Source organism: Simochromis diagramma, unplaced genomic scaffold, assembly GCF_900408965.1.
Source record: "Simochromis diagramma unplaced genomic scaffold, fSimDia1.1 OVJJ01000107.1, whole genome shotgun sequence".
Classification (NCBI taxonomy): Eukaryota; Metazoa; Chordata; class Actinopteri; order Cichliformes; family Cichlidae; genus Simochromis; species Simochromis diagramma.
The window spans coordinates 3,151,061-3,213,208 of record NW_024387209.1 but is presented as its reverse complement, the minus strand read 5'-3'; the positions used below and the strand labels follow the sequence as shown (position 1 = coordinate 3,213,208).

General features: G+C 40.0%; 3 protein-coding genes and 1 long non-coding RNA gene across 7 annotated transcripts; 2 read left to right on the top strand and 2 right to left on the bottom strand.

The window, feature by feature from the left end:
• The first annotated feature begins 2,870 nt into the window (after positions 1 to 2,870).
• On the top strand, positions 2,871 to 40,202 carry LOC120746099 (serine/threonine kinase 11 interacting protein). Of its 2 annotated transcripts, none has more exons than XM_040051377.1 (26): positions 2,871 to 3,284; positions 3,582 to 3,649; positions 5,825 to 6,027; positions 6,118 to 6,192; positions 6,287 to 6,382; positions 6,468 to 6,575; positions 6,662 to 6,733; positions 6,836 to 6,965; positions 7,278 to 7,381; positions 9,033 to 9,122; positions 9,409 to 9,450; positions 10,599 to 10,769; positions 10,858 to 10,939; positions 11,180 to 11,686; positions 11,840 to 12,057; positions 12,161 to 12,271; positions 13,629 to 13,869; positions 16,556 to 16,713; positions 16,810 to 17,062; positions 20,688 to 20,797; positions 21,730 to 21,827; positions 24,422 to 24,600; positions 30,972 to 31,056; positions 32,169 to 32,251; positions 35,758 to 35,978; positions 38,456 to 40,202. In XM_040051377.1, the coding sequence occupies exons 2-26, from the start codon at positions 3,583 to 3,585 to the stop codon at positions 38,594 to 38,596; spliced, it is 3,645 nt and encodes a 1,214-aa protein (XP_039907311.1). In that variant the 5' UTR covers positions 2,871 to 3,284; position 3,582; the 3' UTR covers positions 38,597 to 40,202. The 2 variants fall into 2 exon arrangements, with proteins under 2 accessions (XP_039907311.1, XP_039907310.1); XM_040051376.1 differs by having other exon boundaries at positions 24,419 to 24,600.
• A 4,347-nt stretch (positions 40,203 to 44,549) lies between these two features.
• LOC120746102 lies at positions 44,550 to 46,195 on the bottom strand. The gene is made up of 2 exons (XR_005698778.1): positions 46,083 to 46,195; positions 44,550 to 45,659 (listed from the first exon to the last, which is right to left on the bottom strand). It is a non-coding gene; the product is annotated as an uncharacterized LOC120746102 (long non-coding RNA).
• Positions 46,196 to 46,315: 120 nt separating this feature from the next.
• On the top strand, positions 46,316 to 54,280 carry LOC120746100 (gap junction gamma-1 protein-like). Of its 3 annotated transcripts, none has more exons than XM_040051378.1 (5): positions 46,316 to 46,477; positions 51,046 to 51,317; positions 51,407 to 51,632; positions 51,737 to 52,474; positions 53,573 to 54,280. In XM_040051378.1, the coding sequence occupies exons 2-5, from the start codon at positions 51,078 to 51,080 to the stop codon at positions 53,584 to 53,586; spliced, it is 1,218 nt and encodes a 405-aa protein (XP_039907312.1). In that variant the 5' UTR covers positions 46,316 to 46,477; positions 51,046 to 51,077; the 3' UTR covers positions 53,587 to 54,280. The 3 variants fall into 3 exon arrangements, with proteins under 3 accessions (XP_039907312.1, XP_039907315.1, XP_039907313.1); XM_040051381.1 differs by having other exon boundaries at positions 46,318 to 46,477; positions 51,737 to 52,414; XM_040051379.1 differs by lacking the exon at positions 46,316 to 46,477 and adding an exon at positions 46,541 to 46,652.
• Positions 54,281 to 56,141: 1,861 nt separating this feature from the next.
• Positions 56,142 to 60,428, bottom strand: inha (inhibin subunit alpha). The gene is made up of 2 exons (XM_040051382.1): positions 59,919 to 60,428; positions 56,142 to 57,100 (listed from the first exon to the last, which is right to left on the bottom strand). The coding sequence occupies exons 1-2, from the start codon at positions 60,217 to 60,219 to the stop codon at positions 56,358 to 56,360; spliced, it is 1,044 nt and encodes a 347-aa protein (XP_039907316.1). The 5' UTR covers positions 60,220 to 60,428; the 3' UTR covers positions 56,142 to 56,357.
• Positions 60,429 to 62,148: the final 1,720 nt, after the last annotated feature.

Genomic DNA, 62,148 nt, shown 5'->3' with positions numbered 1-62,148 from the left:
CAAATGAGTTTAAAAAATGTTTCTAATAGAATTTGCAAACAATATAAAGAAATTAAATGATTAGACCTGATAAACAGCTGGCTAGAATTATGGCCAAAACATTAGAAAAGTCTAACTAAACTCTCACATAAGCCAAAAAGAAAAAAATATTAATTAATGACTAGATTTAGTCAAATCATGAATAAACTGAACAGAGTTGCAGATAAAAATAGTACATGAATTACTGAAAGAGTAAGCCAGTAAATATAGCTGAACAGTTCAAACTGTTAGCAGAATTTTTGTTTGAGAAAACAGTAATCTGGAAGTAGTTCAGATCACATTGAGATCAGATCAACATGAGAGGTGTTGCTGATGACAAGGCTCTTGAATCTATCGGTGAGGTCATTGCCGATATATTAGATAAGAAATGTATATGCTTCAATAGCACTTAAAGCACATAAATACCTAATTAAAAGTAAAAATTCCTAATTTGAATAAGCCAATAGAGTTCCATCTATCTTGAAAAGAATCTCTCATTGCTGATGAATTATTCAAACTCCTATCTAGCCAGTGGAGAGATGAATCACTATCTTACCGATTAATATGATGTATTTAGTTAATTTTACACTGCTAGGCCTCACTGCAACCCTGTTACTTCACAGTCATCTCTAATTTCAAAATGCATTGTCATTTAAAACAAATAAGAATAAAACCGAGTTTACTAAGGTTATTGGACTCTCCTGGCATCTTATCAGTGAAAACAAGTCCATTTTTTACACTTTGACAATGAATGAGTGCACTGTTTAAAGTCTGGCTTTGATTACTGACTTAAATATGGTTTCCCTTTACTTGGATTACTGATTGGATAAGTAAAAGCAATGAGCAGGGAGTTAGGAAAATAATATATCATCCTGTTAGTGGGGTTAGTGGGAGTTACCAAGGTCACACGAACAGCAGATTATGACTTCATATTGTAATTAACTGTCAAAACTAGTAGACATGCATGCATGGGTAACCTCTTCCTCCCAGATGAAGGTGATCCACTTCATACATTATGTAAAGGTTCAAAGGTTTGCTGATGCTGACCTCTAGTAGCACTATGACTAAACTGCATGTGGAATGTATTGTACTTCATTTCTGCTGTATGAAATTTAGAAGGGTTACCACCTGGAGGTTTGAAAACATGTTTGATAACATCAGTGTCACTGAATCACAGCCATGAGGCTTTCATTTATTGTCTGCGGTACAGGTTTTTTTTTTTATTTGGCCAAAGTAAAATTATTAGCATTTGTGCAAATCTCACTTTGGATTCTATTTTTTTTTTAGGTGAAAAGAAAAATGTAAAATTAAATAAATAAAACTTTGGGACTAAGGGGTTAACTGAATATGCACTCAGGTCTCTTAAGCGGGTAAAACGCGCAGCATCTTACTGAATGGAAATGTTTACCAAATTACAGAGCATAAATCCTTACATGGAAATGTTCGCTTCACAAGTCCCAAATGGAAAAATGCTTGTGTGTTTGTGTGTGTGTGTGTGTGCGTGTGTGTGCGTGTGTGTGTGCGTGAGAGTATGTTTGTTTGCTGCCTAGCAACAAGTGATGCATGTGCAAATTAGGAAAGTTCCTGCTTTATTTGCTCATGCAAATCATTGTAAAGTATCTGTTATGAAGCCAAAAGTGTTACCCAATAAAACAAAAGGGCTGCTGAAAACTGCTTTCCTGGTTTAGATCAGTTAAGTGTACAGAGGTTAAAGCTTGTCACCTGGTTACATGCTGATGTAGTCACTGTACATGGACGTGATTGTCTTGTAAACCTTCACAGTATCCTTGATTATATTCAGATTTATATTCTTCTTTCTATTATAGTTGACCTACCTGCTAAAATCAAGCTCATGTTGGTTCACCACAAATTCAATTCAATTTAATCTGGTCTGTTTTGATATGAGTAGATGCAGTGCAAGCTCAAATGATGCCTCTTGGACACCCATCGAACTCTGTTTTTTATTGGTTGCCATGGCTGGAATCTGATTGGACCAACACCTGCCAGCAGCTGTAAAACCACAGCTACCACAGGGTCTGTGTCTTATTATATGGGCTTTTAAAGGGAAGAAGCCAGAAAAAGTCTTTAGTGGATGACCTTTGAAGGGTCCATGTAAGATTTGCAACACTTCTGCCTGACTTCATCTTAACTTTATGTATATATATATTTTTAATTTTATTTGCTTTTGGTTTTCAAGCACAAAGTTAAAACACATATAGTATATACTGCTACTTATGCACAGATGCTCATTTTCTATGGTTTTGACATCTGAAAGTTTTATATATCCTCGCTGTTTTCAGTTTTGTATTTATTTCTATTTAATACAGACCATTATATGGAATCTAGCCTCTTTGCTGCAAGTGCTCCACCCAGTGGCCACAGACGTTTAAATTTCAACTATACATCATGTCGAGAAATGTTTTAGCACATGCCAGAATTTTTTATTGATGAAAAAGTAGAAAATCTCTTTTTAAAAAAGTTCTTATGCATTTCTACACGTCTGTTTCTATTTTTGTGCCTTTTAAGTAGAACGAAAAGAACTGCTTTTATAGGCTTGCTCTGTCTTAATCGTTCTTTAGGTATTTTTTGGCCATAGTTTACATCTTATATATGTATAAAAATATGTATTTTTGAATTATTGTAAGATCATAACAGAGCTATTATACTTTTGTATTTTCTTAAATCAGTTTTATTTTTGTTTCTGTTTTCTTGTTTTTAAAATTCAGATTCAGACAGTTTCCTGATCGGGTTTGCTCATTTTAGTTTAGTTTTTATTGTTTAAAATTATTATTATTTTTTTTATTAATTTCAGTTGATACTATATAGAGGACATATGCTGAAGTCAAGATTCAGGAAAATCTGCATAGGTATTAAAATAAAAAAGCACCACTTTTTGAAGCCAGTACTTTAAGTCTTGCAGACATAAGTAGCAGGTCATCAAAGCCTCATCAGGCAAGCTGTAATAACAAACTTTACCAAACTGACAAAGAGGAAAAGGAAGGAAGAAGAACGATTTTAAAAAAGAAGAAACTTTATTATTAATGGGCGCGTAAGAGTCATACCTTTTGGTATAACGAGGCTACCGTACACGCTTTCGGTTCCGTCATGTGACGGAGGTAAAAAATGTCAACATCACTCTGCGCTTGATTGCCACAATAACAAATGAGCACCATAACGTGGCGTTTCTTTGTGCGCCAAAATTAATATGCTCTACTATAACTAACACCTTGATGTTAGCAATCCGGCTGTCGGCTGTCATTGCACAGGTATGTCGTTTTGCTTACTTTTCGGGATACTTTAGCCGAGCTAACTGCTAGCAATAGCAGAGTTTTGAATGCCTATGTCAGTTAGCGTGTCCCTAAAGCTTTGAACGCTAACTACATTAACACGGAAAAAGTGCTTATTAGCCCGAGGCTGTGGTATAGTTGTCTGTAGTCGTCTTTTGTTTTTATCAAATCCGCTGAAACAACAGCACGAAACGTACTGAACGCGTGCAAGACAAGCTTTTCTGTTTTTAATTTCCGTGAGTTGTTTCCTCAGGACTCTTTCTTGAATTCTTACAGGATGGCTGCACCTCAGACGGGCCACTCTCCTCTCGTACATAGCTTGGCCACGCTTCTCCGAAATAACGGTATGTGCCAGTGTGACACTGTTCCCTTTACGTACAAGATCCGTCCAAAAACAGCAGCATGACACAGGATCATGAGGCGGTTAACTCATGTTGACAGGTTGAGGACCATCCAGGTTCGCTCTGTGAGGAAACATAATAATCTAAGAGCCTTCAACCCTTCCCCCCCCCACCCCAAAAGCTGATTGCGCTTTAAGCTATTTCAACAGACGATGTATGAGAATAATAACTGAGCCAGCCTAATCCCCTATTCATTAATAATGTAGGGGTTTTACAGTCTGTTTACAGATAATGTTTTCCTTTTAATTTGTCTGAGGAGTTATTTGAAAGGGGGTGTTATATTATTGAGAGAAATCAACCATCCATCTATTGTCTTCCACTTATCTGATGCTGGGTCACATTCACAGCAGCCATACTTTCGAGTCCCTCCTGGGGGATCCAGAGGCGTTCCCAGATTTAACCATGCACATAAAGAAATGCTGTTGTTTTAAATGAAAGAAATCTGTCAATAAGCATTGTGTGCTTAAATGTAAGAAATAAATGTGTAAAGTTTCAGAACAAGATTTAGTTGCTCATCGCTGATACTGTCCTGTAATTATAAAACTAAGTTTTCGTTAATTTATAGAAAATAGGAAATCATTTTCTGTGCTTTTCATTTTCTGTGATTTTCAGTAAAAATGGCATCAAGGTAATTTTTACTATGGGCCCGCTGTAAAAAGAAGTTCCTGGAGCAGATAGTGCTAAATTTAAACAATCTTTTCTGTCATTTAAATGTTTATCTATTACTTAATTTCTGAATGTCCATGTGGGAGGTTTTTATCAAAAACTTATAAACTTATAAAAAAAATTGATAAAAAGTCCAAAATTTATGCCCTCCTTCACATTTTTCGAAACTGTCCAGTGGAGCCTCTGTTGTAACGATTCTGTCATTACCTCACCTCTAAGGCACAGTCCAGGTCAAGGGTGTATTCACTGCCTTACTCTTTTGGTTGTTACCCAGAAGTCATGACCACAGGTGAAGGTTGTGGATGTAGATGGATCAGTAAATCGAAACTGTCTTCACCACAACGGCCTGGTTCAACAGCCGGGTTTCTGCTGACGCCGCGCTAAACCGTCCGTCGAGCTTCCCAACACTCGTGAATGAGATCCCATGATATTTGAACTCACTCGCCTTGAGGCTACCTCTCTTTCCCAACCCAAATAGAGCATTGCACTGTTTTCCCAGCAGTGAACCGCTTCGTCAGACTCAGAGTCGCTGGCTTTCATGCTCTGCTGCAAACCGCTCCAGTGCATGCTGATGGTCATACACTGATGAAGCCAACAGAACCACATCATCACCAAACAGCAGGGATGCTATTCTGAGGTTCCTCCTGTCCACAGAACTCTCCAATATGAACTAAATACATGAATGAGAGTGGTGTTAATAGTTCACTGATAATGATTCATTTTCAGAAATGCAAATTATTTAGCTGACATCAGACCACTAACAACAGTATAATAGTTTGTTTATGATTTTTTGTGTGTCTAACACACTCTCAGCCATTTGCCAAGTTTGTGATCACTAAAGCCTTTTTTCCACTGGCACCTACTCTGCACAGTTTCTGCATTTTTCAGTTACAAGTACCATCTCAATATGGGTGGGGTCGTTACAGCAAGGCTGCCCAAACATCTGAAGACCTCAGTAGTATGCGTCACAAACACAACACAGCAAGTGAAGGTTTTGGTGGGAGGCGTGTGTAAACACTTCCCTTGTTACCAGGTTTAAAAAATGGCAGGTTTGAGTCTTGGGAAGGAGTCGCACTCGTGTCTCTTTCAGTGTAGTCGCTACCTGGCCGATTAGTAGCATGCCGTCCGTTGACGTCACATTTTTGGCTCAGATTGGCTCGCTTAGAACCGGGGCCAAAGTGATACTAAAAAGTATGTGGTACCAGCTACTACCACCTAATGGAAAACCTTAAAAACTGAGTCGCGCTGAGTAGAAGTTGGTGAAAAAGAGGCATAGCTACCTAGATTACTGAGCTCCACTGACATCCAACAACAATAATATTCAGGTGGATGCGTCCAAATCTGTAGCACTGCATTGGAGCTACTCATTCATTCTGTAGCTGACTAACTTGTCACTTGTGAGTCAAATCTGGCTGATTACTTTAAGCATGAAAGCTCGCTTTCACCCTTCAGGTGACGTGGTGCTGGACGGCAGCAGCACGCTGACCCTGCCTGCTGCCACCTTGCAGCAGCTCACAAGGCTGTTTGAGCAGTACTTGCTATCCCGGAGCCAGCAACACGGGTTCCTCGCACTGCCCTCCCACCCAGCTGACACCGCTTCGCTGCTGCAGCTGCAGTTCCTGTTTGACATCCTGCAGAAGACCGTTTCCCTCAAGGTTGGTTTTAACCCAGAACCTGGTTCTTTCACATTGGGTCCCAAAAAGTTGGCCCTGCCAACTCATTTCTGACTCGCTGTGTATTTGCAGCTCATCAACCCGCTGGGTGTGAGGCTCGAGTCTGTGTTAAAAATTTTCCCTTTCAAGTCTCTGAAGTGTTTGGAGGTAATGTGTGAATACTTCCTACTTGCACTTCTTGTTGTTTGAGGTCACAGGTCTTTTACATTATAACTCGTCTCTGCTTGTTCTTCCTCACCAGCTGAAGAGAATCCCCCCTCACTGTCTCGAAGGCCTCAGAGGAATTTACTCCCAGCTGGAGGTTTTTACCTGCTCAAAGAGCCTCAGTTCCTTGGAGGTACTCCCAGCCGGTAGCATGAGCAGGTTTCTGGGAACGTGAGAGGACCAAAAAGCTCAGTGATTTATATGATGTGCATTTTTAGGAGCTGCTCTCTCTGTGTGGAGGTGATCTGAGCTCAGCACTACCGTGGCTTGAACTTCACACCCTGAACTTCAGCTACAACTCCATAGTTTGCCTTGACCAGTCACTGGTGAGACAAGCAAATACACAGATGTGTCATTACTGATTCATAAGCATAAGGTTTCTATCCAACCTCAACTTCTTCAAATCTTACAGAGTTTACTGAATGTCCTGAAATCTTTGGATCTAAGCCATAACAAGATTCAGGAGTGTGCTGAATTCCTAAAGGTTGGATTGCTATCAGCATTTGGTTACATAGAATCTAAGCTTTATTTGTTTATTCTGCAATTTACAGTAATCTTGTTTTACTTTATTTTCGCTTTCGCCCAGGCTCTGACTGAGCTGGAACACTTGAACCTGGGCTACAACTGCCTGCAGAGGGCGCCAACGCTCGGTATGAGTGCTAGGGCCAAGCTGGTCACACTCATCCTCAGGAACAACGAACTGGAAACCATCAACGGTAGGAACAACTTATCAGTCGCAGGCTTCCCGTACTCTTCTTAAAACCCAATTTACCTTCTCAGCAAAGAGACCAAATAGTGATGAAGCTGGTAGATGAGGAAGCAGTGTGAAGATATACAAACTTTATTGCCACTGTTTTGTAAGATAGTTTTCTTCATCACACAGAGACATTTTTAATAAGGGAAAAGAACATGAGAATTTAATTACACAACTTAATGTTTGGTCATTTTTTTTCCTTTAAAACCAGTGCTCTTGAACTTGTGCATGAGTTTGAATTCACTTGCATCATTGGCATCTCTCATCAAAACAGGCGTGGAACAGTTGTCTTCTCTCCAGCATTTAGACCTGGCCTACAACATCCTGCTGGAGCATTCCCAGCTGGCTCCTCTCTCCCTGCTGCACTGCCTCAACACAGTAAAGATGCACACATGCACACATTTATCCTTAGATGGTCAAATTTACATGACACTTTGTTACTGCTCCCAGTGAGGTCAAGCGATTAGGGCTCATTGTTTTTAAATCTGCTTGTTAGCAGGTTTCTTCAACCATTTTGGATGGATTTGCATGAAAACGTTACAAAAGTGGGGCTGAGCTAAACTGTTGGAATTGATCAGGATCCAGTATTTGTTTTTTTTTATTTTTTGAAAGAGTCTGTAACATTGTGATACAGAGGAAGCATTTTACCTCACATCTCTAGAAAATACTAATGAGGTTGACTTTGAGGTCCCCCAGCTGCCTGAGCTTATAGCGGCATAACTAAACAATGGTTTAAAGGTGCAATAGCCATTTTCTGAGTTTATGTTATAGAAAAATAAAGTTGTACTCATCAATATACACAGATTAGTGTGTAATTACATCTTCCAACAAACTGATGTGTTCTTATAAACTTAGATTTAACCCATTAAAAATGCACAGGCGCCGGCACTGGTTTGCGCCACAAACATCTTGAATACAGTGGACATCACTGTTCTGCCTAATCATATTTTATCTACGTGGTTAGAGACTGGCCACATAGATCCCAAAGAAGGAGAGAACTCGTAGCCATTCCCATGCTGTTCAGGCAAATTTGAATTTGTATATGCACCTTCAGACTCTAGATATGAAGGTTCATACTTTGTGTTTTATCATCTAAGAAGGGGTCCCCTCCACTGACAAAGTGAAAACAGGAAGGAAGGAGGCAACACCACCAGTATCTTAATAGAATATCATCCTCTTCTTCCTCACCTCAAGCCCCTGCAGAACTGAAGTCAGGGCCCTAACACACAAAAACCTGCTTATTTATTCCAGATATTGTCACAGTTACTTAATGGCAACAGATTAGATGCAAAATCCCCCCATTTCTGTACAGCTGATGAAAGCTGGATGAACAATGACAGCTGGTTATAAGCTAATGTTATGCCAGCTAATGTTAGGCTTTATCCCTGTGACAAACAGTTTGATTACATTCCCACATTGTATGGCAGTTTATTCACTAAGCATCAGAGTCCAGCAGTGTTGCATCCTAATCAACAAAAGTTTCACTAACAGCAGCTAACAAAGACTAACCGAAGCTAACAGCAGCAAAAACACTGACAGAAACGTTCAGGATATCTTGAACAACTCACCTCAGTATCGCGCTAATCAAATAGAAGTAAACTTCATTGACTCATCGACTTGTATCAGACTCTTTTCACAAAGATTTACAGCCTCTTCCACAGTAAATAGGCATGTACATATATTGACAGCTGAGGTAAAGTGTGGACTGACAGTCTTTACGATTTGATATCCCTGTGTTGGTCCTACATCATCATCATAACAATAGTGGTCCAGGATTAACGTAGCTGCTGACCAGTGGCATCTGAGCACTTAGCTTACATTAGCCAGGAAGTTAGCTAATGCTAATAAAAGAGTTGAATTCAGTTAACTTCAATCAGCAGTCTACTGACATCTAGTGGTGAGGTTTTACACAAAAAACTTTAAAGTCATGTAATCTAGCCTAAGATTTTCTGCCTCCATGTCTCAAACTGGGAGGTTTTTTTTCCATAGGAGAGTAGCTAACAATGCAAACTCTACTGTCTTTTTTCAGTTGAATCTGGAAGGAAACCCACTGTACTTCCAGAAGACCCACCGCACCTCCACAGTCAGACACCTCTCGCCAAAAGCTGCCAACACCAGAGTGAGTGATAAGAATTGTAACTGAATGTATTATGCATATATATACTTTTAAAGTTTACCTTACATTTCCAAAGAAGGATGGAAATGTGATGTGAAAGTATTGTTTTTAAGTTCTAGTAGCCTCTGGGTCATCTGTTCTCCAATTTGTCACAAAGTGCAGCTTTGCTATTCACACAAAGGTTTGAGCTGCAGTGTGTTTCTGTGTGAGTGGCTGCAGAAGCTTCCCAGAATTGCCTTTCTTGTTTTCACCCAAAATTTCAGGCATTCCCTTTTTTCTTTCTTTATAGCTCAAACTTGATGGCACCCTACTGTCCTCATCTGAAATATCAGTGAGTCTCACTCTTAACATCACTTCATCATCTCACAGTTTAAAAGCTTGATACTAAAGCAGATTCTCTTCAGAGTGACTCAAAAATTCATGCGGTGTAAATTGTTGCTACTTGCTACATTTATTTACTTTGTAGTAGGGCTGCTCAATTAATTGAATTGTAATCACGATTACGATCTGGGCTTTCAACGATCATTAAAAATGACTGAGCCGATTATTAGCCCCTCCCTCGTGCTTTACTCTCGCGCTGCTCCGTGTGGCAAATCGAGCGCACCTCTCTGCATTTCGAACACGTGTCACAACAATTAAGAGCAGCGGTCCCCAACCTTTTTTGCGCCACGGACCGGTTTATGCCCGACAATATTTTCACAGACCGGCCTTTAAGGTGTCGCGGATAAATACAACAAAATAAAACTAGTACCGATACCGAAAAAAAGAAAATTTATTCATAACACACGTGAAAAGACCAAGGAAAACAGAGTAAACGATAAAAACGATGACAAAATAACGCTGAAAACCGATAAAAACCCTGAAAACTATACATTTCACACCTGAGCCTCAACTCTCGCGGCCCGCTACCGGTCCGAGGCCCGGGGGTTGGGGACCGCTGATTAAGAGGACCCGAGGGAAGCTCGGAAAGCTAAGCAGAAGTTATTTGGAGAGGAGAGTGACTGCCGTTGGTTGAAAAGAGAGGTAAAAAAAACTTCAGTGGTGTGGAAACATTATGGGTTCGCGGAGTCAGACGTGGATCAAGTAGACACAGTGTGTAAACTTTGCTACAGTGTCGTAGCTGCACCACAGAGCAACACTGCAAAGTTCACTAAACATAGATGTTTACATTTAACATTTATTTTTTTATATTGCAAACATTTGCACTGTCATCAGTATTTGCACACTATTTTATATTATTTTTTGACAATCTTTAAAGTCATTATTCAATACATTGTTATTGTTAAATAAATATCGTCAAATAATCGAGATCTCAATTTCAGTGAAAATAATCGTGATTATCATTTTTGCCATAATCGAGCAGCCCTACTTTCTAGCAAGGTATAATCTACATTTATTTGCACTGTATTTGGAAAAGAAAATGTGAAATTAATACTAAAATCATTTGTGGTAGTAAAGTTGGAGTACTCTTCTCTGCAGGTTCTGCCAAAACCAGGGCCGCTGATGGTCCAGGTGCAGACTTTGCCTTCAGGTTACACCATGCCTGCAGAACGCAGTTACCAGGAAGCATCTAGTGGGGTGGGGGAGCTGAGTGACAGCCTGTCCGTCGGCGAAGCGGTCGTCTCAAACCTTCGCAGAAGGAAAAATAGGGTGGGAGTGATGCTCTTTTGGGTGTTGATATGCTTTTGTTAGTGCTTTTCTCTGATGTTTAATGAAAAATTGTCAATTTTTGTTTCAGAGTAAGGTGAAAGTGCGGAGGGCCAGTATATCCGAACCCAGTGATACTGATTATGAGTCCAGACCCTTGTCCTCCACACAGGGTTTGTTGTCAAAACATGTTTGCCGTCTAAAGTTTCAACATAAAGGCAAAAATTATGATTTACCTTGTACTGTAGTAATGGAGTATGCTCTTGTTAAGTATTGCTAAAGTATCAAATAACCTTATCATATGCTCAACTAAGAAAAGTCATGCAAAGTCCAAGACTAAAAGTATAGAGGTGGATACGAGCATGAATGTTTTTTTGTTTTGTTCTTTTTTGCTGTTTTTTTTCCTCTTCTAGGCATCGTCCTTCAGCACCAGCAGGAGATTGAACGCATGTCCAGCTTCAGGGAACAACTCGGAGAAGACTGGCTAAGATATGAACACCATCTAGATGGAGCTTCACCCTTAATGCTCACCACCACTGTTAACCAGCAAACCTCCTGCTCTCAAACCCTCTCCAACGGCCTCACCACCACCACCATCGCTACTACCACTACATCGATCCCACAGCAGCAGCCATTGCCGCCGTCTTCCCACAAGGTCCCGGAAGTCCTCCCACCACCTATTCTTTCCTCCGAACCCAGAAATGAGGCCTCTGACGTGGATGCAGACCTGGAAATGGAGTCCACCTTGCAAGGTGGTCAGACCCCTCAGCTGACAGAGTCCACCTTGGATAACAGCATGGTAGATGGACTGGTGATGAGCCAGGGAGTAGTGAGTTCACCTCAGCCAAGTCCAGAGAGCCACAGGTCTGCTAGAGCAGCGAGTGGGGAGACCAATCATGAAGAAGAAGAGGATTTAGGAGGTAGGGAGGTTGAAAATTGAGAAACATTTTAAACAGTATCTAACTCAATATGTGCTCGACTTAACATAATGCAGTTATTCTGAAGGATAATCAGCACAAAACTCCTCCAGTTATGATCTGCTTTCTCTGACTACTACTTTTCTTTTCTCTTAGTGGACCTTTGTCACCCTCTGCTTGTTGGTGTCTTATCTGACAAAGAGGAGGGACTTGGTGAAGGTCAGGGGCAGAGGAAGGGAAGAAGGGAGGTGTTCTTGTGCATCAAAAAGGGCTTAGTGCTTGAGATGGACATGCAGTGTGGCCAGGAGAGATGCCGTCTGGAGCTGGATAGCCTGGCTAAGGTGGAAACAACTGAGGCTGCGTGGACCCGAGGGGTATGAAAGGAGATTCTTCATCTTCATCTCTAACATCTTTACGTCTATAAAGGAAAATATAATGTTTTTATCAACTTGATAAATGACTTTGACTATCTTTCAGGATTTAGAAAATCAGTTTCCAGCTGTAGAACTTTACTTTGACTACATCAGCAAGGACAAACGGAGGAGACGCTACGTCCTGTTAGATGATGACCCTCAGCAAGCACTGCAGGTTAGCTGAAAAACTCTCACACATTTAAATTCATGCACACAAACTTCTGTTGCCAGGAGTGGTTGTTTGTGCTGTCAGATGGAGCAAACAATTTTCCCACACATCAATGCGGATGACGTGCAAGGTGCGTACAATGAAGCAATGTACGTAAATAAGAACACCCACCCACTGACTTCTTGGACATGCTGCAGTTGTCTGAGCATGTTCACAGGCTGTCCTCTGCTCAGTCCATGTTACCTTTGTGTACCTGACGACAGTCAACAGCAGTACAATCTAAAACCTGTGTCAGATGAAATGTTAAAAGCAGAAAGCTGTTCAGTTAATATGTAATGTATGTTTAAATACACACATAACTGAATTAAGTGTAAAACCAAACGAGCACCTTGAGGTTCTACTTAAGGAAAGAACTAAGAATGACTGCTAGTTTCAGAAATTTGTCAAATGTAGTAGTTTATGGAAACCCATTCTAATATTTTCTCGAGTTCTCCTATCCTGTTAAGACAGGGGTGTCAAACTCAAATACACAGTGGGCCAAAGTTCAAAACTGGAACAAAGTCGCGGGCTAACGTTAATATTTATTGAAATATATTTATTCCTCCAGATTTAAGAATGAATCTTTTCTTATGGACTCAAACACGTTTTGCTGAAAAACTGAATATGGAACAAGCAAAGCTTAATACTAAACAATATATATATTAGCTGTATAATACCAGTAGGCCAGCTCTAATAGCAATTTGGTGTGGCTTCGCGGGTCAAATGTAATTAGGCTGGGGCCAGAGTTTGACGCCTATGTGTTAAGACATTTTATATAAATACTTCAGTTTTTAGCTTGCAGTCGCCTGTCAGAGAGAAAAGCAAAGAGAATGCTTGTATATCTCATGGGCTGCAGGCAGAAATGCATTATTGCCACCTTTCTCTCCTCCAGAATTATTTCTTATTATTTATTTTGCCGATCAGGTTCTGACTGACATATTGTCTAATAATAAGGTGCAGCCTGTTGTGGAGCACCACACAAACTTAAGATGTAGCTCTCCATGACAGTCCCAGTTTCTCATGTGGCCTCGTGGGAAAATTGCCTGCCCACGTTTGATATGAGAATCCTCTATTGTAACAGTATATCTGTGACATAAAATAACACAAAGCATTATAGGTGCCCTTTAATTTTCTATATAATTTTTTTGTGTAGTTACAGGAAAAAGTTAATATTGTCTGGAATGTGTGGAGAATGCTTGTATATCTCTGAACTGCTGTAAAAAATGTATTATTACCACCTTTGACTCCTGCAGAACTGTTTAGTGAGCAGAAATGTCTTGGTTTTCCTGCTTGTTAACAAACATTTTTTTTTTTTGCTGACCAGGCTCTGACTGACATACTGTCTAATGTGGTGGAGGAAAACCAACGCCAGGTTTCTGAGCTCTGTCACAGCTGCATTCGCCTGCAGTGCCTTCGCTGCAGGTCAGAATTCATTCTTCAGGGAGGGGACGATGAAGAGGAAGCCAGTGAACGAACAACGAAGAGGAGAGGAGCTGTGATGCTATCAGAAAGTGTGCAGGAACAGGATGGGGAGGAGCTGATAGAGGCACAGTGGGCCAGCAAAGGTGAGAGTGAGTTCCTGCAGCGTTCATCGTCAACAGTTGATAAACAGACACAGGAAGAGGCACTCAGTAACGTGATAAAATCAGATAAAATCAATATTATTCTTTCTTTAAGTATTTTTGCATGTTTTCTCTTTAAATTGGCATCCATAAAGTTAAAATGTGCAGAGGAAAAAACGTACAAACAGCAAGAAGAGTTTAAGAAAAACCTTTTGATCTGTTTGCACTAGCCAGATGTTTGGAGCTGTTTTGAAATGGGGAAAAATGCACTTAAGGCACAAATCTTTTGTTAAAAAATACAACAAAAAAAAATAGAAAACTGCCAAAGCAAGGTGATATCTGGCTTTAGTTTATAGCTGAATCTGTCATCGTCACATGTGAGAGGAGCCCACACACACACACGCACAGACATGCACACTACAACACTCATTCTGATTCATCCATGAAACTGAGTCATCCCTGATGAATCATGGTCACTCTCACGAACTAAACTATCCTTAAATAGCCAAGTACTAGATGTTTCTAGATGAGGAGATTTTATTTATAAAGCACCTTTTGTATACAAAGAGAGATTAAATGTCTTGCACAGAGAAATAAATCGTTCCAAAAAAAGCACAGACAGGTCTATAAAGAGGTAAAACAATCTTGTGCTCATTTCCAGCTCTGTATGTTTTTTCTTGGACTCTCCTAGAGTAGCTTTGCATGATTAACAAAATAACCCTTAGTTCTCTTTGAGCCCTAAGCTTTCTTTTTTTAGCCAGTGCTTTTCAAACTGTGGGTCAAGCAATAGTGGTGGGATACATAGCTACAGCACGTCGTCGGTGGAAGACCAGGGTCAAAATACACAATAAATTGAATGATAAAAATAAACGGTGAAGAGTTTGCTGCTGCTGTCTTGCTAACCTCAGGTTATTAAAGTTCAGCTGGGCTGGTTCTTTATTATTAATGAAAATGGGTGGTGAGTAAATTATAGGTTTACTTATTTTCACAGGCACAAAGCACTGTGAACAAAAAGATGCCATTTTGGTCATAATAGCCAATAAAAAGATATAATAAAGGGCAGTTTAAACTAAAATGAGCAGTTTAAACATAAATAAATGATAATAATTCAATAATCCGGTGGTGGGTGTGAAGCTTTATTTTTTGGACTCTGATCTAGGGGATGGCCAAAATGTCTCAGAATCACTGCTTTAAGCCAACTTTCATATAAATTTCTATACCCTGCAAACAGAAGGTCTGTGAGTCAGGAGGAAACTAAGCCAAAAATGTCCACCATTTTTATCTTGATAAACAAGATAAAAATGGTGAATAATGCAGTAAAATAATGAATAATGCTATGATAGTAAGAGGCAGATTTTTTTTAATGATTAATATATGTGGGTCTGCAGGTTTTGTGCTACCATAAAAACCAAAGCAGAAATGACACAAGGTCACACATTGCAAGTACCAAATTCATTTGATTTCAGAGTACTTGCCAACTATCAGTTTCCCACTGGTAGAGCTACATGATTTCACAAGACAAAATGTTAGTTTTAGACAGCCTCTCTCGAAGCGTCAAACACGTTATCTTGTGGATTCCATAGCCAAGAGTTCCCACTTTAGCAGGATGCAGATAATAGTCATCATTCCAGCAGCCTCCTACCTGCAATCCAACCAAACCTGACATTAAGACCTGCACGGGCTTGTACAGACTGTGTTCAACAAATGTTTGGAGAGTCTTTTGGAACCATACACCTTTTGTTAGTGTGCTTAGTCTGTGGTTCTGCTGACATTTTGGGCAACAAAAGATTTTTTCACGTTGCACGTGTCTGAACGTAGACAGTTGTTTGCCTGTGGGTTACAGAATACACTCCTTGTAGATAAAATAGAATCTCCTCTGACCTGAAACATATCCATGTATGTTTTCTGTCACTCTCCTCTGTTGTTTTCAGATTTTTTTAAACATCCTGTTATTCTTGAGTACAAAACCTAAGTTCAAACAGGTTTATTATACAATGCTTGTCTTTTTGTATCTTGACATGAAAAATATGTAACAACATATCTTGATTAAAAAACAATACATCTTGATTTCTATACAGTTGTTACAGTAACTTTGTTAAACTGGACCTATTTCTATCTCTTGGATATTACAAGAGAGGCTCTGCATGAGTCACAGGTTAGAAAAGTCGTATCTTTTACCGCGTCTTGGTGTAGCTACTCCATTCATCTACTGAATGAAGAAAGGCCTTTTAGTTCCTTTCTCTTCAAGGCCACCCTCCCATTAAGCCTACTCTTTTTCTCAAATTTGCTGCCCCTCGCAAACAGAAGGCTTGAACAGCAGGTTGCCGGGGCTTCTTTAGCCTGTTTTGGAGAGCCTCACCAATAAGCTTATATAGAGGTACAGCCTGTTGTGGAGGGCCTCACCAGTAATCTTTAAAAGAAGTGCAGCCTATTGTGGAGGGGTACACCAAGAAATGTAAGAATAGGTGTGGCCTGTTTTGGAGGCCCACACCATTAATCTTATAAAGATGTGCAGCTATCTGCAACAGTCCCAGTTTCTCATGATCCAGATATACTGACCTCATTATTTGAATATTTTTTAGCAACGTTTAATATGAGATTGCATCATTGTAATAGTGTTTTTATGACATAAAATAAGGAAAAACCTTACAGGTCTCCTTTACTATATACTTTTTGTGTGTATTTACAGGAAAAAGTCAGATTTGTCCAGAATGTGGCAGTGACCATGTTGTCCAAGTGGCTGTTCAAACGTCTCCCTACAGCAGTACACCCATCCAGCGTTCATTCAGGACCGACAGTGACGATGACCATCGGGACATAACTGTGAGCATGCAAAATGCTAATAAGGTATTTCCCATATGTTAAATTATTCACTGTCTTTTGCCATGTCTCCTGCGGTAATTGATTTTCAGAATTGTTAATGTTTTCTTTGTTCTACATCAGGATGATTACACAGATGCTAGTAGCAGCAGCAGTCCCATCCCAGAAGCTGTTACCGCAGCAGAAGAGTCCATGTTTGTCACTGCCCAAGGAAGCTCTTTCTTCATTGGAGATAGTCCAAGTCAGACCAGTCGCCTTTCCTGCAACTCAGTGTGCCAAAGTAGAGAGGACCTAGCAGGCAGCTACCACTACACCACTACTGGTGCTACACCACCTCAAGTGCAAGCACAGCCTGCAGAAAGGTCCACCCCTAATGGTGAGTCTGCCCTTTGAAGACAATGCAAGTAATGAGGGTCCAGGTTCATACATTAAATCCGTGTCTATGTCGTTTGAGCTGTTCAGCCAGTAGATTTCAACCCAGGACAGGACTTACTGTGACAGAAAGACAATACTAACCTGACATTTAACTACATACACAAAATGGAAATCCACTAAGGTCTTAAAATAGGAATTTTAACAAAACATTTAGAACAAATAAAATAAATTCAATACAACAATAATATACATTCAGACTACTAATGAAAGTTGCATGTAAGTAGTAGGTTTTCACTTGAGTAGGGTTCAGCAGATTGCATCAACACTAATTTTTTGTAACCATATGGATTTAAATTTAGGAACCAGTTCATGTGTTTTTCTCTTCAGATCAAACTGTCTTAGCCTCCCTTCCTCCTCCTCACTTTCAAACATCATATAAACACAAAAATAACTAAAGCATAAAATGAAATGTTCAGGCCTTTGTTTTCTCTTTGTTTTTTGTTTTCTTTGGCTCATGGCACAATATTTGGATACATGTTACACTGTGACATTTGTATATGTTCACATGTTATTGTTTATTACAGTACCCTAACTACTGGTTTCGGTGTGTACTGTACTTCACAATGGCCATTTGAACTGTGTGGTCTGTAATGGGATGATTAAAGGGAATCATTTATTACACCCACATACAGGTAAAAAAAAAAAAAAAAAGACAGAATGAGTGACAGAATCACTTTAGGACCACACATGTGGCACACTAATTAAAGTGGCCTTGTGGATTTTGCTGTGTGGGGAAGGTAAGAGGAGCTGAGAATTAGATATAATCAGATACTACAACGAGACGTTCCCTATAGCCTGACATTCACAGTCATCTAGACCTCCAAAGCGAAGCTGATTGGATAAATTATCTGTCAACAGGGTATCCTGGAAGATTAAATAAGCAATTGGTGTTGTTGTTGTTTTTATGATTAGTTCATTGGGTGCATAGATAAAACTGTAGTCATAAAATGTATATATAATGAATTCACGTATGTTGTTTTTTAAAGATATTCATGGACTTTAAGATGTATTCTTTATTTCTTTATTGTATCACAAACTCATGTGATTTAGGATTTTATAAATGTCTGTTATTTATGTCGGGGGGGGGCTTTATAGACAGTCTCTGTTTGTGGATGAACAACTTCATTAACTTTGTACTTACTAATATTTTAATGTTTGCTATCACCTGGCCATGGACTACGACCAGGTGGTGGTTTATTGAGAGTCACACCCAAATGTGGAAAGGCTGAGGGTGGCCACAGGCTAAAAGGCTTCTCCGTTTCCTCTTACAATCTTTCCTCTTATAATATTTGTAAATGTGAATGCCGAAGTTCTTATTAATACTTTGGATTTATGTGGTTTAGCACCCATTAGACTGTTTAATCATTTTGAATTGAGCATGCTGTTGTTTCTTTTGTCTAGCTGTTAGCTTGTTACCTTTATTACGATAAAGGGCGATCGTGGCTCTAGAGTTCGTCTTGTAATCGGTAGGTTGCCAGTTCGAGCCCCGGCTCCGACAGTCTCGGTCGTTGTGTCCTTGGGCAAGACACTTCACCCGTTACCTACTGGTGGTGGTCAGAGGGCCTGGTGGCGCCAGTGTCCGGCAGCCTCGCCTCTGTCAGTGCGCTGACAGAGCTGTGGCTACAATGTAGCTTGCCATCACCAGTGTGTGAATGTGTGTGTGAGTGGGTGGATGACTGAATGTAGTGTAAAGCGCTTTGGGGTCCATAGGGAAAGCGCTATACAAATACAGGACGTTTACCGTTTACTTTTTGGAGCAACTCTGCAGTGACAAAAGGCAGGAAGACAGAATAACTGTTGTACCCTCGACTGAACTGTTTCCTTATTCTCTTTTTTCTTTTCGTTTTTCTTTTGTTGTGGCAGCGGGCACAATGCACAGCAGATGTTACACTCTGGCTTTTGTATACACTGCTACGAAAAAGTATTTGTCCCCTTCCTTATTTAGCAATTTTTTGGATATTTGTCATGTTTCCGATCATTAAACAAGTTTTAATTCTTGACAAAGATTACCCAAGTAAATAAAAAAACCTTAAACTTAGAATTTATTTGATCTGAAACATGTAAGCGTCACATGCAAAAAACTAAGAAATCAAAAAGGGGGCAAATGCTTTTTCACAGCACTGTATCTTAGGCTTGTAGAGCATTTTATAGTCACTATTCCAACACTCTGTTGTCGTAAAAGAGAAATGAAGAGCTTAGTAATAAAAGCATCACTTCACCTCAAATGTCAACTCTTCTTATCAGTTAACTGCAGGCACAGTGCACATCTTTGGATGGATAAGCGAGCGCTTGTCATAAAGAGTAGTGGTTGAACTCTTTCGAGTCATGCTTTAAACCTTTCGGCTGTTAGCCTGTAGTATAGTTTTAAAAACAATACAGCTAAACATGCACCTTTTAACCGCACCCAAGTGAAAATCCTGACATGCATACCCAACATACACATACATACATTTTTACATCTAAAATAACTTTGTTGGCAGCACTGTTTATTGAAGGACAAGCCAAACAGCAGTAAAATATAAGTGGAGTTTTATTGCTTCAAACTCAAATTCTGCACTTCGCGTGGTCATTGTAAAACACATCAGCAGTGGCATGTGGTTTAAACTGTTTACATCGGCTTTACTGCCTTTCCTAAAGACAGATTTAAGTCTTAATTGAAAGTGAGCGCAGACTGAGAAATATTTATGAATATTGTGTGGCACAAAAATCCTCTGAGCTGCTCTGTATCTCTGTGACAGCATCTGACTCCCCCCCCCACATCTGGCTGCCATTTTTAGATGAACCACATGGTAAATGTGCAACAAGACAGATTGGAGTCATTGCTGGAAGTGATGGGAGAGGAATGAAAGCCTCAGAGAGGGAAGGCCGAGTCGTAATGATAGCTTTCTGTATCTTTTTTCCCCTTTTTTACTCTGTTTTTTTCCAATTGTGAGATTACATGGCTCTGCAACTGCAATCTGTCCTTCTGAAATGGCAGTTTCGTTCTGGAGAACTCATCCCAAAACACTGACGCACATTGAATATGGGGTTTGTTTGGGGTTTTTTTTAGCGACACAGTGCATCCATTGTTCCAGAGCACCTCTTCAACCGGTCTCTAATGACTCGTCAACCTGTGCGTATGCTTGTGTGTGCATGCACCTCTCCCCATTTAAAAGCAGTTATCTGAAAGTTCAAAGGCTGTTTTAATCAGATCTCTGTTTGCACTCTTCTCAAATCAAAGGCCTCAGCTTTGGTCTCTGCAGATCCGTGCCCTGTTGTTTTTGATCAGCTACAACCATCCATCACAGTTCTAATAACTTCTGTTGCTGTTCTTTGGTGGATTTATTGCTCTTAAATGCCTTTCTGCATGAGGGCTGTTGGCCAGCGCTGCAGTCTGCTACAGTAAACTCTGAATATGGTTTCATAAAAACCAAGAAATACTGTATGCAAGGCTTTCCAGTGTTTCCAGGAAGCTACACTATAACGATATTAATGTAGAATCATCTGAAAGCATAAATACAGAGCTGATTTTAGTTACTTTGTAACTTATTATGACTTAGTTTTTTTTTCTCATATATATTTTTTAGATGATTTGGATCTTCTGTCTGAGGATTATGAGGTGGTGGACCATCGGCTCAAGCTTTTCCTGGATGTAGAAGTCTTTGAGGAAGAAGAAGAACTTCATTCTTTCCTTAAGGTTTGTGAGCCTCACAGAGGGGACAAAGCTTAGAGCTTAAAAACCAAAGAAAAAAATGTATTATTGTATGGTTTCATAATTCACAGTAAAGAGAAGATTGAGAAAATATGTTTTCAGGGTCTTTAAATCTTTACTGGCATTAGTGTAATTCAGGAAACACTATTGTTTCCAGACTCTGTGTTAAAGCACAAGTTTGCCGGCAATGGCAGCCTATGACTGATCGCTCAATTTTGGCAGTGCAGCGTTTTTATATGTCGGTGTTATTGTTTCTTTTGTGACTGTGGTTTTAAAGGAAAAAAAAAACAACTTTAGATTATCTCCCCAGTGGGGTGAAAAAAATTCCAACTTAATAGCTGGTGACAACTTTAAGACCTATTACCCTTCATCTGCGGTTTCATCTCAGTCAGCCAAGATGAACTCTGACAGTAAATCTCCCAGGATCCCATTGTAGCCCCACTCTTCTTCTTCTTTTTCTTCTTCCTCTTCTTTGGCTCCTTTGTGTAGCTTGTGCACTGCTGTCGTCATTAAATGTTGTTTGAGACTTCTTCGAATCACCAGGCTGTTGCTTGTCTCTATGAGACACTTGTACAAAGAGCAAAAAGGACCAAGCAGCTGGAAACAGGAAGTCACACACCATTCATCTTGGTTATGTTTATTTACCCAGTGACAGGGGCTGCTCCATTTTTCACTTGTTCTCTTACTTCTTGCGTTATATTGGAGGAAATGATACAAGAAAACTTGCAGAGCTTGGTTTCATCTGATAATGTGGTTGTTTAATAGTTTATTGTTGACTTTATGGTGCTCATTACAATGTTGTAAAAGAGTTTATCAGCACAGGAGAGCCTCTCTGTTCTTCTGCTAAGACGGTCAGTGTTTTCCAGCTTTTTGTCATTTACCCCCTTCTGTTTGCTTGTTTTTCTCTGGACTGTCAGATGTCAGCTGTCAAATTTGGAGAACCTGGGGAGGTTCCCTCGCTGCTGGTTGTCTCAAATCAACGTATTTATTTCCTGGAAATGACATCAGATTTGCAGTAAGTAGAGCAATTTTGTTCACACAAAGCTGATTAAGCCAGTCTTTCCCAAGTAAATCTCTGTGTTTCCCAGCATAATGGAGTTTTGTAGCATCCTTTACCCACATGTGTTTCACTTCAGCCAGTAGTGATTAGTTTGGTAGCGGTGAAGAGGGGACGAACTGTAGTGACAGAATTGGGGACAAGAGTTTCTAAAGCTCCAGATAAATCACAAAGTTTTTGTTCAAACAAAAAACAACACTACAGAGAAGGCAAACATGAATGACCGTCAGTGCCGTCTTGGAACCCATCAACTACTCTGCTTCTGATGCAAAAAGCATCTTAAAAGGCTAACAAAACATTAAATCATCATCAGATGATTGGCAATCATTTCAAGATTGTATTTCAGTAACTGTAGTCTTACCTTTCCTTCTGCAACCGAAGCTTGCTTCAGTATGATTGGTCAGTAGAGTCAGATCATAAACAAATTTTAATATAATATAAATATAACTTGAGTAAATACAAAATGCACTTTGTAAATGATGATTTCATTTAAGGGAAAAAAGCTATTTAGACTTGGGGGGGAATCAAGAGTTTGCAATAACTGGCAGGTCACTGTGGAGGAATTTTGGCCCTCTCTTCTTTGCAGAATTGTTTCAATTCAGCCACATTGGACATGCTGTTTAAGGTCAATGCCAAAGCATCTTAAGTTCAGGATTTGAATCCAGACTTTGATTAGGCCACCCTAAAATCCTCATTTTGGGATTTTTAAAAAAAAAATATTTTTGAGTCATTCAGAGGTGCTTCAGGAACTGAACTGATAGTCATCCTCTTTCAGGATTTTCCTTACTTGAGCAAAGCAGCCCCAGACCGTCACACTACCACCACCATGTTTGACTGGACTGTTGCTATGATGTCCATTTTACAAAATGCTGTTAGTTTTATGTCAGATGTAACGGGACTCAGACCTTCCACAAAGTCCAGCTTTTGTCTAATGAGTCCACAGGATATTTTCCAAAAGTCTTGGGAATCATCAAGATGTTTTTGGTAAATGTGAGACGTTGTCCTTGTGATCTTTTTGGTCAGCAGTGGTTTTCTCCTTGAACTCTCCCATGGATGCCATTTTACCCAGTATTTGTCTTATTGTTGAATCATGAACTCTGACCTTAACAAGTGAGGCCTGCAGTTCTTTAGATGTTGTTCTGGTTCTTTGGTGACCTCCTGGATGAGTCGTTGATGTGCTGTTGGGGGTTGGTGACTCCTGGTACGGTTCACGCCTGTTCCAAGTTTTCTCCATTTGTGTATAATGGTTCTCACTCACTGGAGTCTCAAAGCCTTGTAAATGGCTTTGTAAAAACTGAAAGATGTCAGTAACTTTGTTTCTCAGCTCTTTCTTTAGATTGTGGCATCACGTGTTGGTTCTGAAATCATTTCACCTACTTCGCTTAACAGACAGGCTCTATTTAAGTGATTTATTGATTCAACAGGTCTGTCAGTAATCGGACCTGAGATTGGGGAGTGAAACTGAACTCAGCTTTCTAAAAATGTGGTGAATCCCACTTTATTCATGATTTTACAATACAAGGCAATTACTTTTAACACAGAGCCAGGTAGGTTTGGATAACTCTTTTCCTTTAATGAATGAAACTGTCAGTTACCAACTGCATTTAGTACTTATTTGGATTATTGTTGTCTAATATTATAATTTGCTCGGTAAGCAGAAAAAAAATAAATCAGGATGGGGCAAGTACATTTTCAAGACACTGTATGATGCATATTTGTTTGCTTTCTTACATTTATTGTATCTTGTTTGAATTGTGATGGCAATACTATGAGTTTTGCAGTTTTATTTTAGTACTTTATGTAGACCTTAATGACAAAAACTATCTCAGCGCTTTTTCTAGCTTTGTGGTATCTCCAGTGCCTCGGTGATTGATTTACGTTGAATCAAGTGTGAAGACTTTCCCCAAGAGCAGGTGTATGCCGTCCATAAAACCGAAACAGATAAAAAGATGATTAAATCAAAGCCACTTAAGGACAAGTTTAAGCAGTGTCCTCAAAGCTGACTTTTCCATGCAACCACGTGGCAGATAACAATTATGTCTTGTGTTGGTGGTGAAAAACTCAACACCCTCTGATTAGGATCTGGTTAATATTGCACAACCTGCCCAGCAGAATAACCTGTTTCTAGGTCACATCTTGAAAACACATTGATCTCAAAGCGTCTGCAGTCCCTGGGCTCTTTTCTGTTTTTCTCCCCTCTGTGAAAAATTTGTTGGCCATAATAGGTCGACTTCCCTCACACATCAGCTTTTCCTCTGATGCTCTTCCAAGGTGACGTCAAAAGTTGCTATGTACTGCACGTTGCAGGTGCTGAATTCTCTTGTTCTTGGCACTGTCTCAGAAACCAGACTGTTAATATGGATTTGACCCGGTGTCCTAATCCCTGAAAAATGAGGCATTACATAAATTACTGATGTGATTTGCACTAACAAAACTCTGACTTTTACAAACGTATTACAAGTGTCAGACATCACGTAAACTGTTTAATCGAGGTCAGCGAGGCAGGACATTTTCTTTACCTCCTGATGCCTCATGTTGTTTCCTCCCAGCAGAGGCCAGCTCACCAATTGGCTGCAGAAAAGGGACAGCTACCCAATCATGGAGCTGAGCTACCTGGAGGTGGGGCTGGGCTCTCAGAGCATCCACATGGAGTTTGAAGATGTGGGCGTGGCCTACACGCTACTCGTGAGGGACAGCGTGCGGTGCAAACGCTTCTTTGGCCGTTTAACAGGTAAAAAAGAAACCCCACAGAATAAAAGGAAACTGTATGGAAGTTTTTATGTTGTTAATATAGTCAGAAAGACAATGTGACTGTCCCGTTCTCGCTGTGTTTACTGGTTACACTGGGTTCAGGATTAACCCCAGGGCACAGTGAGGGAAGATGCAACACAGTTAACCTAATTTTAAAAGTTGGAGGGCTGTGTTACGTCCCTGAGGCAGACATTTGAACAGCATGTTCCCTGTCACAGACCCACTCGCCGCCACAAAGTAATACTATACCATATGTGTGCTTTGTGACGCAAATTTCTACCCCGTCCTCCTCAGTATTGGGTTTCCACAGACTGAGCACATCACCACACCAACTTGTCTGCCTGAGAGGACCAGAGGCTGAGAGGAAAACCTTTTATTATACAGGGACTTCTTCCTGGGCTTTGGAATGTCTGGAGAAATATGGAAAATCAATTTGACAGTTACCAGCCCCTAAACATTTGGAGAAAACAGAAAAACATTTTGGCATGTGTGGAATAGGATCGATGCTTAGTTTTAGCACATGTAACGTTTTGATATTGAACCCATGCGAACAATTAAATTCAATTAAAACAGCACAGAGAGGGATGGTCCCTGATGTTTGTACAGATCAAGCCTGATGGATGTGGAAAAAAAAGCACGAGATGTGTTTTGTATATGGACTTTTTAAGGATCTTTCTCAGTTTATTTACTTGTTTTGATTTCTGTTCACGTAGAAGTCTTAACTGAACAACAACCTGGGACGGGATACAGTTAGCATGGCAAAGCTACCTCCTAATTCAGACCAAGCTAATGGCTCAGTCACAAGTAAAAGTAGGACAGCATTCTCCTTACAACTACAAACAAAACCGATGGCTGCCTTTTAATTGTGTTGAATTTTTTCACATTCTGTGACCGATTACCACGTGTGGTGACTAAATGGTTACACAGAGCTGGAGGGTATTCAACACTGACGACCACTTTTGTTAACTGCAATCACTCTAAAAGAGATTGTTCAAGTTCAAATAATTGGTGTGTTGTTTATAAATACAGACAGATTGCCAACATGTTGGCAATCTGTCTGTATTTATAAACAACACACCAATTATTTGAACTTGAACAATCTGAATGAGTCTTTGTCAATGAGCACAACTCAACTGGCTGCCAGCTGGTTGACACGGTTATAGGCGCTACTTTGTTGAAGCTGCAAAGCTGTCCCACCATCTTGAATATAGTGGCCAAGATGGACATCGCCGTTCTACGTAATCTACCGCATGTCTGTGGCTAGAAACCGGTCAAATATGTGGCACGCGTTTCCTTCTTACCTCAAGCCTCATTTCTTGAACTGAATTCAGGGCTCTAACACATAAACATGCATAAATATGCTCATTGTTAGCCTGCCTAATGTTAGGCTGGAGTGTCTGTCGAGTATCGAGTTTATTCACTAAGTGTCCAAGTCCAATAATGTTAGATCCAATTTTTAAAAAAAAAGTTTCACTAACAGCAGCTAACATAGGCCTACAGCAGCTCACAGGGGCAAAAACACTGGCATTTACTGACAGAAAAGTCCATGATATCCTCAAGATGTCACCTCAGTATAGGCTATCATCAGAGAGAAGTGAGTTTTGCTGACTTATTTACTTATATTGGACTGTATCCTTCAAACATTGCAACATAATTTTGAGGCTACAAGTGTAATTATTTCAGATCATATCAAATCTTTTTACATATTGTTTTAAGAGGAAGGGGTAATCTGTTTTTATAAATGCTGTATTTTTCCTTTTCAAAGGAATGTTTAAAAAGGCAAAAACCTTTAAAAAAATTGACATTTTGCACGCATCGCTTATAGAAAGGGTCTGAAACAACTGCCAATTATCAAAAGTGGGCAGATTTTCCCTTTTGCAAGTAATTCTCTGAAGGCTTCCTGCCACAGTAGTGGGTATATATTTTAGCCAAAATAGTCCTGAATTTCTGCTGAGAGTCGCTACCACAATTTGGTTTCATTTACCAACGCGCTTTTGTAAGAGTCGCATTGTTTAGTGGTTGGTCATTATATTAAAATAATTTATCTTCAATTTTCACTCTGGTTTCATCTTTCAGTAAAAAATACAACAACAAAAAAACAGAAGAAACATTTCAATGTAATGTACTGAAACAAAAAGGCAGTTCATTATCTAAATATGTTTGTCTGACGAATGTTTCCAAAGCTAAATTCGAGCCTCACTCACATATATGAGAGTATTTATGAACTTATTTGATCCTCTCACTGACCAGGATCAAGGAACATTTTAGGCATCCCACTTGCTTCTTTCTTCTCCCTCTTCCTTGAAGTTTTGTCTCTCCACTAACAGCATTTTCTTTTTAAGTCCATAAACCGCTCATTTACTGCGTTGTATTCTTTGTGGGTGAAAATAATTCCAGATTGCTTTCAGCAAGACCAGAATGTCTCCAAAACAAAGCAGACGGAGTAGAGAAAAAAAAAACAACAACCCACAAATAAGATCTTTTTGTATCCTTCCAGGTGCTCAAAAGACAAATGAATCCCGATGTTTCTCATTGCTTTAGACACCTACATGTGAATTATACGAAGGCTGTACTTATTTCTGTCCTGAAAACAAAGTGGCTAATATGACAAACTCTCTGATGCCACTGCCAAATTAACCCCGAAAACAGCTGTTGCAATATTTTGTCAGGAGAAATACGGAAAAGCTTAACCATAACAAAGTCTGACTGTTGTCCAAGCTGGCTCCTTTCATGTGGACAAAGTTTTTTCGAAACCACAACTGGAATGACGATGGACTCGCTGCCTGGAAGACAGAGGAAGGATGTGGTTATAACAGGGACAGTTTTCTGGAGCTTAGAGCTTCTTTCTCCAACCTAGTCTGACACAGCTTTATTGAAACAGGAGAGATAACACAAGACCTCTGGAATCTACGGCCCAGTGTTTTTTGGGGGGGGGGGTCTGCCAGGTCTTTTCTCACGCTTGAAGGACTCTATTAATGTTCACTGTTGCAATCAAACCGTGTTGTAGAAGATTTGGTGCGAGTTGTCGGTATCAACAGAGAGAGATGTTGCTTTGGAAACTGGAATTAGAAAATCAAATCTTTACCCATTTCCTGTCCCGAGTGTCGAACGTATCAGACGGTGGTTTGGTATTTGATATCATGTGAAAATGATCAGGGGTGTTGTTGTTGGAAGCAGCCACACAGCAATATTGACACAGAGCAGAGCTCTAGTGAAAGTCTGTTTGTTTCAGATTTGGTTCTTAACACGCTCTGCTTGTCACCTTTACTTACTCCTGATTGCGGTCTTGGATGGCACCTTGCTAAACTGTCCACGTTAACACGTTATTTAATCTCGTTGTTAGTCTTAACGCTCACTGCTTCCCCTCAGACATGCTAAACACTGCCAGGAGTGTGGGGAAACTTTGACCCGGGGCCAGTGCAGATTTTCGTGAAAGCAACTGAGCCATCTGTCAGTTTTGTCCAAAATATTTTGAAACTTTTTTTTAAGGAAATTATTAAAATAAATGAATATGAATAAAACTATGCACAGTCTTGAAAAACATCAGACACGTGACACAAAGCGGGGCAAGAACCTTACCTTTTTTATCCAAAGGCAACGGAGTTTGATAAACCACAAGATTTTAAACAATTCAACAATTAGATTTAATGACAAAATATGATTTTTCTTTTCTTATTTATTTTTTATTTTTTTTTAAGAAATGAAAATGGGTTCTCGTGCAAAGTGGTAACCACTACCTTTTGGATTAAAAAAAAGGTAGTGGTTACAAATATATGAGAACACAAAATAAAATGCTGATCTAATTTTGTGGCACTTAATCCTGAGAGGTGAATTATGTGTTTATAAGCACTGATTAGTTCAAAATGATTGTTTAACTTTGAAATTTATCAGGAATGTAAAAACTGTGTGTGTGGCCAATGTCACGACTGGTTTCTGAACCCTAAATCTTTCTTCATGCTTACTGAAATGTCAGTATGAATGACATTTCATTACATCAAACATTATAGATTGATACACACCTTTTAGAAGCTGGTGTATATTTTTAGAATCATTTTATTAAATGTCAACAATGTTTTTGTTGAAATTAAGGAACCAAACTGTAGATGAACTTTTGGGGATCCGGTGTCATTTTGTAACATAGGTGAAAATTAGATAAGACTTTTTTTTCTGATTTTCACATTTTTAATAAAGGAAAGCATGTTTTGCCCTCATTTTATGTTCCTTCAGCTGTAACTGAGCCTTGTCCTCTTTCTTTCCGTCTCCCCCTCAGTGTCTCTTTAAATCTTTGAAATCTCATCTATTCAAACTTGACCCCAGTTATCATTTCTTCCCTTTGTTGTAGTCACACTCAATGATACGCCACAATTCACAACTGTTGGCGTGACCCGACAGATTGTGTTCCCAGCATTTTCTCAACCACTGATTCAATGGTGCTGATATTTAACACCTGCACCTTATGACAGTTACCAGAAGAAGTTTCGGCTTGGGTTCCACTTTTGTCTTTAGACTTCTTTCCATGAAAGTTTGGGTGTGACATTTCTAGGATGGTACACGTTTACAAGTTTAGAAGTAATATTTGTATCCTTTCACCTGATTGCTTTCTCCTGTTAAATGTTCCTAAACCCCCAAATCTGTCAACTTCATCTAAAATGCCTCAGGAAAGTGAGAACAGAGGAGTGCTACCCTCTCAGCTGATTCAACAAGCTGCAAACCAGCCAGCTGTAAACTGCTGAAATGGTCACATGTCATGTTCAGAAGGAATCTAAGAAATTTTAAGTAATTTTCAGTGGTGAACTAATAGATCTTTGATTGGGAAGGTTGAGGTTTCAGACTCTTAATCTTCATTCAACCTTCATTACATTTTTTGAGTATTGGAACCATTTTTGAATTTTTGGTGGTTGGATATTTCTTAATGTGCTAAATGGAACATGTCAGACAAATGACAAATACACCTCCTGAAACTTAAGATAACCAAATGAAGCAACTACCAGTGCGAACAAAGGATACTGTCAATATTGACCTATCAATAAATTAGAGGATTATCTAGGCAACTGGGGCCTGAATTGTCCATTAATGATGAACTCTGCGATACATCGATGGACACTGAGTGACACGCTTTATATGTGGAAGTTTCATCTCAGAAATTCTGTGGTTTCTTTTGGAATACTAGAGCTCTTCCACCTCTGGAATTATTTTGCAAATGTCGCCTAAAATGACCCTAATGCATCATATCCCACAATGAAAATTGACATCTTAAAAATTTCCACAAATATAAACCCAAATCTTAACAGATTACATATTCAGAATGCTGAAAAAACCTCAGTTTGTACTTTTGTTGGTCAGTCACAGAGGGAGCACACAAATGGCCGCCCCTCCCTGACCCTGGTTCTGCCGTAGGTTTCTTCCTGGTAAAGAGGAGTTTTTCCTTCGCACTGTCGCAAAGTGCTTCCTCACAAGGTTCATCTGATTGTTGGGGGTTTTCTCTGTTTTGTAGGGTCTTTACTTCCCAAGATAAAGCACCTTGAGGTGACTGTTGTTGTGGTTTGTTTCTATTTAATTACATTTGAAATGAAGTGAAACTGAATGCTAAAAACAATTAAATGACTGCGGCCACTCTTGATGCTTCTCATGCAATTTTTTTGTAATCTTTGGTGTTTTTTCATGCTTCTCCCATTCATGGTGAACTCCCTTTCATCCGTTCTTTTCATCCTGTTGCCTTCCAACCAATAAGCATGTACCCATGCACAGCATCATCGATACTAAGCTACATGCTTTGGGGGTTTTTTTGGAACACCGCATATAACCACATTTGCGTAGGTTGCATACCCCTCTGCCTAAGCTCTGCATATTCAAATACCTGAACAAATGCAGAACTATTGAAAGGTTTTAACTTTCCCACATAAAGATGATATTTGGCAACCTGGCCCTGTACCCTTAATGACAAGTTTTAACACCTCAGTATATATCAATAAACATGTGGTTTGATGACAGTTGGAATAGCATGTGGACTTATCCAAGGATGGCTGCATAGGCAGAGACCACCCTCACTATCTTCTCAGGCACACCCAGTAATTCTGTTCTATGAGGAGGTCTGAAATACGACAGAAACAACTGTTCATAAAAGAGCTTCAAGGGTTACTCTTAGGAGGCTTTCGGGGGCTAAAGAGTTAAAGGGAGAAGTGCTAAAATGGCTTGTTTCAGGTAGGATGAACTGAGGGAGCTCACCAAGATGCAGCATAAAATAATTAACAGTGAATCATGCAAGCCAACTCTAGTAAAAACCTGGGTGAGAGGGAATATTCACGGGTAATTCTTTGACCACTACTAATTGTTTTCTTGCCGTTTCTTCAGGAATTGTGCGTGAGATGGCTCACAAATCAGAGAGCAAGCTGAAGTCGATCTCCACCACAAGGCTCACCCCTGAGCACCATCTCTGGTACGCACCCACACTGCATCTGCACGCCTACTTTTGCTGAGGGAGGACCCGCTGGATGCAGTGAGAAAACAGCAGGCGTCTTTGATTTTATTTGCGTAGATGCTGAAAGATGTGGTCTGAATAGTGTTGTGCACATTTGTATGTGGTTGGGCCGTGTAGGTTAAAGGGAGTTACGGCAGTAGAAGTTCTAACGCTGCACATTTCTGACACATCTTTAGTTGATTACAATCAGCTTTTTTTAGACTCCATTTTGTAAAATGGCTCCACTAAATTAGCTGGTAAACCACATCTTAATTTGTAACATGTGTTTTGCTCTGCAAGTCCTAGAGCATGCATGTCCCCCGTGTAGTTTGTTAACAGTGCCAGTAGTGTTTCTGCACCTTTATTTGTATGTTTTCCTTTCTCACTCAGAAGATAGAAGCTTTTCCTGGGTGCTCACTGAAAAGGAATGTGGTTTAGCTCATGAAAGTATGATTTCAGGGAAGAAACATGCAAAACAAAAAAAACCCTCCAATAAACCTGCAAAAAAACCAAAAAAAAAAACGTGCTGTGAATAATCCAACTTTTCAATTATACACACCAACTGTGTAAGTATATGAGGCAGTTTAGACATCCTGGAAGAATTTTTTTTTCCAAGTTAGAGAACATAAATACTTTTTTTTCTCTTTAGCTTAAAAAAATACGTTGACAGTGATAGAAACCAAGCCTGTTAAGTGCCTGTTAAGTAGATTAGCAAATTCATTCAGGTGCCAACACAATAAGGCTTTAAATCTCCCAATTTGTCATTTTTCCTCCAGGCTTCACAACACAAAATCAAAAAATATAAACAAACCTTCATGTGTTCTGAGGCAGCAAACCACAGTCTCACTTCCAGTGTTTGCACAACACTACTCCTGTCAGCTGTCATTATGTTAATTATCCCCTTTGCTTCAGAGTCACTGTGAACGCTGGGATGTTGAAGCCCTTCAATCTCACACCTATCAGCCACAAGGCTCCAAACCGCCCTGTTATTTTATACAAATCGGTGTTTATGCCATTGTATCTTTAACTGAAGGAGATTTTTGTTTGTGTTTGTATGTCATGTTAACACTGGATTTTGTCTGATCTGTCAGGCCTTTAGTGTGCGAAGACATCCAGGCAGATGTGGAGGACGGACAGCTGCAGTTCTTCTATGTTCTGGCTTTTGTCCTGCAAGGTGACACATCCACTTGTTCATAAGTTGTTTTATTTTTGCTGACTTGAGTTTTTATTACTCTATTTTTCTGTTTGTTTCTTTTTATCTCACAGAGTTTGCTTCTGTTCTGGATTTCTATCAGTTATCACTAGATAACTAGGTACCTTGCTAGTACCTAGTTAGACCCTCCTTTATCTTCAGGGCTGCTTTAACTCATCATGGCATAAATTCAACAAGCTGGAAAATTCCTCAGAGATTTTGGCCCATATTGACATGATAGCTTTAGACAGTTTGATTTGATTTGATTTGATATACCTTTATCAGTCCCACAAGGGGAAATTTCATAAGGCTGCCGACCTATTGCACGCAATGGCGGTGCCATCTTACCCTCCGACCATACATACATGACACAAAACATCACATGGGGAAGACAGGTCAGAGAGGTATAACAATGGAAAATGCACCACATGAGGAAAGATAAGGAGAAAAAAATAACTCCCCCCAGACTGAGCTCCAACAGGGAGATCAGTTTGAGAACAGAAAAAAAAACACCTCTGCACATAGCACATGAAAAAACTCTTAATACAGCAAAGAAACACATGACAAGCAACAGGGGTGGGTAAAGGGGTGAGAGACAGCCGATTTAGACAGTACATCCCGGCCTGCGTGCGCTGGTCTCCTTGATCCACCGTCAGCATCGGAAGGGAATAAGCGTCGAAGGCGTTTGGAAAGGGAGGGGGGATGAGTGTGTGCATATCAGTGTACATGTATGTGTGTGCGTGTCCAGAGTTCAGCTGAGACAGTGTCCTTCGCCCTGCTAGGCTAAGTAAACAGTCTTCCAGCCAACCCAGGTGGCCTTGCATGGAATGGGAAGGAACAGTCTAAACACAGTCGTTATCAGGGTGTTGTTGTTCGGCTCCAGCCTTGCAACCGCAGCTGGCACCGAGAGGGTATCCGCATGAAGTGATATTGCTTTTTACTTTAGTGCGAACAGGTCACATGAATTTGTAAGCTGCTCTAACAGTCCAACACTGGTCTCTCAATCTCCCGTTGGAGAGCCGTGAGCTTTCTATGATGTTATCCAAACTTACGTTCCATGATGTTGTCATTCTTTTTGCTCAAAGAGCAGGTTCTGAGAACTCACGACCGCAATGCACTTCCCCAAGATGTGATCGAATATGCGCTCAAAGGTGTTATTCGAGCGAGCCCCTCCAGATGTAATCCAGTTTTTCACTCAGAGGTCTTGTTCTGAGTGTTCACAGCAGCCGTGCGTTCTCCAAGATCTTCTCCGTGCTGCACTCAATCAGCCCATTTTGAGAAACTCACGCCTCGTCCCATCATTTCAATCCCAGCGGGCAGCCTTGTGGGGGTTTGAACAGCCGGTTCCGCTTCCTTAATTCTTCGATAAGCCAGGGCCAAGCCTGCTCCGATCAGCAAGAACCCTGTTACCATGGTTCCGAATAGGTAGATATCTTCAGCAGTCAGGCTCACCCGAGCCCAGACTTCTCGCTGAGAAGGGGTGTCAATTGCATTCAGAGACCAGTTGATCAAATCCATAATTCCTCTTTTAGGTTTTAGAGAACAGACAGTGAGAGAGTGTTCCAGGGAACACTCTCTCACTGCCAACACATCCAAAAGGTGCTCGATCGTATTGAGATCTGGTGACTGTGACCATTTGAGTAGAGCGAATTCATTGTCATGTTAAAGAAACCAGTTTGAGGTGTCATGGTGTGTTATCCTGCTGGAAGCAGCCATCAGAAGATGGTACACTGTGGTCATAAAGGGATGGACATGGTCAGCAACAATACTCAGGCAGGGTAAGGTGTTTTAACAATCTTCATTTGGTACTAGGTGGTCAAAGTGTACCAAGAAAATATCCTCCACACCACCACGAGCCTGAACAGTCGATACGAGGCAGGATGATTCCGTGCATGCGTACTCCAAATTCTCACCCTACCATTTCAGTATCGCTGTAGAAATCGACACTCATCAAACCAGGCAACATTTTTCCAGTGTTGAATTGACCAATTTTGGTGAGTCTGCAAATTGTTGCCTCAGTTTCCTGTTCTAGCTGATGGCAGGAGACCACACCCATTATGGTCTTCTGCTGCTTTAGCCCATCTGCTTCAAGGTATGCTCTTCTCCATACCTTGGTTGTAACAAGTAGTAGTTATTCGAGTTACTATTGCCTTTCTAGCAGCTTGAAACAGTTTGGCTATTCTCCTCTGGCATTAACAAGGCACTTTCACCCACAGAACTGCTGCTCACTAGGCATAAACTCTTTTTCAGACCATTCTCTGTAAACCTTAGACACGGTTGTATGGGAAAATCCCAGCAGAGCAGAAGTTTCTGAAATACTCAGACCAGCCCGTCTGGCACCAAGAACCAAGACATGTTCAAAGTCACTTAAATCACCTTTTTGACCATTCTGCTGAAAAAGGTGATCTGACAGTTCTGCTCAGTTTGAACTGCAGCGGTCGTCTTGACCATGTCTTCATGGTTAAATACACTCAGTTGCTGCCATGTGATTGGCTGATTAGATGTTTGTGTTAATGAGGAGTTGAACAGGTTTATCTAATAAAGTGGCTGGTGAGTGTATCTCTTTATGTTAGTGTTGTTTGTCGTGAGGTTTTTGTATTGAGGTAATTTAGTTTACAAGCTGGAGAAAAAGCTAAATCCTAACTGTTGGTTTTAGCCAGAAGTAAGGAATCTTGGCCCAATTAAATCCCTGACGCTACTTCTGCACCCCCAGTAATTCTGGGGGTGCAGGAATAAATGCCAGGATAATGTGCTAAAGGGGAGAATTACAAATGAAATGGCAACAAGGTTTTATTTCCTTGAAGATAAAAGTAGATTATGGCAGGAAGAGGCCCCCCCCCCCCCCCCCCACACACACACACACACACACACACACACACACACCCGTGGGGAGTAGCTGACGTGAGATGCCTATCGACAATCAAACCTGTGCCCTTAAATGAGGCAGACATCTTTTGTTTTTACTCAGCGATGGCAGGTGACTGCTTTGGCGTGAGTTTGGTAGATACTGGCCCTGCAGGACGCCTAACTGGCTCTGCTAAAGCAGGCACATTTAAAGCAGGGGTAGCTGCAGGCTGCACAGAGCTGTGTAGGTCCCTGGAATTTCAAGTACTATAATTTTAACATGTCTGGATCTGACTTCTCTCTCTGTTTTTTTTTTTCTTCCTCCACGTGTCCCACAGAAGATGCAGCTTTCTGGCATGAAATGTAACACCATAACTTTTCTTTGTAGTTCAAAAGTACTTTGTAAAGCTTTTAACATCAGTGACCTCTAAAGGCAGCTTATATGACAAGATCAGAGGTTAAAATCTCAAAGCTCAAAACAGTAAAGTTTAAATGTGTTGCTCTTGCTCGAGGGAGAAAATACTGCAGTTCTTTATAGAATGACCTGAGATGACTTAAGATATGATTTAGCTCTGTGTGAATATGTTATAATGGCACTTTTGGAGTTATTTAAATAACGTGAAACTTTTCTGGCTTTCTTTCAGAGGATATCTGGATGCCGTTGACGGTTCTGGCGACTAGAGAAACCCTCTATCTGCTCAGAGAGGATCACCAGTGGAGGAAAAACAGCCCGTCGGCGAATGAAAACAAAGAACCGTGCAGCGGGAGCGTCACTGTGTTAGAAACTCTGCCAATCAGCTGTGTGAGCTCAGTTCTCCTGTGGCCTGTGGACCAGTGCAGGATGGATATAAAGCTTTACGATGAGGTGCGTGTGATCTCAGAAGTTTAAACAAAGCCCAGAAATGTCATGATTAAGTCTTATAGTAACTTTATGTGCTTCTGCTTCTTTTCATGAAGACAGCTGCCACTCAAAACTACACAGAAATGAAGAATAAATATATCTTTGGTTTGATTCCAGACAAGCTTCCTTTTTTGTTTCTTTTGCATGCAGCTGATTAAAAACACCGGGGAAATGAGGAATAATTAGGCATGAGAAAATGCAAACACTCTCTTTGGTAGAAAGCAGTAATGAATGTAATACCGCTCTATTAGTTATGTATCTTGGCAGAAATTGTAGTTCACAGGAACATGTTCTGGCATACATTTAGTTTTTCCTCGTATGAAACTCGCATACAGATTTAGGGAAACAAACGAATGGCTCGTTGGTGTTTTGGCAGATCCTAAACTGTATAATAATAACAGGCTGATAAAGCAACAAATAGGTAACAAAAATGACTTACAAAAACAGTCGCATATTTGCATATGAAGTATTTCGAGGTTTTAAATTGGCCGTGGCGGTTGGGGATGTTTGTGTCATTCCTTCGTCTTTATTAGCAACTACAATTGCAAAGTTAGTATTTATTTAATCTTGTGATCGCATGTGTGGGTGTGTGCGTCTGTCTGTTTCGGGTACTTTGGCAGGCCTGTCTGACTGTGGAAAAATTTTGTTGTGTTCCAATAGTGAAATATAAAGTCAGAAAACGTTGTGGGATTTAGAACCGGGGATAAAGTTTTCTCCAAGTTCATACGGGCTGGTCAAAGGCTGAGAATCAAATCTGAAAACAGCTAGGAAAACATAAATGAGATATGGCATTGCCAGACCTTAAGAAATATTTTCATGCTGCACAAATGAGACCTGCAATCTGCGGTTGTGTCAGTGATTATGAGGCAAAGTTGGAAACTCTTACAGCAGTATGTAGAAGCAATGGAAATTAATTTTCATTGGACATGGAGATAAAGTAAAGATGTACTTAAACAGGTAGATGTTATCACTCAGTTTACATTAAAATTGGGGTTTGACATAAAGTACTGTGCAGAAATCCTGGGCCAACCTTTGTTTCCTTATATTTTGCTTCCAATGAGCTGTAAACTGTCTTATAATTTGTTAAAGACGTCTATGAAGTAGCAGTTTGTAAGGAAGGGAAATGGGGAGAGAAGTCCGATGTACGCCAAAGTACACAAGAACTAGACCGAACATCAGTGGCAACGGGTCTGATGAAGTGATGGATGCGCTTTTTGTTCAAATCATCATCAGTATTTCCTGAAGTGGTCTGGAGAGAAGTACAACAGTGAGTGTCTGCAGGCATCTGTGTAACATGTTGGAGGCTCTGTCATGGTTTGAGCTGCATTGCGGTCAGTGGTGTTGGAGATTTTGTCAAAATTGATCAATTATGAACAAAGAAAAGTACCATAAGAGTTCGATCCACCATGTAATACCATCTGGAAAACATCTTATTAGCAGCCTATTCGTTTGTCAGCATGATAATGACCCTAAATAATGACAATCGGTCATGGATTGGCTTCCCCAGAGCCTGGACTTCAACATTATTGAATTTTAAAAATTAAAAAAGAGATGGGAGAAAGGTCGTTCAAGGTCATGTTCAGAGTAGAACTGCACACAAGTCTGTAAGGCAAAGCGGCGTGATGGATGTGTTTTTTTTGTTTGTTTGTTTGTTTGTTTGTTTAAGAAAAACAACCATTGGGCAATATATCAGATTTTTAAATCCCGAAATATCAGGATCTATTATGTAGCCTATTACCACTGCAAGCCACTTTGCAACCCACCACTTAACCAACTTTTTTTATGCAGCTTCTGACTTTAATCAGAGTTGTATCTGTGTTACATAAAAGGCCACCAAAGTTTAATTACTACATGTGAAAATTGAAATCTTTATTTATTTATTTTTTACTATAGTGGTAAAAATACCTGTAAAAAACATCAGTCACTGTTTAATTGTTCATGTGCTTACTTTAGTCTTTGCCCCCATTTGTTTTTTATTATTATTATTTTTAAACAAATTACACTCAGTGTAAGTGTAGGGATGTGGAAATAAATAAATATTAACCGGAGAAAAGCATAAAAAAGAACCATTATACATTTAAGTCTATGTGGAGGACTTATTAAATGTCACAGATATCATCCATCCCAGTATTTTGTGACGACCATATCACGCACAAGACTTTCACTGAAGATGAACACAATCTCATTGTGTTTGACGTTTATTGTTACCAACAGCGTACGTACCGGTGAATTAACCATACTGCTGTTCAGTAAGTGGCTAAAATGCAGTGCTGTTTTCTAATGTTTGTTACTTTGTTATCAGATCTGATGTTGTCAAAGTTCTGCTGCCGTTCTCCTTCTGTTTGTGCAGCAGCATGTTATAGATTGTGGCCCTGCCAAGTTTAACTCGCATGTGATTAACTGCTTTAATTTTCATACTTTCCCGTGTGTGTTTCCTGCAGACTGTGAAACAGGAGAGGACGTGGTGTGTGCGCTCAGAGAGTGGCGAGCTCCTCCAGGGTCTGCTGGCCTGGGTCAAAACACAGTGGGAGGCCATGTTTGGAGTAAAACTGCACACAAGTCTGCAAGACAATGCGGCGTAATGTGTGTGGGTGTGTGTGGGTGTGTGTGGGGGGGGGGTGCAAAGAGAGAAAAAGTTATAGACTCTGTGTGTGTGTGTTTTGTAAAGTTGTATGGTGCCGGGTAAAGTTTGGTGAGCATGACCGAGTGTGTCTTTGTTTTCTCTCTACGCACTCTGCACTCAGTCTGGTCCCATTACGCTTGTTGCTTTAAGCCAAGAACTTGGAAATGATTGCACTCATTCATGTGGCACACAAGCCTGTAAAAGCACTGGTTGCATAATGTTTCCTCCAGATACCATCCCACTGAACTTTTCTACAGCTGGAATGGAGTGTGCCTTGTTTCTTTTGTTGATGCTGTGTTGTCCTAATGAAATGCACCTTAATGCATCACATGCTGTTCTTTGATCGTCTGTAGCATCAAGCTAATATGGAGCAGATTTTGGGGGAAGGTTTGGAGTTACAAGCATTAAGTCAAGGGAGTGAAACAAATGTTCTGTCTTAGGATTTGTAGGGAAGTAATGCAAGAGGCTGAGCCTAGAATATGTCAACCGCCTTTGTCCGTTTTTTTTTTTTTTTCCTTTTTTTTTCTCTCATCGTCTTAGGGTGCTTTGCATCACGCGGTCAACACGAGGCTGGGGGAGCCTCTGAAAGGCCAAGGTTCAAGACATTGTCGTCAAAGAATTTGCACGCAGTTTTCACCTAATTAAGGTCTTGTGATGTTTCAGACGTTCGGTGAACAGTAGCACTTCTCGTGTTTAAACATTTTGAAAAAGATGTTTATTTTAATTTGTAATTCGGGTTTGGTTGATTGGTTTGTTTTCAGAGCATTTATCAAGGGCAGGGAGAAAAATCTGTTTTGACATCAGGCACTGTCATCATTCAGTAAATGTGATGGATAAACATTATCTCAACTGAATCCTTGTTTATTTAGTTCGTATGTCAGTTAAAGCTGTAAGACAGAACGTCTACAGCTGTGTTCATATGTAACCACTGTAATGGGAAACTGTACATATCAGTTACCGCAAAGGTCAGCAGTTAATTTAGGTGTACTAATTAGGTCATTAGTAATTTATTTATTTCTGTGCTTTTTTTTTTCATAACAGGTTTATGCAGAAGACTGTGTTTTATTTTTATATCAATGTGATGCCAATCATGCATATACGTGACTAAAGAAAGTGATGTGTTTGGAAGTGAAGTTCATTTTTTTGTAGCCACACCAAGGTGTGATTACTGCCAAACTTGCTGAATGAAGAAATCACCTAATAGAACCGGTCTGATAAGTGAAGCAGGCTAAAAGATCTCAAAAAGCAACACATCCTGCCACAATCTAAAGAAACGGCAAAGACATTGACAACTATGAGTCTGGAAAGGGTTGCAAAGTAATTTCTAAGGCTTTGAGACACCACTGAACCACGTAAAGAGCCATTATCATGCATCCTACAGAAATTACTCCGAGAGCGCATCAACGACTCATCGTTAGTAGGTCACGTAGGAACCCAGAACAACATCTAAAGAATCGCAGGCCTCACTTGTCTCAGTTAAGTTCAGATTTCAAGTAGAAAATCACTGCTGACCAAAAAGATCACAAAGGCTCGTCTCACATCCGACATAAACTAACAGAATTTCATAAAAAGATCATCATACCAACAGTCAAACGTGGTGGTGGTAGTGTGGTGGTCTGGGGTTGCTTTGCTGCTTCAGGACGACCTGCTGTAATTGATGGAACCATGAATTCTGCTCCAGGGACACTTGGATTATGAAGCAGGACAATCAACCAAAACACACCAGCAAATCCACCTCTGCATGCCTCAAAAAATGAAATTAAGGCTTTGGAGTGGCCTAATCAGTCCAGACTTAAGTCTGATTGAGATGCTTTGGCATGTGGCTAAATCAATTCTCCAAAGAAGAGTGGGACAAAGTTCCACAGCAGTGATGCAAAAGACTCATTACCAGTTGTCACAAACACTTGACTGCCGTTCTTGCTGCCAAAAGTGGCACCAGTTAGTTATTGAGTTTAGGGGACAGTTGCTTTTTCACAGGTAGGTCTGGATAACTGTGTCCCCTCAACAAATGACCTTATCATTTAAAAACTACACTTAGTATTCACTCAGGTTATCTAACCTTTAAATGTCTTTGATGATCTGAAACATGTAAGTGTGACCAATATTCAAAAACTATGAAATAAGGGAGCAGCACTGTAAATGTGAAGTGTATTGAATGTGCTTTACTAAAATCTTACTTTAAAACATTTGCCAACTTAAGTTTGAAGGGAATCTATTCTGTTTACTAGCATTACCAGACCAGTGTTATCCAGGCAGTTAAATAGTGTAGCGATGTACTAATCACAGTTCGTAAGTAGTGCTTATTTTTCTCGAACTGTGACCTGATAAATGTATACTGTCTGAAACAAGTAATTTTAAAGTAAATGGAGTAAGATTTAATTTATATAGCATCTTTCAAAATAAATATCTCAAAATTCTTCACAACCAAAATGCCAAAAACATATGAGCGAGAAGTTTAAAAAGATTAGTTCTGAGCTCATAGGTCACTGAGTCCACAGAGCTGAAGTTCTGAGCGAGAGAGCTCCAGAGTGTGGGAGTCTTTAGTTCTGAGCATCAGCAGGCTCTGGTCACATGACCTCAGGGATGTGCTGGGGTGTATGGATGTAAAAGTCACAACCAGAATCTGAAAATGTGTCCTGAAGTTAATGTGAGCCAGTGCAATGGTGTGAAAGGACCCTCCCACTTACGGTTGGCTGCCTCCTGCAAAGTGCAGTTACACATGTCCTTCATGATACAAACGTCCCAGTGACTTCTGCCGCCACACAGCCTTAAACTAGGGATGGTTGATGTGTGGCTGAGATGACCATCGTATAGATCTGGGAGTAGAAAACAACCATCTGAAACTGAGTGTTTAGAACTCACTGAAGCCTTTGAAGGGATTAACTTGCACATATGGTGACCTCGTTATTTGAAACTACAAACTTTAATTTAGAGAAGAAAAGACAGCACATTATAATATTCTGCTCGGGGTTTCAAGTCAAGTCTTCAAGTCTTGATTGTTTAAGGATGTTTATGTTATGTTTCCCGTTAGTCAGTTGAAGCCAAACTGTCGAGCTTGTTCCTGTAAAGTGAAGCTTACTGTGAATCCAAACCAGAGGCCACCAGGCAAGGTAGGCAACTGCTGGGGGCCCTTGGCCCAGCAGACAACACATTTTTATAATTAACTGATGAAAGTTATGAAATTTAGATTCAAAGAAATTTGGACGGGGCACTAGAAGGTACGCTAAGTTGTACTGAACTGTACATTATTGTGCTGGATGTGCAGTCTGGTGCGCTTATTGTATTTTCTGTATTGTTAATGCAGACTTTGTGGTTTCATGGTGCTAAAATCTGTATTTTTTTCATCATGTAAAACTCTAAATGGACAGTGCAGCCACAGTGCACATTAGTTTAATCATCTGTATTGGAACTATTACATCGCAGCTATCAAAAGAAAACGGTAAACACTATAGATTGAATGCTGTCTGTAGGCAGGAGCTCAACGTAGAGCTGCTATCCTTCCACACTGAAAGGAGTCACTCGAGGGAGTTGAGATATAATTTGACTTGGACACCTCCTAGGCAAGTCGTCCTGGCCATGTCGCATGAGGAGGAGGCCACAGGACCCAGGACATGGAGAGATTAAATCTCTTAGCTGGCTTGGGAACTCTTCAATGTCCCCTTGGAAAAGCTGGAGGAGGTGGCTGGGGAGAAGGAGGACCTTTTTGCTTAGACTGCCACACTCACAAGCTAGACTTGAATAAGTGGCAGAAGAAGTGGATAAATGGGCAGATGGTAAACACCCAAGAAGACCGTTCAGAAGTTGAATTTGAGGAATTCTGTAAAACGTTTTAATGTTATTAACATGTTGTTATGAGTACCTTATACTATATCCCTTACTATATCTCTGGCACCAGTAGCAAAAGAGAAAGATAAGGTGCCTACTCCAAAGGCTGATAATGCCACAGTATTGTTCCACATTTAATGTATTATATTGTAAGTGCACTCTACTCCAAAGAGTCCTCCTTATGTTGTAATCCATGTTTCTTTTTTCGTTTCAGTTCAGTCAAAAAAAATTGATATTATTTATTTATTTAAACATTTCATAACATAAAGACGATAAAGTCGGAGGTTGGAGGGGTCCCCTGTTAGTATGTGCCCTGGGCCCCAGCAGACTCTGGAATCACCACTGGTTCAGGTTCAGCTCTGTGAAAGTTAACCACCTTCAAGGTGCAATTTTTTTTTTTTTTAGTCATTGGTGTTTTACATGTGCTGTGCACATGCTTGTTGAAGCACTGGACAAGCTTCAATTGCAGCCACGGGGCTGAGGAACCCATCTCTCTCTCTCTCTCTCTCTCTCCCCCCCCAATCCATCCAAAACCAGTGAAGAGCAGCAGGTTTAGCGTTCCTCCTAGAAGTCTGATCTGATTCAAACAATAAACACCAACATATTTTGTGGTTTATTCCTTTTATTTACTTTTGTAATTTCAGGTGCAATTGCAGAGGCTGCATACCAGCAGAGATGCTTGCAGCTTAAGATGTTAAAATGTGTTCCCAGCTGATATATAGAAAGGTTACAGCTCCTCCTTTCCCAGTCCACAAATTAAAAAGAAGCAAAGCAATTAAAGGTCATTAGGACTGCAGCTTCAGTACAGATGGAATCTGCGGATTTCAAATAGCACTAACAACGTTAGCATTTGAACTGTACTGAAACAACTTGTGAGCTTATACTAAGGTGTTGTTAGTTTGATTATGGTAATGAGTTTTCTAGTTCTTAAGCAGCTTCTTAATGGCTTATTAAGGAAAAAATAGCCTAGAAGGAAGCAAAGAAGAGAGGCACATAAAACATTTATGGTGAAGTTATACTGTACATCATTAATTCCACTTTATGGTTCTGATATGGCATCTGGGAGCATTTTGCCCACACTCACATTCCCATAATAAGCCATGCATTTCACATTTTTATTATCTTTCTCCATGTGGTAACCGTTTTCTGTTTCTGTTTCTGTGTAAACTCCTTTACAGTTCATTTTCTTCCTGAGGATCGGAGCCTCCTCCGTCTTCTTTGCGAGGAAATACTGAAGACCCTTCTGCTTCTTTTTTCTTTCTGTTTTCTGTTTTTGGCTCACAATGTGGTGAAATTAATGATCCCAGAAAGTCAGCCTTGACTAACCCATGAGTCATAATGATTGCATGCTATGAATTTATGTCAGAAAGGTTTATATTTTGGGGAGGCAACAAAGCATCTGAGGCGGATACTTAATCACTGCCACAACTACGCAGGTGGGCTGAAATTAAAAGTGCTCTTTATTAGTACTGAGTCCCTCCCTTAATAAAGCTGTTAATATATTCTCTGCAGGGGTGTCAGCAGGAATTTTGAGTCCCGACAAAGACGTTGCCAACCCCTGTGATGAGTTTTTCGGAAACCGGCTAACTCCAGTGTCATTTTCTGCACGTCTCATGTCATATTTTCTGCGATCCTGCATATATCCCATTCACTTTAAAGGGATAAAACGTGCAGGCGAATGAGTTCATGCCTCCCTAACACCATATTTGAACAGCAGATGAAAGCAGGGAGAGGATAGTTAGTATGAAAGGGAGCTGGGATGGAGCCACGGCGCAGACATCTGGCTGGACTCGACTTCCCACAGGCTCCTCCAAACATTTCAGGTCCTCTGGTAAATCAGGAGCACTACAGCTGCACTGTGCATGACAGCAAGAAATCTGTTGTTTTGCCGAATGCTCGAGTCAACTAAATTCTTGGATGGTGGGCCTCCTCGTGTAAAAGCTGCAGTCACGCAGTGCTCTGTCAGGCCAAACTGTGGTCCAGGAGGAGGATAATACAGGGGTCCTCAGCAGAAAGACAAACTATTACATTATGGTGGTGTTACACTCTGTGTGCTTTTGTTTTTGCATAAAACAAACAAGAACATGAAGAGATAAGCAAGAATCGAACTGAAGAAATGTCTCAAGTGGTGTGTCTTTGGCCTTACTTAAAGGGGACCTTCCATGATTTTAAACAGCAAAAATCAGTAACAGTTGTCTAATCTTCCGTGACTCTCAGCGAGCTTTGAAGGCTTCTCGAAGTGATGTCATCTCAGACGAGAGTTTAGAAACCGCAGATACTGATCTTCGAACTGGACGTGAAGCTTTAAAGACGCGGGGCACTTATCAGGAAATGAGGGTCTGATGAGAGATGCTATCGAACTGTGTTATGGGAAGGGTTGGATCCAGCATCCAACATATCTCTGCCCCAGTTCTGACCTGTGCTAATCTGTCGCACGTGAGTCCTCCTTTAAATGTGTGCCAGGTAATTAGGAACGCCTTTATGAAGGTCCATAAAGATTATAATGTTCCGATTAAAATGATTGCTTTATTAATCAGTTTTTGACAGCTGCTTTACAAAAAGAAAGAAAAAATAAATGTAAACTATGTCATAATTTTAACTTATGCCAAATACCTATGTAACTTAATTACAAAGATAAATAATTACGGTGATTTCTATGGTGGCTCAGAGAGGAAAAATGCTGCCAATGCACATAAAACACAAAAGAAATAGGATTTTTTTTTTTTTTTTTTTTTGCAAAAGCTTAATAACAATAAAAATAATGATAATAATAATATAGAAAAAATTTAGTGTTTCTGGGGACACAACTGCATAACCAGGACCAGACAGAAACCAAAACATGTGAAGGACACGCTTAAAAGAAATGAATCGTTCATTGATGTGGTGAGGAAGAAAAAGATGAAGGTAAAGTGTGTTTTAATCCCATGATCCATGTAATACTGTAGATACATGTTTGCTATTTGCTCTGTACTGTTAGCTTGTCACTTCCTCAGCTGGACTTGTAAAATTTGTCCTAACCCCCCCAAAACAAAGTAAAACAGAAAAACAAAGTTGAAATCAAGTGATGTCTCTAAACAAGAAAAGAAAGAAACTGAGATTATGAATTCAGCCAAAGCAGCAGCTGGGAGAATTTCATAGTTTGATCCAGGATGTCAGTGAGGCAGTTTGAAATCTTGTTTGCAGAGCTGGGACCACACCTGAGAGGCAGAGAAATGATTTCAGAGAGCCAATTGACCTGAAGTAGCTTCTAGCTTTGTGCCTGAGGTAAAACTGTATTATTTTACCATTTCTATATCTCTGCATCATCGCATAGTCCTGTGCACACTTTGAGCACGCTTGTTACAAAATGCATCAATCTGATTGGTCAGAAAATCAGAACAATTTAGCTTGGTTTAAAAAAAAAAAAAGAAAAAGTATTGCTGTAAGGCCTTTACCTTTACATTGAGGCAACTCTTGTTGACATTTTGCATTAAGAATAGGCAAGTCCAAAAAATATTTTTAATGCACGAAATATTTGCACAGCCTTTCCAGAGAAATTATTTTCTTGTAATTACTTTTTTAAACAGAATTTTTGGCATTTTTCGGCCTCCATACTAAGTGGCTGCCCTGTTGTGACATACCTTTCGTGTCCCTATAGAGACAGCAGTTTATCCGGGACATTGCAAAGACCTATAGGATTCCCCTTGTTCTTCACCGTGAGGACAGAACGGTAGTCGGGCAGCTCAGGTTTCAGGGGCCTCCTCTTGTTCTTGAATGGGGCCGAGTTACGTGGAGGAGGTGCAGCAGGAGGAGGAGGGAAGCAGGAGCCTGCAGGAGTCGCAGACCTCTCTTTCTTTTGTGCTCTCGTTCGGGACCCCAACACATGGGGTCAACGCGGGCTGAATGGCTTCATAGTGAAAGCTGCCTCGGACGCAGACGGTCGGCGTGAGAGAGCGAGCGCGCGCGCTAATTAGAAAAACCTGGTGAAGCAATTAAGCGCGAGGAGAGAAGCAGCGCGCCGATTGTAGTGCAGAAGGTGAGTGTTTGGTCTCGAGAAAAGTTAGCTAGTGTCGTTTGGTTTTTCTTTTGGAGCTTAGCTGAAGCGGACTGTGGTTTGTTTATTATTTATTTTAAAGAGCAGGGTTTAGTCTAAATATACTGAGTAGGTCCGCGTGGCGAGTTCTGAAGCTGTGCGTGCCGGAGTGTCAGTGGTGAGTCTTCCTATATTCGTCAGTTTTTAAACTAAGGGGAAAAATTTAACACATGGAGACTTTGAATAACGTCACCATTAGTGCGGCTCGCAACATTGTGAGATCACACAGTGCAAGGAAAAGGTTCTTATATGTAAATAGAAGCTTCTTTTTTTTTTAAAGGGAGCAGTTCATGTGCTAATGGCTGTTTTGAACTTTCAGAAGTCAGACTCTGAACTTGATGGCTTCATCTTCTAAGAAGAAGAGGATTCTTGTTTCCCCACTGAAGCTTGGCAGGACTTAGTTTTCCTCCAGGAATGCCACAATTTCCAAAACAATTCAGTCTGACTCAGCAAAGCGTATTCGAAGCCTTCAACAGCTCCACCAAGGAGCTTTTAAACTTCCTTCCAGCTACACAAACCGACATCAATCATGTGCTTTGACTCCATTTTCCACTTAAATTTAATTTTTGTCCCTGCTCTCCTCAAAGTCAAACTATTGTAGACGGCAAAGAAAAAGCTGTGATTTGCATTTGCAGATGCTGGATGGTTCTCCTCCTGCTTCTCGCATTGTATCGGGGGTCCATGTGCCCTCTGTCTGCTCCCTGAACCCTAAGAATCCCAGCTTTCTGCTTTTGGTTAGGCAGGAATGTTAACTTTCCCTTTGTCCAGATCCCTTCCCCAAAAAACTCTCCACAACCCACCCCACTCACAACTCCTGGAGAGCATAGTGACTCCTGAAGCAGAAAAGGGTTTAAACCACATGAGCAAATAAGCTACTGTTTTTGTTGTTGTTTGTAATTTTTTTTTTTAAAAAAGCTGTCTTCAGTGCATTTGAGTCTGCACAAAATGCTCAAATTTGCTCGAGCCAGATGCATGTTTGTGTTAGTCAAATGTACAGCTGAAAGGCGAATGTTTGGTTTCCTTGGTGTCTTTATCTGGAGGGGAGGGCAGTTTTACAGTGTGTTAACAGGGGGTGCTGCATCTTTACTTGAGTAAATTCTGTGCGTTTGCTGCTGTCTCAACTTATATTTTCCCCTCCCTGCTTCTTTTAGCTCAGCACCTCTAGAAACTCTTAATGGACCCTGAGCATTAGCACGAGCTGAACTCCCTTCTGGAGCAGTCCTGTGCAAAGTGAACAACAGCTGGAAACTTAAAACTATTCTGAGCCCGTGGCACAAAATTGCATTCCTCCTTTTTTTTTTTCTCTTCTTTGTTGTTTTTCTTTTCTTTTTCTTTTTTTTAATGTCACCATAGCTGTGATGACACAGTAAATTTTTCTTGTCATTCACCAAACACTCAGCAAAACTCACACATTTGTTTTCTGCAGCTTATTTTTCTTGAGGGGGAGTATGGGATGTTAGGAGATGGTGCAAGAGCACGCAAAGCATATTTATTTTAAAAAAAAAAAAAAGTTTTTAAATGTGCGGACTTGTTTGGCATGTCTGCTTCGCCTTCGTAAATTCTGCTGGCAAGGTCACTGGCTTTTTCCAGGTGCTTGTTCAGGTGACTGATAAACTTGGTTAGAAACTGATAGCAGGAATTCAGTGAGGTCAAACTGAAATCTCGGCTTCTGGCTTCTTGTTTTGCCTTTTATTCTTCTTCTAATTAAAGGTTTTTCCTAATTACACTGAGATTAGATGTCCATTATTGGTCAGCCTGCTCGTGCCTTTCATTGCTTGAGAGATGCTTTTGGTCTGTGTGCGGTATTCTGCATATCAGGTCATGTCCTCAATACACACTTAGGCCAAACTGTTGCAATGCAAGAACAAGTTTCAGTGGAGGAAACCAAAGGCAGTGCTGCCCTGGGGGCGGAAGTTTAAAGGGATAAGTCTGCCTCGCTGAATGAATGCCAGAAAGAGGCTTTTAAATTTCAGCAGCAGCCTTTTCTTTCCTCCTCTGAGACCTCTTGGCTAATGTGCCATCTAAAGGTGGGTTTTGTAACACTGCGTTGAGGGTAAAATGGATATCACCAGGCACTGGATTTTTGTTTTTTGTTTTTTGTTTTTTGTCAGTTTTAGAAAACCAAAGTGTACATTTCCCAGGGATGTGAGTGTGATGCCCCTTCTTTAGTAGATGAAGCTTGTAATTTTTTGTTTTCAAAATGTAATTCTAGATTCAGGGCGACGCTGTTGCAGTTCGAAATCTGAGGGGATGATTTCAGGGACCTACTGTCTGGAAGTTTTCATAGCTTTGGTGTGGCTTAGTCTCGTGAGACTAAGGCCTTGTTAATTTTTTTTTTTTTTTTTTTTTTTTTGTTTGTGGGATATTTTTCCATTACGCAGGTCAGGCTCGGGCAAGTCACTCTAACCATTTCTCAGCGTCAGAAGGTGCCAGGGTTGGAAAAGAAGAATTTCAGAGGACTGGATGATGAACAATGCGTCTGAGTGTCAAATGCTAATCTGAGGAGACAAGCCTACAGATGCCTGTAATGGCTAAAGGCTGATGCTGTTGCAATGAGTCATGAAATGCTGCTTATTTTCTTTGCTACACCCTGTGGTCTAAAAGCGTAATTGTAAAGATGAGCAGTTCATGGAGTCCCTTTTTCTCATCCTCCTCCCCCTCTGTGTTGGTTTCAATCAAATGTGTTTTGAAATAAAGTTATGGTGGCATTTCTATCTTTTACAGTGTGTCTGGTGCCCTGTTTGGTTAAAGAATACCCTCATCACAGACTAGACTGATCCAGGATGTGTTTTGAAACTGAGTTCAGTCAGGCTTTAGCCAGAATTGGAGGGGAAAAGCACAAAGCTAATCTTATCTTGATCAGTTATTAAACTGCTACATCAAGTCTAAATTTTATTTCCAGCTGGCTGCTAAAGCTTACAGCCACTGCTGTAAGACTTTTTGCACATTACTTTTTGAGTATTTGCCACACTTGAAGGAATTTAAAAGAATAGTTTCTGGCGCAGAGTTGGAGAGCAAATTCCTAGATCTAGTCACTGTTATAATATCATAATTCCTGCAGCCTGGAGCCACAGCAGGTCTCCTCAGAGCTAGCTGCAACTTGCCAGTTGCCTCTTTGATTCTGATTAAGCATCTCTAGCTTGGCGTGACAGTGAGGTGTAGGAATGTTGGTTCTTGAAAATGCTGCTAGGGACTAGTGCACTCTGACCAACAAGACTGATTCACATTTAAAGACCTGTATGTCTGACCTGGGTTTAAACCACCTGTATGGGCCTCGTGTTACTTGATACCAAATATGTGGCTTTTGTTTATTTATTTTTTAAGATTTGTTGTGGAGACTTTCTTGGAATACCTGCATTTCCAAATGCATGGTTTTAATCTCCTTTTGGGTGTGAAAGCTTATCATTTGGTTTCTTCTAGTGACTTTCGGTTGAAGTAATGCTTAAATATTTAACTTAATTGAATAAGAGCTCGAAATGTCTATTTTCTGTACATACAGAGGTCCTTTAACAAGGTTGTTTAAAGTCATCACACTGCTTGGATGTTTTGTTTTTGTGTGTGTCCCCCCCCCCCCAAGCATACAAAACATCTTATCTGCCGTGGGCACTCAACAAGGCGTTCCTATTATTATTATTATCCATCCATCCATTCGCTTCCACTTATCCTTTTCAGGGTCGCGGGGGGCGCTGGAGCCTATCCCAGCTGTCATAGGGCGAGAGGCAGGGTACACCCTGGACAGGTCGCCAGTCTGTCGCAGGGCCAACACACAGGGACAGACAACCATTCACATTCACTCGCACATTCACACCTAGTGGTAATTTGGATTATCCAATTAACCTATCCCCACAAGCTGCATGTCTTTGGACGGTGGGAGGAAGCCGGAGTACCCGGAGAGAACCCACGCAAACACGGGGAGAACATGCAAACTCCACACAGAAAGACCCCGGCCTGATGTTGGAATTGAACTCAGGATCTTCTTGCTGTGCGGCAACAGTGCTTGCCACCGTGGTTGTTGTTGTTGTTATTATTATTATTATTATTATTATTATTATTATTATTATTTTATCTTTAAAAAAAATTATTTTAATTTATTTATTTTTCTCTCCCCTGAAATCAGACGTCTGTAAATGTAATGTTTTGTCAAGCAAAACTGTATAACCACAAACTGTGTAAAGGTCTCGGGTAAACAAACTGCACTGATATTTGAGCAGCTAGAAACTGATTATATTTTCCACCCATTTAAGAAAAATAAACTGTTATTGAAATAGTTGGATAACATTTCTGTGGATCAGCCTATAATTATTCAGCTAATTGTTTCATATTTAATGATAAACATCTGCTGTATGACCATCTGTCCACAAAGGCTTCTTTTAGTTGCTGTGATCCTAAAATAAGACATGCACAAACCTCACAGATTCACAGGCTGCTGTTCTTGCTCACTTTGACTTTTATGAATGCAAAACGAAGTTTTCCCATCACTTCTCAGTCTCATGCTTTTGTTTTGAACCCAGAGCTAACTTAGTGCTCCGATCACCTTGGCACCATGAGTTGGAGCTTTCTAACCCGTCTGCTGGATGAGATATCCAACCACTCCACCTTCGTGGGAAAGGTCTGGCTGACTGTGCTCATCATCTTCCGCATTGTGCTGACGGCCGTTGGCGGCGAAACCATCTACTATGATGAACAGAGCAAATTTGTCTGCAACACACAGCAGCCTGGTTGTGAGAACGTGTGCTATGATGCATTTGCGCCGCTCTCACATGTCAGATTCTGGATCTTCCAGGTGAGCTCTAGCAAAAGAAGGCTGTCTGTGTTTATTTTACTCACACAAAACAGTACTGTTAATGTCAACATGCATACATTTACCTCCAGGTGATCATGATCACCACCCCAACCATAATGTACCTTGGATTTGCCATGCACAAGATCGCCCGCATGGAAGAGACGGACTTTCGGCCGGGCCCAAAGCGGAAGAAGAGGATACCAATCATCAAACGTGGGGCTGCGAGGGACTATGAAGAGGTAGAGGACAACGGAGAAGAAGACCCAATGATTGCTGAAGAGATTGAACCAGAAAAGACAGACAAAGCAGAACAAAGTAGGGCAGCAGTACGTCTTTCACAAAGCATCTTTAATGTTCTGTCTAATAGATTACAACCCCTACTTGATACTAAGTTGGCTTCTAATGTTTCTGTTTTCAAGGCTCAGAGAAAAAACATGATGGTCGCCGGCGGATCTTGCGTGACGGCCTGATGAAAGTCTATGTGTGCCAACTGCTGTGGCGCTCTGCCTTTGAGGTGGCCTTCCTTTTTGGGCAGTATATTCTGTACGGCTTCGAGGTGATTCCCTCCTATGTCTGCACTCGTTCTCCGTGCCCGCACACGGTGGACTGCTTTGTTTCCCGTCCCACGGAGAAGACTATCTTCCTTCTGGTGATGTACGTCGTGTCCTTTCTCTGCCTTCTCCTCACCATCCTGGAAATCATCCATTTGGGTATCGGCAGCATCCGTGACACTTTCCGCAGGCGGGCCACCCTCAACACACGCACCTCCCGTCCACCGGCCTCACGCTCCATGCCTACAGCTCCACCAGGATACCACGCCACCATGAAAAAGGAGAAAATGAAAGAGCTGAGGGACTTGCCAATGGGTGATTCTGGGCGAGAGAGTATTGGGGATGAGGGTCCCTCGTCCAGGGAGCTGGAGCGGTTGAGAAGACACCTGAGGCTGGCCCAGCAGCACCTGGACCTCGCCTACCAGGTGGATGAAGGAAGTCCTTCACGCAGCAGCAGCCCAGAGGTGAACACAGCTGCACAGACTGCTGCAGAGCAGAACCGTCTCAATTTTGCCCAGGAGAAGCAAGGAGAGGCGAGCGAGAAAGGTAAAGAAGACGCTCGGACCTCCATTCGACACACTGAATTTGACACAGATGAACCAGGAGGTAGAGTTCAGCCTTCAATAATCAAAACCAAATCATTTATTTATATAAAAAGCCAAACATTCAGCTAAATGTGGTTCAGGTTTCTCAAAAGTAAGAGTTTGCCACTCTTCTGTTTTGTATAACTGTAAATTAACATCATTTGGGTTTTGGACTGTTAAAAATTGAAGAAAATTATTTGCAGCTCTAAACCATGGAGAAAATATTTGGAAGAGGAGTATTGCCAGCATATAAAAGTACTTTTTCTATAAATAAATTAGGGCTGGAAGATGTGATTAATCAGCTAAAATCATAGACTCTGTGAAACATGTAGCCACAGTGACCTCACCCACTGGTTTGTGGGTTTGCATTTTGAAGCCTCAACTTTAGCTTTATGGCTGCTGCCATCTTGCTTGTCTTAAGACTGAAGTGACCATATTTGGGCAAGATGGTGGAGTGCTAAGGTATTAGCTAATGCTAGCGAGTTTGGTTGGAAAGCTGCACATGGAATCCAGTGGTGCATTGCCCAGTCCAGGTTAGCTTCTAAGTGACCTAGAGATACAATATTAGATTTTAACTTGGCAGACTGAAGCACAGATTATAACAGGTTGTGAGTACAGTTAACTGTACAAAGTAATTATTTACCAGGTGATTGCATCATTGTGTTGATGATGGCTGCCGACTACAGCCGTCTTCTTCCACCAAAGTGGTATTAAAACAATTAAGTAGTCCTATCGTGACTTGGAATAGTGTGTGGGTTTTTTTTTTTTTTTTTAATGGGCCTCAAGTGGCCATTGGAGGAACTGCAGTTATAGAGATCCAACCCTTCATTGTTGGCTTTCCATCATTTAGTTGTTTGAAATTTTGTCCAGTCAGCACTCTAAAATTCAAGGATGGCACTAACCTTAATATTTGGCACATGGAAACCAGAGAAGAATATTGAATCTTTCTACTTCCAGCCGATTATGTAAATACAGGCTTAACTTTGGACTTTATGTCAGATTTTTATATATTTTTTGTGGTTTATTTCCTACTTTGGTTTGACCTAAAAACATCAGAAAAAAAATCTCAGTTTTAAGTGAACATGCATGCTTAATAATCTCTGGTCTCTTTATCTTCTAGGGATACATGCCTGAGCGCGCTTCCTGCCTCAAATGTCTGTCCTTTCATTCCTACTGGCCTTAAACACATGGGGGAAGCACATATGGGAATGCAGTCAGACCACTGAGGGAGACCAAAGTGTGTGTAATATGTGTGCGTGTGTTTGTGTGTTGGGGATGAGAGAAATGTGCCTTTCAGTATTAGAGGTCAGTTGAAAACAAAGAAATGCTGACTGAGCGGTGTTGTGACAAATGGTTAATTTCCACGACTCTAAACTTGAAAGCTTGCCGACCTACATCCAAACTTTGACTGTGCCTTTGGCTAGACCTCGTCTACCCCATGTTCTTTCGTCATCTCTGTGTTTTGTTGCATTGCAATAACCTGTCCATTTAAGACCACGCAAGGATTATTGTAAGCTTCAGCTGAGTGTTTTTTTTTGTTTGTTTTTTTTTTTTTTTTTTTTTTTTTTTTTTGTTTGGTTCACAAGAGAGAGGCTTTTTTTTTTTTTTTTTTTTTTTTTTTTTTTTTTTTTTAATTAATGTTTCTGAATGTTGATGTCTCACTTGGTTGAAGCTTATTGGTCTCAAATCTTAAACATGACCTTGCGTTATGTAATGTTTTTGAGTATGTGCAGAAGCTTGTTAAGTGGGGCTTAACCTGTAACTGGATGAGTCATCTTTAATTTAAATGTTGGGAATTATTGGTGTATTAGCCAGAAGTCATTCCACTTCAGAAATGTTTGACAGAAAGATTTTTTTTTTTTTTTTTTTTTTTTTTTTTTTTTTTTTTTTCCCCCCCCTATTTCTTTTCGAAGCCTATTTACCCAAATCAGCCAAAAATATTTACCTGGGAAATGCTTGAATTCTTAATCAACAGGAACCGTTCCACACATTTCCAACAATCATCTTTGTACAATCATTTTACCGGCCTTTATTTAAGTTCTTTTTTTTTTTTTTTTTTTTTTTTTTTTTTGACCAAACGCTGTAGGCTAGTGACATTTGTGTAGAAGGAAGTGTTGTCATGCAAATACCACCTCAGCATTTCAATGTTAATCCTTTCCTAAATTATGTTCTAAAACAAATATTTAGTGTTCGTTGGGGCAGAAAGTTGGAAAATAAATTCACTTTTTGTGGTTTTTCATGCTAACTGGCTAGAAACATCTGTTTTCTGGGGCACTGTCAAACATGTAATTCCACCCTTGTCTTTACAAATTTACATTCTTCTTTAGTGAGACATATTTTCCGTCCTTGACATGCAACCTCTTTCTCCTTCTCCTTCGTGCTGAAACACGGATACCTTTGTGCATCCCGAGAAAGAAGGAGGAAGAAAAGCCAAGCTGAGGAAAGGATGACAGTTTGCTGACGCACAGCCTGGTGCCATGTAAACATGTAATCTTCAACTCACCGTGAGATTCCTTCCTCTTTTTTTTTTTTTTTTTTTTTTTCTTTTTGTGTTCAGTAGCTTTCAGTATTCATACAGTTGAAACGTTTTCATAGTCGGTTTTATATCCTGGAGAACAAAGTGCAGATCGCCAAAGAACTGTTGCTGTATTCTTATAATCATCTCACTTCCAGTTTTGCTACTTATTTCGAGGTACGACATTCAATTTTGAGTATAGTACTTTTTTTTTTCTATTGCAAGTTTTGTAGTTATTGTAACTGTAGAGATTATTTTGTCTTCAGAGTAAATAAATATATTTGAAATGGTTTACTCCTGTCCTTGATTTGATTTCTTTTTTTTTTTTTTTTTAATAATTGTTTAAACCTGTGGTTGAATTGCAGTCTGCTCAATATGTATTAACATGTTAATTTATCAATTAAAATAAATTTATTGGACTGTAAAAACGAGTGACATCTGTTAGTTACCCTGACATCTACAGGGTAAGTAATTATTGGTCAGTCATACTGTTTAAGGTAAAATGATGGGTTTTAAAGTAGGCCTACTATGCCCTCCAGAGGAATAATCAAGAAATGGTTAAAAGGGGTTTAAATGAGCTCAAACGATTTCACTATGTCACTTTGGTTTATAATAATAATAATAATGTTTCAGTGGCCCAATAAGGGAAGAACCAGATTTTCCCCTTGATTTAGTCGTTAAATTGTTCATTTCCTTATTGGTGGTGGGGGGGTTCTGGATTAATTCAGCAAGCAAAACAAACATATTGACCAAGTCCTCATCAGGTATGAATTGAGTTTTAAGCAATGTATTTAAAATGCCAAATTATGCATACATATCCAAAAAATTTGGTATAGCAAATATGCGACTCTAAGTTATGTGGAAAGGAACAGATGTATAGAACTCAATAGATAAATTAAACAAGGAAATTTTAACAGAAATTTTAATTTTAAGTTGATCATGTCATTGGCCATTTTTACAATGTTCAATTTATTTAATTTACGTCAGTAAGGACTTTAATTGATGGTGGTTAAAGTGTTCCTAGAAAAAGTATCTTAAATTTTATTGACTTTAATTTTTAGCACATGTAGAACTATATCTTACACTTCCTTGTATGACTGTGTGTTGAATATTGATGTGAGGTACACTAAGCAGTACCAGTGAAAGGGTGAAAACAACACATTAAACAAACAAAGCCTGCTAAATAACACTTTAATCAAGGTTAACATATAAAGTACAATCTGTTTTGAGGCTTATGTAGCACACACCCAAACTAGAGAACAATCAGGAAAAAATTGTAAGTGAATAAGACAAAATCAAGTTTAATAAGAGCAGTAATCAAATTTCAACTGTGACTTGTAAGTAAACTGAAATCTTTTATTTGGGTGAACTGGCCTTTAAGGTCTGATGTTCAGATACATGTACACTCTTCAGGTATAATGTTAGGCAAGGTCTCATACTTGAATGAGTATCCACCATCAGATGTCGTGGTGATCCTCAGGGACCTCATGGTCCCCGGGACGGGAGCGCAACACTGAGTGATCCCCAACATTGCAGTGGTTAGATCCCCACCCGAGCAGTTTCCGTGACAGTAGTAAAATGTCAGCACTTTCGGATGGACGATCCAGTTGTCCCACCCCAGCTCCTCAAAGCTGATGTCGATCTCTGCTCGGTGGCAGTCGCTGTGTAGAGGCCTTTCCTGAGAGGGCCGCTGCAGAAGATAGATGGCAGAGGGAGACCAAGGAATGGTCACTGCTGCATTGCGGGGTGACCGGGAAGGTCCACGAGGTTGAACATGGAGGTGAAGAAAGGGCATCTTGTCTGGTTCTCCCGCGTGGCACTGACAGGCTGGACAGTGGACCTGAAGAAGAAAGGGGCCTTCGGCGACAAGGGCCAGCAGGTTCTGATCCAGATGGTAGGTGGTCCATCCATCAGAGCTTGAATTTGATGGAGCCTCCGCTGCCTGGAGTCGTTCTAGTGCTGTGGTTACAATGAAAAGCTGGGCGGAGGAGTTAGCTGTGACTGCTTCGCCTGCAAAGAACCAGAAGTGGGCTGATGTGACTACAGTGTCCTGGCTGTTGATGGAGGGCTGGAAGTAATATGTCATATGTCTGTTTGCAGTTTCTCCCTGAGCTGAGTCCGATTTGGTGCAGTCTGCAGGGAGACATCAGATTAAAAAAAACAAACATCTGTTAGCCTACTTAACACTTTCTTTCATCTCTGAGCACAAAGTGAAATTCTTCACAGTGAACAGCGGTGATGAAGATGTGTACATCACAGCACAGTCACTTAAGAAGGCACTTGGCTGAGTGACGAAACGTTTCTCCCACTGAAAACGCTACTTCCAGATGAACAGAATCAACTTTTGGTGATTTACTTACCTGGATGATTGAGCATGCATCAGGACACTGACAAGTATGATTACTAATTTGGATTCAGCATGAACTTCTTTCAACCTGAGAGGACACTAACATGTTTATTTCAGCCCAGTATAAAGTTATTCTTTGACAGTTAAGTTAAACCCCAAATTACACATGCCCCATCTACACACATTTATTAAAAAAAACTTGTTTTCTACTTGCCTTTTATTATTTAAAAAACTGCATTGTGTTGGCTTTGTTTCTTTCCTACATGTAGTTAATGTGTCTAAACATGAGTTAAGTTTATAAAAATTAAGTGTTGCAGATAAAGTACACATCTCTGCCAGTTTACTGCAACATAAATATAAGTAAGGCTGCATTACAATATGCAGCACTGAAATTTAAGCATTGTCACCACCTAGGAGGTTGTGTTTTTAGTAGTGTTTGTGTGCATGCATGCCATTATGTCTGTAAAAACAATGGCTCAAACAGTTGAATGAATTCTGATAAAACTTTGCAGGAGTGTAAAGTGGGATCATGTTAACAATCCATTAAAATTTGGCTTAAATGCACCATTGTCTTCAAGGTCAGCTTAATGATTTATTGGTTGAAAATTGATAAAAAGCCTTATGACTTGATAACTATGATTCTTACAAGTGTGGTGTGTCAACATATACCTCTCATAGACCTCTCCTTTAAGGTCAAGTTTGATTGATCTGAAGGTCAAAGTGTTAATAATGCTAACAAGAACCATTTAAAATGACAAGAGGTTTTCACTCTGACCATGATATGATACTATGGTAAGTACTGTTATACTATTATGACATGTACTATTTTCCTGTACTTTTCTTTTAAACTTGCAAATAAAACTTGCAGTCACTTGATATTTATTTCTAAGCATTTGTTTATAACAAGTGTCATACCCATATAAATAAATAAGTGCTCAGAATTATGTCAAGTATGTTAAAATGGGTTTAATCAGAGTAATTAACAAAAGCCTCCACTTTTCACTTGTTTTTACTGCACTAAAAAATTCTAAAGTACCTTTAGAAAAAGCACAAAGAAAACATAATGAATTTTGTTTAAAAGAAATACCGTGCAGGGAGTGAGCCACCTTAGCAGACAGCACTTCAGGGCGAGTGCCATTAGTTCCATTACATTTTAGAGAAGGCACATATATTCAGAACTAATGTCTCTGAGGTTGCAACTCACACTATAACAGTGATGGATAAACAGCACTGGCAAACTTCTCCCCCCCCACAAAAAATCCCATATTTATTAATGGAAACTTTAGAGCCAACAATCCATTTCACCCTTTTTTTTGAGGTGTTCTATTTTATTTTCAATTAGACAAGAATTATCATTTAAGGCGATCAGGTGTGTTCAAAGGTTACCAAAATAAATCGACTTTTAATTCTTTTAATGCTGCACAATAATGTTTAATATTTAGTATTTACTGTCATATTCCCATATATCATTGTGATGTTGTTTATTCTATTACTCTTGTTCTCTTCTGCTTGTTTTCTTTTTTCTTTCTCAACAGGTGATCCAGGTGATCGATATATGCATTTTCTTTTTCTTTTTTTCTTCTTCTGCCCATTCTGTTGGTTTTTGTTTTTTGCCCTTCTCCCCCATCCCTCTTCTCAGCTGTTTCTCTTTCCCTCTTTCTTTCTCCCCTTCTTTCCCCCAGTCAAGTCTGTCCCGTATTCAGCAAGTGAAGATAAAATAAACAATAAAAGGTGAATCAAATGGACCATTACGGCAAGGCTGGGATGGTCAATTTGGTCAAGTAAATCCGTTGGGCATCTTTCTTTGCCTTTAGACAATAATTCTGATGGCAAAAGAGCCAAACGGGACAGGCAAAAAAAAAATAAAAAAAAAAAAAAAAAAAAAAAAAAATCGACTTTTAATTCACATACAAAGACTGATATAACATAAAGCTTGAGGAACTTCAGTGAAGGTGATGAATATCAGTAGATCAGGTTAATTCTAAACAACTTACTTTTGTGTGTATTTTGTGAGTTTTTGAAACTTTTATACACTCTATGTTGGTTGTAACAGAGAGTGTATAAAAGACAGATGGTGCTGCCACCATGGGGTGAAAAGATAACATTACACATTATTGATTCTGTTTGTGGCAGCGGGCCAGAACTAATACGTTTTAAGGAAGGAGCGAGGGGCCATATAAAGTTTACACTTATTTGATCCCACCACCCTTAATACTATTACATAATTTTGATTATTCAGTGTATCTTATTATCTTACTACCTGGCATTTGGATAAATGCAATTCTGCTGCTCATCATTTTGTTTTTACTACTAATACAAATGTATATTAATGGATGTTAAAAGAAGTAAAAATATGTATAACCATCTATAATATACAAATACTAAACTTTGCAAGGAAATTTTGCAGAAAAATTTTGCAAATAATGGCATCCTTATGGTTTTCATTTAGAATAAGATCTATTAAAACTTAAAGTCAAAATGTATCCGTATACTGTTTTATTTGTAAGAGTAAGAGGACATTTTGACCTGTTGATCGATTTAAAGACCTGTGTGGAGTTTTAGACTCACTCCACTCAAACAGATAAGTGCAAAAGAACTTCTCACCTGAACCCGGGAACAGAATTATTTGCGATGATTCCTGGTTCGGACGGGTTTGAGGATTAACCCATGATGTTCTGCTTGTCCTGTGGGCCCTCTGGTGCAGATGCCTCGTATCAGGAGGTACCCTGTCTGCATCGGGACCTTGCAGCGTGCTCAGAGGGGGTTCTTCGAGCCCGAGACCTTCCAGAACCCGTACTTTGAACCAGGATAGCACAGCCCCACGGGACAGCTCCTCACCCATGCAAGCTTGAATCATACCATGGATCCAAAGAGGACCCAGGATGAGGACAGTACAGGACACCATGACTATATATCTTGAAACTCTTGATGAGAGGAAAAAAAAAATCCTTAAAGTAGGCGCAACTATTTTTACAGCTTCAGAGTCTGCCTTGTTTGTCTGGTTACCTCTAGAAAATGGATTCCCTCCTGTTGCTTTCCCTATTTTCTAACATATTTGTTTTGTCTCTGCGTGCTATCTGCCTCTGAGGGAAGTCTGTGAAGTAAGGCATTCTGCTGGTGAAACAAATGGAAGATAAAGCGTGACCTTGACGGATTGGATGTTACACACAGTAACAGGGGAATGTGTCTCTGTCTGCTTCTTTGTCCTACTCAGTTGTTTCTGGGTAGATTGGTTTACTTTAATCTTCAGCATGCAGATAAAAACAAATAAATGCCACAAATATATAAACTTCTCCTTTTTTATTTGATGTGAATTAAATTTAGGCATCTGTCAAGACATTCCTCCTCTCAGATTTCGGTATGCTTCCATGTTGCACACACACACACACACACACACACACACACACACACACACACACACACACACACACACACACACACACACACACACACACAAAAGCAGTAATACATTTTGAAATGATAGGAAGTAAATTGGAAATCCTTTCGAAATTAGGAATAAATCTACCTGTGATCACTAAATCTGTAGTCTGGCATTAAGCTGAACACACACAGCTGTCAAAAACAAAATGCCTTTGTCTGCGCCTCTTTATCTGACTGACCTTGAATCCCTGTCTGGGAAAATGTTTTCTGTGGTTTAGGTTTGAGGAGAATTTATAACCTTTAAACAGGCCTAAAAGCAAATTTTCACAGTAGTTTTCTTTTAAAATAGGCATATTTGATCATATATGATCCAGGCGATTGATATATGTATTTTTTGTCTGTTTGTTTTGTTGGTTTTTCTTTTTTTGCCCTTTGTCACCGTTCCTCTTCCCCGCAGTTTTTCTTTTTCCCTTTTCTTTCCCCCAGTCAAGTCTGTCCCATGTGTAGTAAGTGAAAATAAAATAAACAATAAACGCGAAGGTGAATCAAATAGACCAATACGGCAAGGCCGGGATGGTCCATTTGGTAAAGTAATTCCATTAGGCATCTTTCTTTGCCTTTAGACAATAATTCTGATGGCAAAAGAACCAAACAGGACAGGCGGAAAAATAGATAAATAAAATAAATAAATAAAAATTAAATAAATTAAATAAATTAAATAGGCATATTTTCAATCAGTAAAGCTTTTATTTTGAGAAAATGTTAAGATGTGAAAGTACAACCAAATCTGTGAAATGATAAATAGAATGAAAACCCATCCTAGCCCACCGAGGAGCTTTAAGAGTAGTGCACCTCAAACTCGTGGACTTAATCCTGAAGCAGGATAGGAGAGATCTTTTTTCAACAAACTTTTAAAATAAGCAATAAGGGAAAATGCAAGAAAAGAGTTTTCCACAAAGTCTTGCAGAAATGGCAGATATCTGACATAGTGCATTGCTAGGTGGGTATAAAAAGGATCAAACTTTTCCCACTGCTTTATCCGTTTGAAAACCAGCTTTTATGTGTTTTTAGGATCATTGTCCACACTCAAAATTTCCAAGTTTCAACTGTCTATCTGCTGATTTGAGTTGAAGATTGTAGCATTGTCTTAACACACGCTTGAATGTTCCACAACAGGGAGCTGTCAAAATGTCTGCTTTTATAGAGGAGCTCACACTTGCTGATGGTCATAAAGGTGAACATAAATGGGCACTTTGACATCAACATCATGATGTAGTCACAAAACATAGAAGGAAAGGACAGCCTTGATTTAGCAGATTTTTCCAGGTTTAGAAGCTCAACTTTGGTTTTCTGTCTTCTTTCAGGTGAAGGACTAGATATATGTGGGACCTTCAGATTGCTCCTGCCTCTGAGACTCTCCGGGATGATATAAAACCAGACTGGATGTTAAAAA

Coding starts and splice junctions, on each gene's coding strand:
- LOC120746099 (XM_040051376.1), top strand. CDS start 3,583: ATGGCTGCACCTCAGACGGGCCACTCTCCTCTCGTACATAGCTTGGCC. Junction 31,057..32,168: donor ACCCCTGAGCACCATCTCTG/GTACGCACCCAC, acceptor CTGATCTGTCAG/GCCTTTAGTGTGCGAAGACA. Junction 35,979..38,455: donor ATATAAAGCTTTACGATGAG/GTGCGTGTGATC, acceptor TGTTTCCTGCAG/ACTGTGAAACAGGAGAGGAC.
- LOC120746100 (XM_040051378.1), top strand. CDS start 51,078: ATGAGTTGGAGCTTTCTAACCCGTCTGCTGGATGAGATATCCAACCAC. Junction 51,318..51,406: donor TCAGATTCTGGATCTTCCAG/GTGAGCTCTAGC, acceptor ATTTACCTCCAG/GTGATCATGATCACCACCCC. Junction 51,633..51,736: donor GACAGACAAAGCAGAACAAA/GTAGGGCAGCAG, acceptor TCTGTTTTCAAG/GCTCAGAGAAAAAACATGAT.
- inha (XM_040051382.1), bottom strand. CDS start 60,219: ATGGTGTCCTGTACTGTCCTCATCCTGGGTCCTCTTTGGATCCATGGT. Junction 57,101..59,918: donor AATTCTGTTCCCGGGTTCAG/GTGAGAAGTTCT, acceptor GTCTCCCTGCAG/ACTGCACCAAATCGGACTCA.